The sequence below is a fragment of the Astyanax mexicanus genome, chromosome 9, assembly GCF_023375975.1.
Source record: "Astyanax mexicanus isolate ESR-SI-001 chromosome 9, AstMex3_surface, whole genome shotgun sequence".
NCBI lineage: Eukaryota > Metazoa > Chordata > Actinopteri > Characiformes > Acestrorhamphidae > Astyanax > Astyanax mexicanus.
Window position 1 is genome coordinate 21,477,501 of NC_064416.1, and position 63,905 is coordinate 21,541,405.

A 63,905-nucleotide genomic window follows, 5' to 3' on the forward strand; every position below is an offset into this window, starting at 1 on the left:
CATCTCAGTCCCCAGACCTCAACCCCATTGAAAACCTGTGGGGTGAGCTGAAGAGGAGAGTGCAGAGGAGAGGACCCAGGTCGTTGGATGATTTAGAGAGAATGTGCAAAGAGGAATGGTCAAAGATCCCTCTTTCTGTATTCTCCCATCTTGTGAAACATTACAGGAGAAGATTAGGTGCTGTTTTGTTGGCAAAAGGGGGTTGTACAAAGTATTAACATCAGGGGTGCTAATAATTGTGGCACACATGATTTGATGTTAAATAATTATTTCTTAATGTGGGATTTTTTTCCTACTGAATAAATTCACTTGAGTTAAAGGTTGTATTTTACTCTTTTTTTCCATCGTGGTCCTATATTATTTTGAACAAAACTCAATTTATGAGAAGCTAAAGAACACATCTTAACCAGGGGTGCCAATAATTATGGAGGGCACTGTATAGGGGAGTTGCATTTGAGCCTATAATCACCATGCTCAGTACTAATAAAGTTTAGGTAGAGGGCTGTGGAGCAGTGCAACTACCCTCGCTGGTGTAGCAGAGCACCATTCATGATCTTTAGGATGAGCTTATGTAATGTTTGTAATCCCAAATTTATGTTGAATGCAATCTGAGCCCCAGTTATGTTGATTTATTAATCTTACAATTTTGGTACTACATTTCCTTCACTACACAAGAGTCCTACTGTAAAATACACTCATGTAAGACATGATTATTTGGCCCATGTCTTATTAAATATATCTCACTTCCAGCTGATTGGTGTAGAGTATAAACTGCAGAAATGTCAGTCTCTGCTCTGTTCTGCTCTGCTCTTTATGGACCTACAGGACCCAGATTTCAACAGGAAATGTTCCCCATTGACTCTAGAGGAAACCACTCCCAGCAAAAGCACAAAAGCTGGAGGAAAGAGATCCACAAGTGCCAGTGTAATCAGCCCATGGATAGTGGGGCCTTTACAGAGGCTACTGGTCTAAATGTGCCTTGTAAAATGCTCTGGAGTTTATAGCCAAACTTTGCTATTTTTGAAAACTTTGGTATTTGACATTATGATCCCACTTTTGTCAATGGGTCTTGAGAACAACATGTGGCATGTGTTAATAAAACCAGTAAAATCAAGTACAAAAAGTAAGAGCTTTATTTACAACCAGGCTATAAAAAAAACACAGTCACACGTTCTTAAACTGCTGTTATCAAGTACAACACTGGGAGAATCAAACCGGACAGCACCAAAGAAAGAAACAGAACAAATCACACTTCGCTGCTCTGAGTAACAAACTACAACATGCTAGATACAACAGGAACCAAACAAAAGGCTAATTACTCTGATCATCCCTGTCCAATAACAAGAATACATTGAGTGGTGCTCCTGCCCTCTAAACTAGGGAAACTAAAGAGATGTGAAGCATATTGGTGCACCCTTCTTACCTGTCTAAAACTCCAGATGGTGCAAACAAATCTCTTATAAAACAATGCAAATGCTTATTAAAACAAACTAACACTTTACCAGGGAATATTCAGGTAAAATCCCCAAACTGAGTAGCTCTAACATACCAGAATTAAAGCTAAACTAAGAACACAGCACATGGCATGACAACAGTCCTCACATCAGCAGCCATCTTGAATTCTGCATTTAAAAGGTTGGCTCCTCCCCCAATACTCCAGCCAGGATTCCCATTGGTCATCAGTTGGTGGAGTCAGATGTACTTGATAGGAGGAAGAGCCAAAGAGAGATACAAACACAGACACAAAAACCAACAAAAAACCCAAAGTGCTTGCATAACACGTCTCTAATTTTTTTCCACTCTTTTGTTCGCAGGCAAGAATTTATCTGATTTCTGTTTCACTGGGCATAAAAGTGCATATGTGTTTCCAGTGAGATTGTGTGTAGAAGTTAAGGAGATATCCAGTGTGAAATGCACTTGCAGTGTAGTGAAATATGATAACGAGTATGAACTTATGTTCCAATATATGTTCTAAAATACAGCGCTTTCAGTTGATGCTAAAGTGCTGTACTTGGAAATGCTGGGGGTAAATGAACTTGGGCTGTTCAACAAAAGTTTGTACTTTTTATCATGTTTCACTACAAACCAAGTCAATTTCACACTGGATTTCCCATTTAATACAACAATCCAGCCATAATAGAGCAGTGCCATAATATAACCATAAAGCAAACTTGAATGTTCATTACATGCATGGCTTCCAATACATTGCAAATATTTAGTTGCTATGGTGGTTTGTGGAGCACAAGGTATGGGTGCAATGTGAGGGTGTGGAAGAGGTTCTGAAGAAATTAGCATCAAATCTGATTAATCTTAAGGACAGGCTGAGCTTCTTCAAAGTAAAACTGAGGGAGAAGTGCATCCAGATTAGTGTTGTCGCCACCATGTTTTATGGGAAGCCTGAGAGAGCAGCGTGTGATCAAAGGCACACCGTGCATGATCTAACACAGCCAGGATCGGCCCTCAACAGTTCATACTTCAAGCCTCCTCGCACACGTTCAAAGCCCAGATCAGGACATTTCACTATGAGCTGCTGTCACAAGAGCCTCAGCATCACATCTGAGACAACACTCAAAATTCTGACACTCAGCACACGCTAAAAGATGCTTTGTGTGAGGAGGGTTAATGAGGTTCTATAGTAAAAAGGATGTGACTCCTCCACCACACGTCAATATCAGTTCAATCAAGAGATTGCTCTTAAATTGAAGTGATGAAATTATATTGGTGAATCAAAGGAACATGGTAGGAATGAAAAATATATATATAAATAGTTTTGGTCAATTTGGACGAAATGAGAGAAACATATGTGAAATAAGCAAATATATTTGTACAAAAAAAAAGGAAGAAAAGCTATGAAGGAAGACAGGGCAGAAGAAAGGAGCAAAAGGAAGGAAGAATGAATGGAAAGAAGCCATGAAGGAATTTGTGGTGTGAAAGAAAGCAAGAAAGTATGAAAGGGTGGGGAAAATAAAGGAATGATGAAAGAATAAACTTAAAAAGGAGGAAAGAATGAATGAAAGCAGGAAGGAAAGAAGGAAATGTAAACAGAAGGCAGAGAAAGGGCACAGGAAGGAAGAAAGATAGGGAATAACGAATAAAGGAATAAAAGAAGGAGACAAAAGGGACAAACAAAATGAAGGGAGACAGAGACAAGAAACCCATGAAGGGTGGGAAAAAAGAAAACAAGAAAGAAGGAAGGAAAAAGGGAGGGAAAAAAGAAGAGGAAATGAGGAAAAAGAGGAAAACAGAACAGAGGGACAAAAAGTAGAGAAAAGAAAATGAACAATAAAATGAAAAAAGGAGACAGGAAGGAAGGAATGAATGAAGGAAATGAGCAAGGACAGAATTAATGAAGGTAAAAAAGGTGTAAGAAATGATAGAAGTGATAGAAGAGAAAGAAAAAAAGAAAGAAAGAAAGAAATAAGGAAATGATGGATGATACAGAAGCATAGAGGAGAGAAAGAATGAAAGAAGGGAAAGAGATTTTGCACCCTTTAAAGCACTTTTATCATTACTATACGCTTTTTAGAATTTTTATGAGTGTACAATAGTGACAAAGGAAAGAAAGAACTTATGAATGAATAAAAGAAATAATACTTATTACAATTTATTCTATTTATTTTTCATCTTCGCATCTTTATTGTCTTTTTGTTTGTTGAATAGAAAGCGGCGAGGCGTCCCTCAAACTGAGTTTTGTAGACTGGCTGTGTCTGAGACTGATCAGGTTATCTGGAGGAAATTCCTGTGAAATGGAGAATAGGGTAGATATGTATGAGGAGTGATGATTTCTATCTACATAACATTAAAGCAGCATTATTCAGCTACTGTTCATATTCTTCACTGACGTCTTCTGGCAGAGATCTGAAGAAAGAAGATGCCTTGGTGGTCTGATTACGACGGATTTAAAAACATAGTAAGACGGGGCAATCAGAAGCCCTTCGGGGTGTGCAGAGAGAGTGCAGAGAGCGGGGGTCTTGGAGGAGGAGATTGAAGGGGCTCTGAAGAGAAGAAGGTGAGGTGGCAAGGCAGTGGTTATATGAGCAGCTAATCAAGAAGACACACACAGGTAATGAAAGCTTGCAGAACTTGCTTGCAGGAGGGCCTCAGGGGGACCACTTGCCTTCTAGGAAATTTACATTTGGGTGGTTGTTGTGGTTCTCTTTGTAATGTGAAATGTCACAATGTCGCATGCTGGAAACCTGGAATCCTTGTATTTGCAGGAAGCTCTGCTAATAAACATCTCAGCTCTTTTGGTTCTCCTCCCCTCGCTTGCTCATTCTTTCTCTCTCTTTCTCTTTCTCTCTCTGTCTCTCTCGCTACTTCAGCACCCTACCTCAGCCATAATGAAAGGCTTTTTTATGAGCCTGAGAGAACACCTGTGGCACAGCACACACAGAAACAGTAATAATAAGTGCACACTAAAGCTGGAGCATGGGAATAGGCAGGGATATTACACATGAAAGAGGTTTGCGAGGCTGAGCCATGAAAGTGTCACAGACCCCTCAGCACAAGCGTGGGTAATAGATATAGATGTTAGACCACCCAAGAGGTGCACATGTGCGCATACACTGTATGTAAATCTTAATGGAAATACTGAGTGTGTTTGTGTTTGCTATTCATGCCCACAGTACAATTTCAGCGTGGGATTGAATGAAGGGAATGTTATTAGGGGTTCACTATACACTATGAATGCTGGAAAGTGCTTGACATCATTGAAAGCGTCACTGCAAATCCTGAGACTGAATATCTGAGATGTGTAACATCACATTCCTGATCTGACCGGAAGTGGACATATCTTACCTGTAGAGAAATACTGCCAATAGAAAAGGAATAAAACATTGTGGCACCATACCATGGTGTGAAGGGTAGTATAGGATAATATGGGGAGTATATAAAGAGGGGTACAGGGTCATATAGGAAGTATAAAATAGTATTGTGTAAAATAGGTAAGAAAAAGGAGCATTTGTATGGGGAGTATATGGTAGTACAGAGAGTATTGGATAGTAAAGAGAATTAAAAATAGTACAGGGTTGTATAGAGTAGTATAGAAAGTAATGGTAGTACAGGGACTATTGGGTAGTACAAGGAGTTTAGAATAGTACATTGTAGTATAGGGAGTATAGGGTAGCATAGAAAGTATTGAGTAGTACAGGGTCGAGTAGATTAGTATAGATAATAATGGTAGTATATAGGCAGTATTGGGTAGTATAGAGAGTATTGAGTAGTACAGGGAGTTAAAAATAGTACAGGGTCATATAGAGTAGTAGTGCTGTTCCACTATGCAGCACTGCTATCATGAACATTATTATAAAAAGCTCTTTTAGCAGAACCATCTTCACAGCCATTTGCTTTTTTATGACTGTAAAGTTAGGCTCAACAAGCAGTGGTCCATCTAACAAGGTCTGAAATCTCCACTGCTGCCACTCCAGCATTGCCCACCAAACATCTGGGAGTGCAAACACACCAGACAGTTCTGGGAGAGCAGTGCAGAGCTGTTTTGTAAACAAGCTTTGGACTCTGGATTTTAGAATGTGCAAAGCATCCTTTGAAGGTTTGTCTGGCATTATCTGCCCATCATTACTCTATTTTTTTGTCTTTTTCCATTCAGGTTTTAGTGTATTCTTAAAATTGGCAAACACTGGAAAGAGGCTTTGATGATCACACTGTTTGGCAGTGTTTCTTTCAGGTCTGGGTTATAATGTAAAAATTCAAACTACAGGATCATGGCCAGGTTGAGCAGTGTGCTGTGGGCTTAATCAGTCCACACAAGCCTATTTTTCTATTACATTAAGAAGCTTATCTTGAATCTAAACCCAAAGGAGAGCGATTTGAATGTATTTGTGTTCATAGCCGACTGCATGTTCTGGCTTTTTCTAATTACCACATTGTTTATAGCTCTGCCACTGATGGCACCTTGTTTTAACAGTGCCTCGGCTGGGGTAATTACCCTCTGAAGCTGGTGCTGTTCAGACATGCCAGCAGGTTTTTAGTGGGCTTCTCTTTCTCATACTGTCTCTCTATCTTTCTCTTACTAGTAGTATATAACGCTTGTGTACACAAACATTGTTTTATCGCCATTGTTTCTTTACTGTTTCAGGGGCATTTGAATGGAGTGTATTCTGCTTTTGTTAGAGTCACAGTCTTTACTGTCCAAAGAAGGCTTTCTACTACACTCTGAAGCATTGCTGTGAGCATTTGATTGCATTCAACATCAGCTGCTAGTGCAGTCACCAGCCTACATCATCCCAACTCATCCCAAAAGCACTGGATGCAGCACCATCATTCCATCATACCAGAGCAGGAATCCACTGTTCCACAGGGCTTATACCTGTGTAGCCTATGCTTAGTGTTAGGCATGGTGCCAATTTTTGGTTAAATGCTCCAGAGTCCTATTCTATTATCTAGTATATTCCTTTCTCTTCAGGGACTTGACAAGCTGTGTGTGTATATTTATAATTATAAATAGCTGAAATCATTAATGCAAACAGAGTAAAAGCATCAGCAATATTAAATTATAAAAGTTTATCATGATCATTTATGAAAGGCAGTGGGACATTCAGGATGTTTTTACATAATGGGCAACACAAGAGGTTTTTGGGAGGGCTGCAAACTACGTCAGGTTTAATTATGTTTAAATTTGTGATTGAATTTGTTTTCTAACTTGTTTGAATCATCAGCACCATTCGGTCACTCTATTGTGAGAGGGTTAGTTGTAACGCAACATGACCTCCATCACTAAAAACAGCACCCCTCAAACGTGGCATTAAAACATAATTACAGCTCTCAACATGTTATCATAAGGTTCAAACAAAAGAAAATTGGGTTGCTGTCAAGTGAATTGCTTTTGTGGTTTTCGCAGGCCGGCTAATTTTCACGCTTCATGCATATGCAATGAATTGCTTTTGAACAACAGGGGAAATTTGTTGCACGGTTCTCTAAAGGGAAGACATGTATTTGCCCTACTTTGATTCGATGATCTATGGTAATGTTTAAAGCAGCATTTAAAATATGCTTTAAGAAAGCTTATTGTTTTTGTTGAGTCAATCATCCCCAGACAATCATTACTTCTCTATTGCTTGTTTATGAGCTTCCCTGGTCTTAATAACAGTGTCAGTCCTGTCGGGTAAGGATTACATCAGGCTCTGGTCCAGTTCAGTTCACGTTTAATCCACTTTGACGCTGACTTTTTGTTTTAAACTTTTGACTACTAAGATTGTAGCCAGTTGAGTGCCATTACTCTAAAACCAGAATAGCTATAGTTTCAAATATATTGAAAGTGTAATTCCTATCTGACAGGTCTGACACTATTTTTAATGTAAGAGGATGTATAGCTACATGTTCAAAAACAAATAATGCAGGCACCAGTTTTTTGCCTGTTGAACTTATCAGATAACAGAGCAAACATGAATACATACAAGGATCAGCTATATGCTTTATCTATATGATTTTCATACTGGATGTAAGTATGAGGGTCTGTGGGATCTGTAAAATGTCTCAGCTCAGATGTTGCTGCATGCAAACCTCAACCAGCAAGACTCTTTTTGTCTTGCTAAGCAGATCCCTATCTAACATCGCTTGAGCCAAAACATATCAAAGAGTTGTGAAATGAGAGTGGAATCTGGAAATCTGCGTTTAGCTGGTGCCAGTTAAGATTAAATCTGTCTTAATGCTAGGGGTTGAACAGGTTCACCTCAAAAATATAGGATAGAACTGCCTACTTAACACAACTATTGCACCATTTCAGCCCACATCACTTTTCCAGTAATTACCTGATTTAGTGTTCTGAGCCTCTCTTTATATACAGGGGTTGGACAACGAAACTGAAACACCTGTCATTTTAGTGTGGGAGTATTCATGGCTAAATTGGAGCAGCCTGGTGGCAAGTCTTCATTAATTGCACATTGAACCTGTAAGAGCAGAGTGTGAAGGTTCAATTAGCAGGGTAAGAGCACAGTTTTGCTCAAAATATTGCAATGCAATATTTTATGGGTGACATACCAGAGTTCATAAGAGAACAAATTGTTGGTGCACATCTTGCTGGCGCATCTGTGACCAAGTCAGCAAGTCTTTATGATGTATCAAGAGCCACGGTATCCAGGGTAATGTCAGCATACCACCAAGAAGGACGAACCACATCCAACAGGATTAACTGTGGACGCAAGAGGAAACTGTCTGAAAGGGATGTTCGGGTGCTAACCCGGATTGTATCATGAAAACATAAAACCACGACTGCCCAAATCACAGCAAATATTGTGGTCAAAAACCAGGTATTTCAGTTTCATTGTCCAACCCCTGTATGTATGCTAAGTACACAACTAGCATACAATGCTAAAGCCACATACGTTGTCAGCTGCAGTCTATCTGCAGTCCAGCAGAAGGGGCGGCTCTTGGAAATGACTGTTTATGGGACGCAGCCCAAGTAATTGTTAGTGCTGGAGAAGCCACCACAGCAGAAGAGGGAGATAAAAAGAGGCAGTAATTGCCGTTTTCAGCAAAGTAATTACGGCCATTTTGCAACATGACTGAGTCCTGGCAGGCCTCTTGTTTCTCCTGAAAGCACGGCAGAGGTAAACAAGTCGCCATGGTAATGGTGGCATGATGAGACATCTCTGACTTAGGCTGGCACTGTGGTAGCCTCACCCCACAGGGGGATGCCAGTGCTCCTCAGTCTGATCGGCATTGGAGCGAGAATTAGTGTAATTATCACAGTGCGACCCAAAAAATGCAGAGCGATCATAATGAACCTGCATCTCATTAATATTCTTTCAAAACTGCAAGGTCCAACTGGAAAAGCAAGGCCCTCGTGCTGGCGTGATTACTGCACCATTTCTAAAACTGATTTGCATCATAAAAAGTACTTTGAAACACCACTATTGTGATTAGTCATGCGCGCCGTGTGTAAACTGAATGGCATGTTGTGACCCTTCACGTGGTCAGCAAAGGAGGAGGAGGAGCAGAAGGGCTGCAATATACAGCAATGAGACAGCAGCTTTAATGGGATTGCCTTGGCCTGTCGCACATTCGGAGAGAAAGAAAACGAGGCAATTACTCTGTGTGAAGGAGCTCAAATGTCTATTTACTGGCTCTGACTGGAGAAGTGTACAAAGGTTTTTTCCCCCATTCAAATTCCTGACTCACCTCATCACTGTGTACCTAAGTCAGACTGAAACCCAGTCCTAAGAGCAGTTTTATTTCCCTCCAAGTGTGACTAAGAGCAACAGACTCTGAGTGAAGATACACTGTAGCTACACGTGGCTATACTGAAATAAGGTTTGACACCATGTTGTTGGGATGTTTTATTGGGAAAATATCATAAAATCATTATAAAAACAAAACTTCATAAAGCGCAAATGGAAATTGTACATGTATTTTACAACTATTAATTAAGATCACCTATGTCAGAATATAGTTAAAAAATTTTGACATAGTGGGTCATTTTAAATTAACCTCAGTGTATAATAAATAAATTATGTTCTTCTAATTTAAAATAACAAGAATTTTTCAATGCATTATTAAGTACACGCATAAAAACAAAGGTGCTACAAAAACATCAAAAATCAAGGTGCAGCAGATCCTTTAAACTGGTGAAGAACCTTCACACTCTCTACACTGCTACAATGCTTCTTTATGATGAGCATTGCTTAAAGAGACATGTAGCACCTTAGTTTTTATGAGTGTATGTATGGATATGATTGGTAGTTCATACTGTATCATAGCTCAACAAATAGACAACAAAATAAAGAAAAAGATTTTCAAAGAAATTCAGAAAAATAGGTAGGCCTAAATCAACTCTACAAACTTCCTGTTGTATGTTTTAATATAAAACAATAAGTTATTCATTGTTAAGCATATTTTTAAATGACCTTAAATACTTTACATTCAATGTACAGTAACTGTTTCCGGTGAAAAATATTGTATCCAAAAATAGTTATTCTATTGCTGCATTCCATTTACCTCATAAGTGGAAATGACATCATGAGTTGACAGTGTTTTAGTTAAACATTAAAATAATTGTACACTATTTTAAAACATTTCCATGACTGATTTATGTCTGATTTGATGATTTAAACATATATAAGTGCTAATAAACTTTCAGAATATGAAATCTGATCTGTGAAGTTATTTTAGTACAATTATTCAACTTGGAATTTGGGAATTTGACATCTTAGTCAAATGGAATGCAGCATATATTCTAATTTGGGCAAAATTAAATTTACATGGTGTCCTGGGGTATTTCTCTCTTTCATGGTCGCGACAAATGTCCTGCGGTAATTTTATTTATGCATGGATCTGAGAGTATTGTTACAGAGGGCAGGTGTAAAATGCTTTATAGATGTTCACCTGATAAAATGATCAACATTATTAGATCACAAACATTAGATATTTTCTTTTAACTCTTGTGTAGTATGTAATGGTATTATGGCATTTAGTTTCTGAGAGACGTAAAAAAAAAAAAAAAAAAAAAGCAAAAAAAACAATAGGTCACTTAAATGCTTCATCTTCTAAACATAAGTACATAGCAAATAAGGATGCACTGAAATTCAAATATTGGCTGAATCCATAAGCGAACAAAAAATTAACCATTTTGCAAAACGTTTTTGCAGGTTTTTATTTTTTGCACGTTTTCACGACTGCACAAACTGAACCGTCTAAATGTATTTTGTCTTGCTTTTCAAAGTAAAGGTTGTTTGTTCAGTAATACATTTCCAGTGTATTTACTTTCAATATTTGATTTATAAATACTCAGTGCATCCCTAATTGAAATGCATAGTCCACTCAGAAACAAGGAACAAAGTTTGCATCTTTGTTGCTCTAAAAAGCAAAGTTTGTAGCTTGAAGTTAAACATCCAGCAATTCAAATTACCATTAAATTATAATTTTTTGGTCAAGCTGCCTGAAACTACAAGTTCTAAATTTGGTCCAGTATAGTCTGGTTTAGACATCAGTGTCTAGGGGTGCTGCTCTTTCCACACAGGGAGACAGTGAGTCCTGGCTATGTGTGGAACTTATGCCAGTGTCTGAGTCTGTATCTGTAACGTCTGTAGGAGATAGGGTCAGCCTAAGCTTTCCCACTGTTTGAGAGACACCAGCCCTGACAGGACTCTTCAGAGACACAGAGCTTGAAGCCTCAGAGCAGTCCCCGAGCTGCAGTGAGCTCAGCTGGGTGATGAGATGCTGATACTCCTGGTTTCTGGACTGCAGCATCATTCCATTGTGCTGCAGCTGCTTCTCCATATCCTGGGTTTGAGTGTGGAGTGTGAGTCCTGCTCTCATGCTCAGCTCCAGCTCACTGCGCAGACCGTCCAGCTCTAAGAGCTCTGCAGATGACAGGGAGGAGATGGAGTGCAGATCCAGTGCAGGACATGCAGCTGCTGCACCTTTCAGCTCATCTGAGTCTATTGTCTGAAGGGCACTTCTCAGCTCTAGGTCAATATCTCTGGACAGCTCATCAATGAGTTCTTGATGCTGGCGCACCTGTAGATCCAGTTGTTCGACACCATCACTGGTGTAAAGATACTCCTGCAGTTGGTCCTCGCACTGGAAAACAGAAAAGGACATGAAATGCTCACTGGAATCCTTCTCAGCAGGCACAGGACTGTCCTTTAGTTGCTGTTCCATCTGCTGGATCTCCAGGTCCAGTTCACGCATCTTGTGGATCTGCTGCCGGATGGTATGGTCCTGCGTGATGAGCAGTTTCACCATTTTGTCAATTTCCTCTGAGCCCTCTGAAGGCCCTCCCTTTTGCAGTTTCTCCAGCTTGCGGAAGGCCTTCTTTACCATGCGCTTCTGACGCTCCACAGGAAGAGTCTTGGCATATTGTGCCGGACCCTGCTCCCATTTCTTAGATTTGACCCCACGGGACTTTGTTGCCCTCTTGGCACCAGTGGTGGATGGCACAAAGTCACTGGTCTTCACCAAGACAAACTGGATAAAGGGTCTTTCTTCACCCCACGCATTCCACAGCCGGAGGATACGGGTGAGAGGGGGCAGAGCCCTTTCAAATCCCTTCCATCGCTCCAACAGACAGAACTCTTTTGGCTCCCCATGCAAGAGCCTCTTACTTTCCGGAACTGTCTTATGGTCTTCCAGTAGAGCCTGAACCACATCGGCACAAGTTGTATGCTTGGTGACTCCACAGACAGCTTTCTCTTCTTTGCACACAAGCACTTGAATTTCCTTCCCTGGTGGTGTCTCCTCTGCATCTTTAGACCTAGGAAAAAAAGAGAGTTTATTAATATCGCTGAGACTTTTATAGAAGCAATTCATTATCTGCAAGGAAACAGATGAGGGAATTGCATGAATACAAACATCCTCAGTTATTACCACCAAAATGTTCACTGGGAAAGACAGAGAGACAGTCAAAAACAGCTCTGCAAACTTGGCCAAGGCAAACAGAAACTAATTCAGGTCATGGGTATGTCATGAGATATTTGTCATGAGAAAGAAATGGTCAACAGCCTTTTTATAGCCTTTTTATTTCAGTGTATTGACAGATTTATCAACTTACTACTGAAACAATGGACAGAGTTATTTCAGAACATAATCTAGGGCACTGGTGTGTATCTTTAAAAGGCTTTTTCCTATGCCTAGCACAAAAATGTACAGATCATTTCCTTTAATGTGCTTTTATTCATCCATTAGTGTTTTACACAATACTTCATCTGGCTTTTCTGTTTCAGTATCAGCCAGAGATCTAAAAAGACTAATATGATATTAACATAATGAAAAATAGAAAACAAGCCATCAGCTATCATGCAAGACATCAGAAGCTTACATTCTACCTTTCAAATTCTCCACATGAATTTAAATTGTAATTCCTTAATTCCTTATTTTTCCCTTAATCCACAGGAAAAACCCTGCCTATGTCCTGTGCAATTGTTTGTTGATCTGGCTTTTACAGATTTACAGTCCAGCACAACAGAAAAAACGCAAGTGGTATGTTGTGTGAGCCCTTGATAAAAGACCCCGGTGGAATGCAATATGTATGCAAAACCACAAGTGCCTGGTTAATGGTTAGGAGGCCCTGAGAGCTCAACTGAGCCAAGTAAATACCTGAGCAGCAAACAACTTGACATATCACCTCCATACAAAAAGACTGTGTAAGACAGACTAATGAACTGCGCAGTCTGGCTGCTCCATTAGATCCATTGTGGCAGTTTGCAATAATTGAGTAAATGCTGAGAACTGATGTTTGAAGACAGCTTCAAAGCTAGCAATGGATCCCTCTTTACGTTTAGGACACTATTAAGTAGATCAGCTATTTTTTTATGTGGATGAGAATGCATTTCGAATTGCTTTGTTACTAAGCAACAGACTACTACGAAAGAGACCACGTTTTCTCCTCTAAGTGTGTGCTTATAAACTACCTGATGCCATGAATTTTAGATTTTTTCCTATAAGGCAACAGCAGGTTCACGCTCCTAAAGTGCTGCTATTCACGATGCAGGGAGTGTGGGAGAGCTGCCAGCAAGAGCCAAGAACATGCAAGTTCAAGTTCATTTTTATATTGTACTATAAATCGTTTAGCATAATTTATCACGCTTTATATTTTCCTATCGCTTCACAAACTAGCTGTTTTCCATATTAAAAAGACAAGCTGTACAGGGGATAGTAGCTTTCGCTTTAGTTGTAGTAACTTAGCTTAAGCATTTTTGCTTTACAAAATGACTGACTCCTTTTCTCTGTATACATTTCTGTCTTAAAGACTTGAGTGTCACTGTTGAGATAAATATATGACTAGAATATCACTACTGGGGTACATTTAAGACTACAGTTGCACTGCCAAGGGGGCTAGGTAATTAGCTAACTAAATGTGTGACTAGAATAAGCTCTTCTGAAGTAAATTCATGATTGGAACACCACTGCTGAGGTAAATGTATTGTGCTTTGTTTGTATGTCTGCTTGGTTGGTAGGTCAGGATTTAATAAATATTTAAAAGTTTGACAAGCAAAAATAAAACTAATTTATACTATGTAACTACTTTGTTAAATAGTGGAATTGGCATTCAGCCTTCAAACAAAAATGTTAATATTGGTGCACTCACAGTGGTTAAGAAGAGTAACAGTCAATTATGATTTAATCTTGCTTTTACTAACCTTAATGCTATCACATATTGTTAATAAGGAAGTGTCTGAATTCAGTTGTGTTTCTACTGCTACTTAGTAACTAAATACTTCTTCCTGATACAGCGCAATACTAATTACAGTTATATATAATATAATTATTACCAATCAATAATATATTCTTTAAAAACATCACTAATCCTCTAGCCATAGCAACCCACTCAACAAAGTCTTTGCCATATTATTACATGAGTAATAAGAGGAGTCTTTATGTAACAGAACTGATTAGATAGTCAAGTTAAATGTCAAGCTTTTAAATACAACATGGGACGTCAAACATGCTTGTATTATGATAATAAACTGCATGAGCTACTGCTCATAATCTCCAGAAATCCTGCTAAGGCACATGTGGTAAAGTTGGCAAAATGCTGTCATTTAACTGACATCATACTGGGAGTGAGCCATCCCCCTGCAGTTAATGATAGCTTTGTGAACAGACGCACAATTTGACACTAGCAGTTAACACTATAGAGCACCATGCTATAAAGTAACCATACTGAGACAACCATTCCTTAGCTATGACCACAGTATCCACCGTGAAATGCATGCACAGTACAAATTTAAACAGGTTAAAGAATGATATCTAACAAAGAGTCACACTTTATCCTCTTGAACAAATGCTGGAGGTCTGTTTAGTTTTTCAAACCCTCATCTGTGCAGGAAATTAACAGATGTGGGGTGGAAACACCTGTGTTTGTCCTGTGTGAAAATCAGTGGACACAGGCAGCATCCTGTTACACACTTCCTGCCACCAAATTTACGCACCATGGAAAAATGGGAATTCCATTTTCATGCTAGTATCAAAACAAAAGAGGGATTTAAAGCTGAGGTATTGAAACAATTCTGTATGGAAAAACAGTTACACAATGCATGTGAATGTAATGGTTTCAATATGGCACTTTAGACATTAATAAGTACCCTCCACTGTAAACACTTACTGTATATTGAATGGTATTACTCCCAATTGCTGGACCCTAAACATACCCATTTACATATGTACATGCCTATCGTATCATAAAAGCACCTGCATGGAAAAACCCATTGAACTTGTGGGAATTACAATACGTCTAAACCAGAGTTGTGTTGTGGAATGCAGATTAGGCTAATCTATTCCTGTTAAGTCCTGATAAGCTCAGTGAAGGTGAAGAAAACGGTACATTGTGATTCCCTTCTCACTAAGCAAACACCAACAGGCCCTGTGACCATTAGAGACAGACACTGTAGAGTGATACAGGGCAATTCTGTCCTCCTCCAGAGACCACATTGTGCTTGGCCACAGACCAGAAAGAACAAATGCCATTCATATGCCATGCTGAACAATACCAGGCAGGAGACAGACGGGCTTCTTGAAGATGTGTGAGAAAGACAAGCCTGTGATAGTGTAAAGCCTGTAATAAACTAAAGCCATTCCAACTTCCAAACACTTTTTATAGCATCTGAATGTCTTTCAGTTCTTGTAGTTTGAATTGTTTCCCACTCTAGTTCTGGTTTTTCATTGTTTGCTTTGCATTACAGCTTGTTTAAGTATCCACTAATTTTTATGATGCTCAGGACAGGGGTCTGTCAGAGCCATTCCAAAAAGTTCAGCTTGTGTCTCTTCAGGCAGTTTATTGTGGATTTTCAGGTATATTTTGGATCATTATCCAGTTTTATGACAAACAAAAATCAAACAATTTAAACAGAGAATAGTACAATGCAACCAGTGTAATTTTGTTACCTGAATCTAAACTTAACCTAAACCTTAACGTAACCTAAGTGTAACTAAACTTTGACCTAAAGGTTGCTAGCAGTATAGGCATTTTCATTTGCCTTTCTGACCAGCACAAATCTTGGTCTTTCAGATCTGATCTTGACCTCCACAGTTCCACTGAACTGTCAATTCGTAATAACATTACACACTACTAAAACCACAAGATGAATCTTTTAAGATAATCTGATTTTTTTGGATTTAAAAAAAATCTCCTGACTAATAGGTATATATTACTTTCATTTTTAGATCTTTAGAGAAGCACTTCTTTCAAGTGTTCAAAAAAATTAAAATTGGAAATTTGATTAATTTGACAGTTCCTATAATTACAGTTAGTAACATGCCTCAGGCTTGGAACAGGTCACACAGATGATCCAGAATTAAAAATTTTTAGCATTACAAACTATGAGTAAGAATGTATTTAATTATTTACAAACATAAACTCTTTTACTACAACTTTGAACACCAATGGAAACGAAATCTTGAAATCTGCTCTTTGGTTGTGAGTAAACTAAGTGAGATGTATAAAACAATTCCTGTATGTTAACATAATAATATATGTTGTGCAGAACATAATTTTCCATTTAAAATATTATTAGTTATTAGTAATTAGTAATCTTAGAAGATAGTACAGTTTGTTATTACACTGTTGGGTTATTACTGGAAAATCACATGCTATAAAGTAAAACTAATGATCTTAATAATATAGTTTATTGTGATAATTCTGCAGAACATTATCTTTCAGCTAAAATTAAATTATTTTCAAAGTTTAACGCCCAATATTTCATATGGACTATAATGTTGGTAGAACGTGTAAACATGTGGGAGATTTCACCAGGCGGTTTTGACTAGGGTGACATAAACAAGAAACAATTTTCCTGAATTTCCTGCATCTTATCTAAAGAGGATGAGGGGGGTTGGAGGAATAAACATTGAGGTTTGTTGATCTTCTCCAAGACCTCTTTCTGAGATAGGCATCTCTGGGAAGACAAAACAGTCTCATCTTTCTTTAGAAAACCCGCAAAATCACAAATTCCCCACACCTGCAGTGTTAAATTAGCAAAACATTAGTGAATGAACACTTGTAGTATTTTTTTTTCAGTCTAGCTACACACAAATGAATACTAAGTTAATTAATTACATAGGGGATTTTGCTGTAAATGGCACAACTAATAACTTGTACTGCATGAAGGCTAGACTTAAACAACAGACTGATCAATGTTCTGTTACTGTCCATGTTTTGAATTGCCTAATACCACAAAGTAATTTAGCTGTCATAATAATATGTATTAAACTAACTGTTATAATTCAACTGTCATAACAGTGTGTATCATATTGCTATTATAAAATAACCACTAATTCTCACTGGCACATGACTGACACACTAATGGCAGAAGAGATGTATAGTAAGGCATGCATAATAACCGTGCGTGGCAAAGCAGCCATTTAGTTCAAAGTCTTTTTTTTTTTGATGGACCATTCCTCAGCATATTCATAGCGTACATAAAGCAAACACACTGATGAATAAAACGATCCACCAGGCAGGAGACAGCCTTCACGCACCACATGAAATAGCAGACGATAAGAGTTAAGTTACCTCTGATCTATTTTCCATCTGAACACTTGAGATAATTACAGTCTGTGATGCTTTAAAGCCAATCATACTGTAACATTAAAACCCAAAACCCAATCTTAAAGGATCTCTGGATAGGGTAATAAATGTTCATAATATCTGACAGACTAGATACTGTAAAATATATGTTAGAGTTTCTAATACATTAGACGTGTCTGTAAATCCAATAGCAAATCCAAAAAGAACAGAATATCAGCATATGAAAGCATTGCCCATTAAATCGAGCTGCTATATTTGAGCCTAAAGTCACCATGCCCATTGCCAAGTATCAGCTAGAAGTGTATAAATCCTTGTAGCATTGAGTTATAAGAGATTAACAGCATTTTTCTATCCAGTACTTTTGGCATGGTTGCAAACAGATCCTTAACAAAGTTCAAACATCCAGTGTAAAGACTTCCCAGAAGGGTAGATATTATTGTTACAGAAAAGTGAGGGCAAATTCCTGATACGTATTAGAGGCAGCCTAGTAAATGTTTGCGTTGTTTGGGCATGAGAGCATACTTTCAGATATTTTTAGCTAATTAAAGTGAATAATTTCAATAAAACTAATCACAGTTTAAAGCATGATAGTCTTAATTAAAAAAAGCATTGACTTGGTACTGGTACTGGAAAAATGCCATTATGCTGCATTTACCTATTACTATTGTCTTGCTGTAACTTTTCAGCCTAATCTTACACTAAGAAGTCTACATTTCCAACTGTGATTAAGTCCAGCACAATGCTTTGGCCTAACCCTTGTCTGATTTAGAAAACTCACCCATAAAACACGTTGTATGACAAGTTAAATGAATAATAAATGTATTTTAGTGGCCAGTACACGTCACCCACAAAGTGTGTGACAAATGTAATATTCTATGATGACGTGCATTGCTCTATTGGCTAAATTAATTTAGTTCTGAAGCTATCTTTAGCACTTTTATCTAAACCGCTATAAACACTATAAATGCTTGGACTGAAGATAACAATCCTCTGGGCCACCTGGAGCCAGTAGGACATCAAAAGTTAACCAAGCCACTTAAGGAAATTGCAAAAGCAATTATATGGGTGTCGATGACAGGATCCCTCTACACTAGAAGCAAGTAGACTCTTTGTGTTTTAAAGAGATCAAACCGTAATAACAGTGTAGGTTCAGCAAGGCCTAGCAGAGATCTCAAAGCAGTGTTGAGATCTTAGAATAGGGCTGTTGTTTTTTCTATTACCTCAGGATGCATTCTAGATTGGAACAGAAGGCCTGTCATGATAATTACATTAATGACTTATCGTATGATATAAGAAGATGACTTCAATCATTTTTAGCTAACGATCGATACTGCCCATTATGTTTAAGATACTTAGTGAGTTAATTACTTACTTACTTGTGCTGATGTGTTTTTATTTTATCCCAAAAGAGCCCATGCTGACGTATCTGACACACACCAGTGGAAATATGTGTAAAGTTACTTAAAGCACTTTGTCAATTATCTTCATTAATGATGTCCCTAAGTGACATATACTGAACTTTCTGAGAGCATCACAGGACAGTGTGTATAATTTTGTGATCATCTTTATTTACAGAATGCAGGTGGGCTGGGTTAATGCTGGAGATATAACTTAAAAGTGTATTTTCTGCTTTCACATGTTGTTGATGATTGTATTTCATGCTTTCACATATCACAACACTTTAACGCTTTAATGAAATGTTTTACTATCCGTAGAACGTTCTGACCTGATCTCTAGAAAAAATTTAATTGTTGATGAGTCATTTATGTTACATCAGGATTTTACCCTGAAAAATATTTACATGTTCCAACAATGTCATGCTCTCACAGTGAAAAAAAAAAAGAGCTTCTCACTGAATTTATCTGATTCAATTTTAAATTAGTATCCATATTTAGGAATGGCTCTGGGCTCTTATGGGTTAATTATATTTTATTTATTTAAGGATTATAGGGATGTTTTCCCAGACAGGGATTAAAACTAGTATCTATTGAAAACAACAAAACAAAACTTAGTCTACTACTAAGCTTAACCCTTGTCCAGAAAACCAACCCTTAAACATATTTCCATTCATTCCAAGGTCTGATTATTATCAATAGTTGGAAGTAGTGGTTTGCAATATTATATCATATTCAATAATAATGACATTTTTTTTAAATATTGTGAACAATATTATAACCTAAAATCACCCAAATCTAATTATCACATCAGGGTACTACTTTTTTGCTGTTTTTAATTAAAAAAATGTAAAAAAATTCTAACTGTTCTCATTTCCCATTATATATCTAATAGACACAGGTTAATTCTGTCCAGTATAATTTATTTTACTTTAGTCCTGGATTATATATGGAGATATTTGGAGTGCATTTTTAGTATTGTGACATCCTGGATCATTAACTTCTGTTACAAATCTGATAAAATTGTTGTATTTTTTTTTAATATCTCAGTTAGGGGTGTGCCATATCGTATTGTATGCAAATAATTAAATGTTATTTTCATTTTGTTGCAGAAGTGTAGTAGTTTCTTTCAGTTTTTAGTTAGTGTTTTGTCACATCGCCAAGAATATTGTTATTGCGAGATTACCATGAAACATCGTGATATTATTTTAGGGCCATGTTGCCTACCCATAGTTAAAAGTTATTTGCTAATTAAATACATCATTATGTTATTATGATCAGTGGTACAAATTTTTTTGCTATTATCTCTGAGACAATATATGGTTAAAAGGTTGCTTATTGTGACAGGCCTAGGTGGTAAACAGTCAGGGGTGGTTTTATTAGATTAAACCTGTAACTCTTAGGTAACTCTCTCTCTCTCTCCACACACACACACACACACACAACCACACACACACCAGGCACCTGCATCCATGTGAGCTGAACAACAGCACCTTGGTAACTCGAGCCTGGGCGCCATACAGTTGAACAACACTGTACTGTATGCAGCTTCTCTGGTTACAACAGCAAAGGCATTTCTCTTTTGTGTTAGCTACACGATTCTCTCAGCTCCAGCAGCCCCTCGGCACACATTCCCACAGGCTACAAATTACACTAAAAGTCCTTTTATGTTTTAAATTAAGAAGAAAAAGACACATTCTCATTCAGTCTAGCTCTTACTCCTGTAGCTGACCCATGTAAAAATTGTGAAACTCTTAACAGAGCGTCTGAATTCCCTCCAGCCGCTGAAAATCACCCTTTAAAAAAGATAAAATCCTCCTTCACCTGTTTTTCAAACGAGCCTTCAGAAAGTGTTTTCCAAACGGCGCCATTGCTCCGGTTCAGACCCTCAGTCCGCGCGGCTGAAGCGCTCAGTCCCGCTCCATTCTGAGGTCTCTGGGTTCTCAGTCTGGCTCTGAGAGCGGCGGTACTCGCGGTGGGAAAACTTGTAGAAGTTGTGGAGGAGTAAAAAAGCGGGGCAGGCTGGTTAGCAGAGGGCCGTCCCAGAGCACCAGAGGGAGGTGACCTAATGGAGGGCTGGAAACAGAGAGCAGTGCCTCACAGATGAGTCCCAGCACCTTTACCTGCTGTAATTATCACACTTTCACACAGAGAAAAAAACACCACAACACAATCAACAGATAATATAGCCTCCCTAATATTTCCCATTAGCTCAAAAGCTCTACACAAACAGGTCTGAGAGGGTTTAAATATTTTAAATGTACTCAATTACTGAATAGCTACTGATCTGAAGCTGTAAGTTTTCCCTCAATACATTTACATATCTCTTATTATTAGCTTATATTATATTAAGCACGTTATAAACAATGTCAAGTCCCTTTAAGAGTAACACAACTACTACTGCACTGGAAAAATATTGTTTATAAGCTCACAAACATATTTTACAGTGTTTTCCTGGTTAAAAACTTTCTCTAGATCACCTTAACACGACAAAAATACTTGTTGACTGCTTGTTGATCAAGTGTCACGTGATCCATCTGGCCATTTTAACACAATTACACACAATTAGTGTTGTTAAGTAAGTTGTGAAGTACTATATGTGAAATAGGTGAAATATGTGAATATCTTACTTGAGTAGAAATTTTGGTTATCGATACTTTACTTAAGTAATTCTTTTTCAGACGACTTTTTACTTAAACTTATAATGATCCTATTTTCTTTTCTGTGATTTTACACGAAATTAGTGTTGTTATGCAGATATGAAGTAAGATATGAAGTACTACATGTGAAATACTTTACCTTACTTAAGTAGAACTTTTGGTCATCTATACTTTACTGGAGTAATTCGTTTTCAGACCCCTGAAAGTCTACTTCTACTTACATTTTAAAAATAGTCTCTTAACTTCTATTTAATTTCATCAGTCACAAACAAAGAACCATATCCAGATAAATTGCTCCATCCGGATAGAGTGAATGTTATTGTGGTTGGATGAGAAGTATAAACATATACCATTCCAAAACCCTATTGGTTTATACGATCCATCACACCTGCACACGTCACGCCCACAATCCAGCAAGAACAAAGCAGACGTATGTAGTCTAGTATGAAGATGATGCATGTAGATACTTCAGAGAACTTGAGTGAAATGTCCCAACTAAGTTTAGTACAATTTGCAGTGAAAGCTTTTGTCCCTAATGGCATTTTTTCCTCATTACATTACTTTTACTTTTATACTTTAAGTAGTTTTGAAACCTGTACTTTTACACTTCTACTTGACTAAAGAAGCTTGAGAACAGAAGTATTTTAAACCCTAGTATCTATACTTCTATCTGATTAATGCATGTAGTGAATGTTTGTTTAACTGCAATGCCTTTTCTATATACCCATCTGCCACATAATTAAAAAACATATGTAAAAAGGTTATTTTCCCTCAGCAAGAGCACCAGAAAATGTCTTAAAAAAAGATAATTTTCTAGCAGCAGGGTGCCTGAAAATCTTGAGAGTAAGTTTGAACACTGTGCAGTGTGCTCATGGCACAACATTGTGAATTATCTGAGTTTGAGTGAGGCCTAATAGTGGGTGCCAGATGGTTGAGACATAACATCTGTGAAGTTGCACGGGCGTTTATCACTCCTCCATCCACAGAGTTCACAGTGTGTGTACCAGGAATACATCATGGTGGGCATTACCCCCAACTGTGGACAGGGCAGTGGGTGTTAATGATCCAATCTGGTATACAACCCAGTGGTCAGTTGATATAGCAGAACAAAGAGAGTTAAATTGACCTACCATATTAATAACCCTAAAAACTGAGTTTACCCACTTTAACTCTGTAGTTTTTGTTGGGTTGTTTGTCATTTATAAATGTATTGTCTTTTTCTTAATAAAATTAAGTATTTATCAGTGAGCATGTCTAACAGAAGCACAGCTCCATTAAAACTGAACAGTGTGCTAATCAAAATTGAATATTTCTTAAAATGTAAAATGTCTTCTTCTCGGTATCAGGCATGTTTGTTCCACCCTGTGAAAAGGGAAGATGAAAAAGGAATTAAAAACACTTTTACAGACATTAAACAACATATATTTTACTTCTTTCTTACCAGAAACAACACCTGTACCTTAAATAATACTATACAAAAATAATGGGGAATAAATTAAGTGATATAAAACTTAACCTTTTCTAATGTTTTTGGTTATACAGCCAGGTTATCTAAGTATCAGCTGGCAGTCTAATATTAATCAACAACAATACAATAATACCACTGTTTATGTTAATTCTCTAAACAAATGAATTCTGAACTACAAATCAACAATTTAGATAAGTGCTACAATTTCAAGTGATACTTCAGTATCACAACTTCCAAACAATATGATAACTTCTAAGCGAACATTAGCTAATCCTATCAGTCACACAGACAGCTTAGTTTAAAATAAAGTTTTTATCTGAAATAATCCACACATCTTGATTAGATTTACTTCATAGCTACTCGTAAGATGTATACTTTTTGGAAATGTGTTTACAGATCTTTGCAACATTTTCTGTCAAATACAGCTTCAACTGTGAAGGTGTTTCAAATGAAACAAAGGATTTCTGTAATGTAACCTGTTATCTGGTGGCTGGGCTACAGAAAACCTACACCAAAACTACCAGTAGTGTAAAAACCAGAATGACCCAAAATGACCCAATAGTAGATGTTAATGGCACCTCATTGAACTCTTGTAGGTGATCATCCTACACTCCTACAGGTGTTCATTTAATGCTGTGGGTTTTTTTTATTTCTAAACTGTTTTATTCAGAGCTGTTTTTCTACTTCATTTAACACAAGGCAGTAATTACACACGGGAGTTTTAGCTGTGCATATGTTCTTCAGTAATTAGGCTACAGGAGGGAAACCCAGACTTAAGTTACAATGAATGCACTGTAGTAAAGATAGCTGTTTTTGGTTTTGTTTAGACTGCTGTCCAAATTTGGCAAATCTACATTGTTTCTAAATTGACTTTTGATCAGATTTTTGTAATCAGATCCAAACCATATTTGGAGGGATTTAAACTGCAATGACAATCGTATGCTCTGGATGCTCAAATCAGATTTCAATGTGTCTTTTGCATCACTCCCACTGCGATAAACAATGACCTACACATCTATAGTGATGCAAATGGAATAAGAGCTTCAAAGGTTTGTTAATGACGCTAATCTAGCTACCAAAGCAACTCATGCCGATAGCCACATCCAATCTGATTATTTGCAAATAAACAGTGCAGACAGCATCTCAACATATGTGATCTGAGAAACAATGAGAAACAAAATTGATTTGCCTGCAGTTTGAACATAGTCTTGCAATTAGACAAAACACAAGGGAATACCGGTACTAGAAGTGTGCAAGATAAATGTGCAAGATCCAGAAAGCATAAAGGATAATCAACCTTTAATAGTTATGTGTTGTTTTCCGCTATTATGAAGTGGTATTAAATTATTTTAAATATAAATACATTGTTGGGTACATAACAAAACACATTTACTCTTGATTGGCATTTTATTTTAATTTATTTATTTGTTTGGATGTCAAGTACAGACAAGCCCTTGGCAAAAATAAAAAGGTTTACTGATTAAAAGTTTAGAACTGGTCTGCTTGTTTTAGTGAGATATGAATAAGAAATGAGATATAAATAATACAAAAATAACAAGCAAAAAAAGTACAATTTGCTTTTAAATGCTAGTGATAACTTCTTGAAGAAAAAAAGATCTTAACAAACACTTGTGATTGGAGATGCAACAGCAGATATATATTCCAAGCCAGTTATGGTCTATCTTATGCCTGAAAGCATTATATTATCTTTTATGCATGTAAAATATTCATGTCCCCTGTTTACCACCTTCAAACAAAACTGATGCAAATAATTTGGTACCTTACTTTCTTCCCTCCGTCATTTTTCCTTAATTGTCAACTCATATCTCCGCTTGAGCGTTTCACCCCCAAAAAAGGAGAAATGCGCAGGTCAGATGAGCGGGTATGCAAGTTTTGACGTCAGTCGCCAAAGTGGCCAAAGTGGTGTCATCTGATGGCGTCACACGATGGGGAGCTGATGGAGAATGGAATAGACGGGGAGGATGGGGTGAGCTAGAGAGGGGTGGGGGGAGGTGTAATGAAGCAGCCCCTGTGACATCACTCCAGTGCTTATATACTGGGGGAATGGAGCCCATCAGTCCTCAGAACAAGCCGAGAGAACGCAGAGCGACAGGCTGGATAAGAAACCAAGACCAGGGACCACTTTCTCTCCCAACTCCCATCTCCATCTCTCTTTCTCTTTCCCTCACTCTTTCTCTGTCTCCATCATCCTACTTCACTCTCTCCACTCTTTCTCTCCCTTCTTGACCTTTAGCCTTATGGACTCGGGCCTAGCCTAAACTTGTAAGGTCTGCAGGATTGTTAGCAAGATGCAGGTGACCAAGATGCAGTTAACCAGTGTGGTGCTCCTCTGTTTGATCTGCAGCGGATTCAGCTCAGGTAAGCCCGTCAGTCAGTCACTGCACAGGCAGTCCTGAGCTTTCTTTCACACCTAATTTACCCTGTCAGATAATTATTATATAAAACACTTGCAATCTGAGATCTTCACCTCAACTCTTAAAGTTGTGCAAAGGAAAACTCTTTTAGGAATGCAGTGCATGGGACAGGACTTAATTACAACAATGTTATGAATTTATTGCTTTAAAAAGGTACACCGAGTATTAAAAACAAAAAAACAAGATGATATCACATCATATTTAAACTCTATTTAATATCAGTGTTTAGGTGTTATAATATTTTATATCCTCACTGTCCAAAGAAAAGCATGTATTTCCAAACTATAGTTCCATTTTAAAGCATTTTTATTGATCCATTCATTGTATTTTGACTCAATGTGAAGGACAGCTGCTGTGTTCAAATGATGTATAAAGCTAAATCCTGAAAAAAAAAGTAGAAATAAATCATTTTCTTTGGACAGGCACAACATGGTTACATTCTATGGTGTACATACTCTTCCTTTAGAAATTGATTAATTATGTTAGAAGCATATTTTGTCATCATTTATGAACTTCAGAGGAAGAGTGAATAAGAGGGGAAAGTGATTTACTCTAATAATTAGGATAGCATTTATTGTGTTCTCATGAAATGTGAGTTCAAGTTTACAGCTCCTGCAAACTTATGGCTCCTAATAAATAAATCTAAGAAATATGGTGCAGATCATCTGCACCTTCACAGCAAAAAAATAAATTAAAAATGCTCACGTCTGCTCATCGAGCACGTCCAGGCAAGCTGGAATCAGAGCTCCTTAGTTTAAAGTGCAGATCCGCCGAGGGAGTTAGGATACATAGGATTTGCACAGGTCATCTTCATCATTAACCAGGTTCACCTAAGCTCGTAATGTTTGTTACATAGTTATATATAATATATATATAGTGTTTCTATTATATAGGCATATATATGCCTACAAATAACATTTATGGCTGTTGTTCTTTAATCCAACAGATGTTGATGAAGCAAAGGATGCCATGGAGGAGGAGATGCTGAGCAGTCTCTACACCTCAGAGGTAAAGTGATAGTTTCTTCACACCTGTTTGTTGAGGCTCACCAGTTCTGACTGGTGGACATTAAAGATATGCAGAGGTTCAAGGGTGTGAGATAAAAAAGAATGGTCTCAGAAGTACACAGGGTTTATGGGCAAGACAGATGTTAACAGTGAGGGGGAGTTTAAAGCTGGCTTCTGCATCAGCAGGGAGTTTCACATCGATTGAACTGCCCTTTGACAGAAGAACACACAGGATACTGACCTTACTACTGTAGGCCCTCATGACTTCCATAGATCTATGTTCGAACCAATCGATGGGAAAAGCTTCTAGATTTCAGAAATGCAATGAATTAGTGAACATTAATTAGAAAATATTTCCAAAGAGGAGGTTCTTATTCATATGAAATTTTCAGAGATGTTCTAAATATCAGTTTCCTGATCTATTTTTCCCTTTTATTATTTTTAGCTATTGCTTAACTATATATTAGAGTTTCAAAAGTGTCACTAATATTTTGAACGTTTTTCATCTAATTATTAGCTGAAGGACTGCAATAGCACATAACTTTCTGCTTTTAAGAGACCTCAACTGGGAATATATGGGAATATATTCCCATTCCATCCCTACTATGGTCAGAAAGAAATAAGCCAATATCATATCATGCAAAATCAGTTGCAAAGTCTAATAGGGATTGTCATATTATCAAATGACTCTTCTCTGACCAATTTTACAGGTCACCCGATATCTTCACTTTAGATGTCTTAATGATGATTTACCACAGGTTAATAAATTGCTAGACTCTATATCATGACACCTTCAGATTCAGATCAATAATTTCTGTCACACAATGTGCAATCTATGGTACTTAAGCCAAGTGAAGTGCAATCACACTGAAATGAAAAGCAGTGCGTCAGGATCCATTGGTGAGCAAGATGACATGTTTTAGCTGTGATGAGCAGACACAGCTGCCTGATGCAGGATCATTGAGCATCGCTTTACAATAGCAGTTTAGAAATGCAGGTGAAGGTTGTTCAGGACATGGGTAATAATAATATGAAGCTTAATAGAGCTGGGGTTATGTTTTAGACATATTGGATATTAAATGCAAGTAGGTCAAAGACTGTAGATACTGGACCCAATTTTTTTTTATTACATATTTTACACGTTTTTTTCAGTCCAGTGTATAAAAAAAGTATGGGGAGTGTGATAAATGCAGTTAATGCACTTATAATATGTAATAATATGATGCTTAACAGGGCTTGTCTTAGTTTATGTAACTGCTGTGAAAAAAGTACAATAGCATGTAACACCACATCATCAAATTTACTGTTGTTTTTCATCTTAAAAGTTAAAAAGAGATATTAAATTAATTATGCTCTCATTTAGTCTTAAGTCAACCAGCCCTCTAGTGTATAAAAGGGCTCAGGGAGTGTGGTAAATGCAGTTACACCAATGAGAGTTTTTTTCCCCGTGCCTCATCCTTCAACAGGAAACAAAGCAATCTGTCATGCTGAACAAATTCCCCCTCTCTCAGTCCTAATGCTGAGTGGAGTTCTGTACTCACTGCTTTTTTAAACCAAGCTAATTGGATAGAAGAGGAAGTTGTAGGATATTTTAATTTCCACCATGTTTCTTCTTATCGTTCCGAGAGCACTTTATTATTCACACTCGCTCCACACAGTCAGCGGCACTAAATTGGATTTGTGGACCCCAAGCCAAACTTAAATGAAGTTGGGCCACTTCTGCAAATGCCGTAAATCACTCAAGGCCGAACGAGAGCTACTGAATGAAGACAGGAAAATGTGTTTAATCCACTACAAGTGAATTGTAGCTGCAACAATCATTTGTTGAATTAATAAGCCTTCAATTAGCTGCGGAAAACAACAGAACTGTAGAACCCATAATCACCATGTTTTATTATGTAGAAATACACTTTCTTACACTATAAGTGAAAATATTTGTCAACACCCCTTCTAGGGAATGCATTCTGCAAATTTAAGTTGCCAATACTGGAATATAAACCTCTCAGTGTTGAGCTCTGGAGAAGTGGAACTGTGGTCTGTGTATTTTTGGGATGAACAGGTGTGTTGAGAACAGTGGGTTGGTGTACATCCAACATTGTGACCTAACTGATGCTGTTGTGACTAAATGCAATCAAATCCTCACAGCAATGTTCCAGAAATCTAGTAGAAAGCCACTTTCCCTGGAGAACTGAGACAGAGTTACTCCAACAACAGCATGATTAACTATTTTTATTAGCCTATAATTTCAGAATATACAGTGTATGAGCAGGTGTCCCAATACTTTTGTCCATAGAGTGTATGTATGGTGGAGTGCTGATTGCTGATTTCTGCTTGTGTGTGTGTGTGTGTGTGTGCAGGTAAAGCAGAGCAGACACAGCGCCCCCCTGTGGCAGCTGCCTCTGCAGAACATGTGCAGGATGCTGGGGAGCATCAGTGAGTCCTGGCAGGACTGGACCGCTGAGGAGATTCAAACGGCCTACGAGCAGAGACTGAGCACGGCCCTCAGCCAGACCCTGCAGGACCTGTACAACCTCCAGTCCCTCTGCAGAATACTGCACCCTCGAGAGGTGAGAGAGAGAGAGAGAGAGAGAGAGAGAGAGAGAGAGAGAGAGAGAGAGAGAGAGAGGGGGCTTTACATTGATGTATCTAATATCATAAACAATAAATAAATGTATTTACAGAATGTGTTCACAAAATTCAGAATAAGCATGGGATATTGACCCAATAAAAAGTGAGATAAGCACAGTATTAAAAGATATATTAAACATGACTGCAAAAACCCATAATGTTAATCTTAGTTTAGCTATATAGATCCAGAAATTGCTATTTCCATTAGGAGTGAATCAGTAGAAATTAAATTAAAATGTATCAATTTAGATTAAAAGCCATACTGAAACTTGTTCATTTTCATACAGCAGACTACACAGGTATATGTAAAGCACTTTTTAATATAGACATACCTTTTTTATACATGTACATTACTTTTAATTATATAAATTACTATTTTATAGGTACAGCCTATTCATATATGGACAGTAGGTACATTTTCTCTAAAATTGTACAGTGATTTTACATAGGTACAATTATATATGTACAGAACTCTTGTATTATATACAAGAGTCCTTATATATAGGTACAGATCTTTCATTCATTTACAGTACTTTAAAAAGTGTATATATTTACAAATGTATAAATTATCTAATACATATAATTGTGATAAAGAAAATGATAAATATATTTGCTAAAATGATAAATGATAAGTAAAGTTGATAACTTGAGTGGTGAATGTTTATTTGCTAAAAAAATACTAACATTTTACTACAATACTTTTATACACATACTTTTTATTGCAGCATTTTAAAGGTAAAACACATTTATATATGTACAGTTCTAAACTAAAGATTTGGAAAATTAATTGTTGCTGACCTAAGTGGCTAACACACATTTGGTAGAAAACTGACTACTAGAATATATAAAAACAAACAAGCAAACACAAAGTACATTGTGCTTAGATATATGTAAATGTGTTAGCTCTCCTTAAAGAAGGCCAGTATTTCCAATTATCATCCAACATGTAGTGAATCTGTCTTTCATTAATGTGAATTAGGTGAGCTGCTGGTGGAACTGAACTATTCCACACATAATGTCATAAATACAGCGATCAAACTGGAGGTTTGATTAACACATATCAAAATCACATTCTGACTACCCTACTAATGTTCATTTCTACTGATTTAGATTTATTGTGTTGATTTAGTCCCCTCAAATGAACAAATACCTTGCAACAAATATACACACACATCTGCTCCTTTTCAGGTCTAACCTTTACACACACCGTCACAGCAGGCATCTTAGTGAATCCTCAGTCGTTCTAGTAAGTGCACACTCTGCCACACACTCATCCCTCTCAAACACTCCTCACAGCAGCTCAGAGCAGATGAGCATGAATCAGAACATGTCATACTGAATTAGCCACATCACACCATCACACACCTGCCTTCCTACCCCACCAGCCTGGCAGCCGCATGCCGCTCTGCAACTGATGAAGGCGAAGGCTATGATTTCAGCGTCTCTTTTCTAACGTACGCCTCTCTCTTTTTCAGCTTCACTATGGAGAAGAATACTTGGAACTGGATCAGGACAGCGAGAACCCGCTGAAAAGAAAATCTCCGTACATTCTAAAGAGGCAGCTGCACACCAACAAAGCCAGGAGACCGTACATTCTGAAGCGAAGCTCATTTTACTGACCCGTATATCCACTAATAAAATAAAAGACAGTTTACACTCTGAGAATACAGTATGTGGCTATTTTCACTAAGACCATCAGTAATAGAGCATTTCTGTTCTACATTTTTTGCTTTTGCTTTAGCACTTTGTCCCTCCAAATACCTGCCCCATGCTATCTTTTGTTAAGGGACAGTCTATGTAAATAAAATCAGCAAGCAAATACTGTATACTGTTTCTTTGAAAGATTATTATTTTTGTTCAATGTATATTTCTTTTTATTCTGATGTAATTAAATGACACGTCTTTCAACTATTCAAGACATGCACATCATTATTTGGCTAATATGTTTATACACTACTATTGTTTTTCCTTGTTTTCTTCAAGTTTTTGGAGTTAGTCAGACTGCAAGTGATATGAGATGGGCCAATATATAATGATCTATAAGAATATTTAATAGGTCAATTTTAAAATGATTAAGAGAATCATCTGCAGTTGTTTACAGAATTTTTTAAGAATGTTGTGGCATACACAAACATTTATTTTAAATGTTTAAATTAAGCAAACATGCAGACAATTATCCCATACAAAATGATTTATTCTATAATGTTAGTACTTATTGGTAATTAAGAGGCTTATGTTTCCTGTAGATCAAATAAAACTGCCAGAAAGTATCATTAACTTTAGCATATTCTGTCAGCAATTAATATTTCAGCCGCAGAAATCTAAATCTTTTTAAAATGTATTAATGTTACTTTTACGTTTTTATGGGCCACATGGTATTTACACACTTTGAATAACAGAAAACTGACTAATGTTTTATGAAAAGTTAAAGTGAGTTTATATACATATAAGAGAGGTACCATACAGTGCTGCTGTCCAGTGAAAAACACATCTCCACATCTCCATCTTTTGAACCATGTAGCTGCTCTGGAACCTGTGTAAATAATTTTGGGTGAATAAACTCTTATTTTGTATTAACACCCATTCATAGGTAAAACATTTTTAACTGGGCAGCAACAATATATGTCATCATTTTATGCATTTAAACTAGTGATAGCAGTCATTAAAAAATAATTGTATTAATCACAAGAATATTCTAAGATTAATCATGATTAAAATGCTAAAAGTTAAAATGCTGATATTTTCTGTATTTTCAGGAGCGAAATGAAAATATTTATCTAGTATTATATTAGTGGCAAACAACTTTTATTTACTTTATTTTTAATTTCGTAGTTTTGATGCTTTTTAAACTAGAGTCTTTTAATGTGCTGAGTAAACATTTCACAAAGAGCTTTAGGAGAGGATCGGAATCAGCAAATGTGGGAGTGTGTGTAAGTGTGTGTATGAGAGAGAGAGAGAGAGAGAGAGAGAGAGAGAGAGAGAGAGAGAGAGAGAAAGGTAGTGAAAGTTATTTAATCCATATTTTAGTATAAATAAAAAGCAATCTGTCCCTTCTGAACTCCGCAGTAGAAACACAGTGTTTACATCACTGAATAGAGCACAAATCCATCACCAGGCTTTATAATCTTGGTACAGTCATTAATTTGTGTAAAATTAATTAACACGTTAAAGTTTTCTGATGGGTTGCATGTGTTTACGTTGACAACACCTTTTTATTAAAAATAATGCAGTTGGAGAAACTGAGCCAGGAATGAAATTTATTTAATTTGTACAGTTGGGTTAATGTCTTGCCTGTATAATGAAGCACATGGTAAAGGCCACTGAGTAGTGTAAAGATGACTGTTTGCTACAGAGCTCAGAACACGAGAACATGAGGAACATGAGGAAAAGAATAAACATCCTTCCACTTAGTGGCACTCTGGCTGATTTGTACTGATTCTAATGCTAAACCATACACTAGACGATTTTGAAAAGACTCTGAAAAGATTTTAACAGACTAAAGTCTAAAACCCTCTAACATCTAAAGACAAGTCACAGACTTTCTTTCTGAGATTAGTTCTCATCATGCCTCTGGTGGAGTTTAACAGGAAAATAAGCTGTTTAGAGAAGCTGAAGTGAAGCCAACAAGAAAAAGACAAGACACTGCACAATGTGGACACGGCCCTGGTTGAATGAAGGCAACATTCCCGCGCTTGCCCTGCAGTTTCCTGTAGCTCTCCTATTGGTTGTTGACATTGTTTACGTCCATATTTGCATATAAGTATCAAGACTTACAATACTATTAAATACGGTTAATTTTATCTGAACATCAGGATGAGAAAAAAACTGACTTAAATATTCAATCCTTACACTGAACTGAGTTTGATTTGGTTATTTTGGGCTGAGACGATCCCTGAAGACTTGTGCTTCCATAATAGAGAAATAAAACCCCTGAGTATCTTTGTGTCTGTGATGTGTTTAGAAAAGTTTGGGAAGACACTTTTTTATGTTTCCATAACACCATCCATGACCTTTAGCATCCACACCCTCTGTGGTGGGCAGTCATCTCAGCACCCAGAGAGAAACTGAGGGTTTTGCTGTGAATCAGAGCCTCCACCTCCTGTCAGTCCAGATGATTAAACTGCTTCAACCACTGTTCTATACTTACTAAAGTTTTGTTCCCACAGAACTATGTATAGATTAGGACTAATAATCTTTATTGTTCGAGAAGAACATTCTGTTCTATAGTCATCTGATAAGCTGCAGGCCAGTAATGTAAGATAAACTCACAGTTAGTCTCAGGTTCAAAAACACCTACTACAAAACGTTTTACCTTCATTAACAGTTTTGATTAAGAATGAAATACGAGAACTACTGTAAAAACACCAAATTCTTAAAATGATTACAGAGTGTTTTTTAGTTAACTCAAATTCAGTCACAGTTTCAGTTTCTCAGAGAGGCCAACTATAAAATTCCCATAAGCCACACCCAGGGCAGCTCTGTTCTATAATTAACCCTCTCATGCATGAATTATAATAAACTCAGTCAGGATTTTTTTTCTAAGTGTTTTTATACATCCTTAGGGATGTAAAACAAGGTTTGAAAAAAATATATATTCTATCTTTATTCGATAAAGAAATATTTATCTGTCCACTCAAGTGTACTTCATGCATTTTTTGTTGTAAAAAAAACACAAATGTAATTCAGTTATACAGTTGTAATATGGTATTCTGTTGGAATAGTGGAACTGAGGAGGATATTGTGACACAAGAAAATGTCTCTGAACTGTAGAACCTTATAGAATCTTGATTGTGACTGGTATTATCATACTGTATTCTTGTCAAGTCTCTGAACTGTTAAGTGAGCATATTCTCTTATAGTATTTTATAGCATGTATCATATTTCCTGTCAAATCATGCTTGTTGCTAATTTCTGAGACTATTTTCTATGATGGTTGCCAAAGCATACAGGGCACAAAGCTACAAGACACTGCATGCAGATGTACTTGGTTTTTCGTGTGCTGGCATTTTATACTTTCTTGAGCTGGGGCCAGTGGTTTCCAGGGGCATACTGGATATTGGGGTTCCCTTAGTTTCAACAGCCTCATCTCCTTCATCTCCGTTCCTCAGCCTCAACTCCCTCAGTAACATTTCCAGACTCACCTTCACTATCACTGCTTGACCCTACTTCTCTGCTTGCAACTGTCTGTACTGGCAGACATTCCTCAATTAAAGAAGTTGATTTACAGCCAAAACATTAAACAATATGAATTATTTTAAAAACAACACTGGAAGTAATTGACATTGCATTAAAGTTGAAAAATAGCTAATGATGCATGATGTACAATTAAGTGGACAGATGATTAATCTACAATTCCCTCAAATATAAAATCAAAATTTCGAAAATCTTTACATAATATGTCACCTTAGATGTTACTTGATGTAATTATATATTTTTTTACCTGCAGTGATATAATTTTATAAAAGGTAGAAACAAAAATAGCCAAGGTGTTTGGTGGTTTTCCCTGTCTGCCGGCCATCTTGATTTCATTGACTTCTTTTTCCCATTACAATGACCAACCAATGGGATTTTTTTGTATAGGATGATGCAATAGCTTCCACTACAGTGGACTATATGCAGCAGTGCCCAAAATTGCAAGCATATTTAAAGAAAAAACAATTTTAAACAGCTGTACACTGTAGTGACCTCTATGCATGAAAGGGTTAATACAGTTCTATTGTATCTTATTATAGATTGGGGCGAGGAACAACTGAGGAACCTTATGTTTAAGTGGAGAACATCCTGTTCTGTAGTCATGTGATCAGCCTGAAACATAAGACTGATTTACACACCCAGCCAAAAGTTTAAACAGACCAACTCAAAATGTTTTCTTTAGTTTTATGATTTACCACAGTTTAGAGGAACAGTGAAACACCAGAATTAGTAAATAAAGTGTTAAACATATAAAAAATAAAAATAACTCAGCACCCTAAGATTTTACTATGTTTACCATGTTTTCACAGTTTTACCATGTTTTACCATATTTTACCATATTTTTACCATGTTTTACCATGTTTTTACCATTTTACCATGTTTTCACAGTTTTACCATGTTTTACCATATTTTACAATATTTTTTACCACGTTTTACCATGTTTTTACCATTTTGCCATAATTACCATGTTTTACCATGTTTTCTGTGTTTTGCCATGTTTTACCACATTTTGTCTTTTCTTTACCGTGTTTTCACTGTTTTACTATGTTTTACTGTATTACAATGTTTTACCACATTACCAAGTTTTTACTGTTTTAACCACGTTTTACCACATTTTACCATATTTTACCATATTTTTACCATGTTTTTACTGTATTACCATATTTTTTACTGTATTACTAATTTCCCCAAGTTTTTACTGTTTTGCCATGTTTTACCATGTTTTCACTGTTTTACTATGTTTTTACTGTATTACCATGCTTTTACCATATTACCAAGTTTTTCCAAGTTTTTACTGTTTCACCATGTTTTACCACATTTTACCACGTTTTACCATGTTTTCACTGTTTAACTATGTTTTTATCGTATTACCAAGTTTTTCCAATTTTTTACTGTTTCACCATGTTTTACCACATTTTACCACGTTTTACCATGTTTTCACTGTTTAACTATGTTTTTACCATATTACCAAGTTTTTCCAAGTTTTTAGTGTTTTACTATGTTTTACCACATTTTACCATGTTTTTTACTATGTTTTCATTGTTTTACTATGATTTTACTGTATTACCATGTTTTTACCATATTACCAAGTTTTTTCAAGTTTTTACTGTTTTACCATGTTTTACCACATTTTGCCATGTTTTTACCATGTTTTACCACATTTTACCATGTTTTCACCGTTTTACTATGCTTTTTCCATATTACCAAGTTTTTTCAAGTTTTTACTGTTTTACCATGTTTTACCACATTTTATCATGTTTTTACCATGTTTTCGCTGTTTTACTATGCTTTTACCATATTACCAAGTTTTTGTTTCAAGTTTTTCCTGTTTTACCATGTTTTACCACATTTTACCATGTTTTTACTGTTTTACTATGTTTTTGCTGTATTACCAAGTTTTTCCAAGTTTTTACTCTTTTACTATGTTTTACCACATTTTACCATGTTTTTACCATGTTTTACCACATTTTACCATGTTTTTTACCATGTTTTACCACATTTTACCATGTTTTTACCATGTTTTACCACATTTTACCATGTTTTACCACATTTTACCATGTTTTCACTGTTTTACTATGCTTTTTCCATATTACCAAGTTTTTTCAAGTTTTTACTGTTTTACCATGTTTTACCACATTTTACCATGTTTTTACCATGTTTTCACTGTTTTACTATGTTTTTACTGTATTACCATGTTTTTACCGTATTCCCAAGTTTTTCCTGTTTTACCATGTTTTACCACATTTTACCATGTTTTTACTGTTTTACTATGTTTTTGCTGTATTACCAAGTTTTTCCAAGTTTTTACTGTTTTACTATGTTTTACCACAATTTACCATGTTTTTACCATGTTTTACCACATTTTACCATGTTTTTACCATGTTTTACCACATTTTACCATGTTTTTACCATGTTTTTACCATGTTTTTACTATGTTTTTAGTGTACTACCATGCTTTTACCATATTACCAAGTTTTTACTGTTTTACTATGTTTTACCACATTTTACTATATTTTCACTGTTTTACTATGTTTTTACTGTATTACCATGCTTTAACCGTATTACCAAGTTTTTCCAAGTTTTTACTGTTTCACCATGTTTTACCACATTTTACCATGTTTTTACCATGTTTTCATTGTTTTACTATGTTTTTACCGTATTACCAAGTTTTTCCAAGTTTTTACTCTTTTACCATGTTTTACCACATTTTATCATGTTTTTACCATGTTTTCACTGTTTTACTATGTTTTACCACATTTTACCATGTTTTCACTGTTTTACTATGTTTTACCACATTTTACCATGTTTTTACCATGTTTTTACTATGTTTTTAGTGTACTACCATGCTTTTACCATATTATCAAGTTTTTACTGTTTTACCATGTTTTACCACATTTTACTATATTTTCACTGTTTTACTATGTTTTTACTGTATTACCAAGTTTTTCCTGTTTTACCATGGTTTACCACATTTTACCATGTTTTTACTGTTTTACTATGTTTTTGCTGTATTGCCAAGTTTTTACTGTTTTACTATGTTTTACCACATTTTACCATGTTTTACCATGTTTTTACTATGTTTTTAGTGTATTACCATGCTTTTTACCATATTACCAAGTTTTTACCATGTTTTCACTGTTTTACCATATTTTTTTACAATTTTACCATGCTTTACCATGTTTTTGCCATGTATTTACCCTTTTATTTAGTTTTCACCATTTTAACAAGTTTTTACTGTTTTACCATGTTTTACTTACAATTCACACTCACAAAATCTTAATCAACACAGTTAAATTAAAGTTTAGATGGGCAGGTCACATGGCACATTATTTTACCATTTTTACCACGTTTACCATGTTTTTAGATTACAATATTTTAACATGTTTTTATATTACAATTTTATGTTTTTTTTATTATTTTACCATGTTTTTACAGTTTTTAGCGTTTTATCATGTTTCATCACATTTTTATCATTTTACTATGTTATTACCATTTTACCATGTTTCTATTGTTGTACACTATCTTTAAAAAGTCGTCAGTGTAAATCTTTTATATCAGTATAGATTGAATGGCTTCTGAAAATAACTCAACACAGCTATTTCTAAATAACTATTGGTTATATTGTTGTTTTCTGTTTTTAAAAAAGCAACAGCATGAACTTTGCGACATATTATTCTGTAAGATCATTGGCTGGTTGCAACATAAAAAGGTGCAGCTGATGCTGAGCGTATTTAAAAAAATTGTCTTAAATTTCATCGAAGGCCGAATGTTCCAATCCAAAACAAAACAACGTGCAAAAAATAACTAACAAATAATGAATTCTATCCTCCACCCCCATGTGTTTGTACCCCACTCTCACAAAAGAAGAATCTTTAATCTCCCTTGTGTGCACTTGATCAACACCTCGACCTGAAATCAGCATGACAGTACTGCAGACATCAGCAGCATCCACTCGGCCTCTGCTCACAGCTTCCTCATCACACTTAAAAGGCTGAGATTAGATACTATATAACAAATCTTACATAATCTACACTGTGTCAAAATTCAACGTTTCTTCTGAAATCAGAGGTACTGATAGAAAATTTGTCCCCGATTACTGCAGTAACTTTATCTGCTACCAGTTCAGCTCATCCCAAAGTTTTGGAATGAAGCTTCATCACTCCACAGAATTCAGTTCCACTGTGCCACAGTCTGTAGCTACAGCGCTTTGTATCTCTCTAGCTGATGCTCTGTAATAAAACTAGACGAATACTAACATTACGGAGTTGTTAAAAGTAGCATTTTGAGAATGTTGACAGGGTGAATGTTTTAATAACGTTAACTGTAACATTCAGTAAACGTTCTCCTCACTAAACATTATTATTTGGGATAGTGTTAATGTGTGTTAGTGTTGTGTTGCTACAAGTCAGACACAGCAGTGCTGCTGGAGTTTTTAAACACCTTAGTGTCACTGCTGGACTGAGTATAGTTTACCAAACAGAAATATCCAGCCAAAAGCTGGAGTGTGAGCAGCAATCTGTAACCATCAATGAAGGACTAGAGGATGACCAACACAAACTGTGCAGCAGAGTATTATCCTCTCTCTTTGACTTTACATCCACACGGTGGAGCAGCTATAGGTAGGAGTGTCTAATAGAGTGGGCAGGGAGTGGAAACACTGTTCAAAAACTCCAGCAGCACTGCTGTGTCTGATCCACTTGTACCAGCACAATACATACCAACACACCACTGCTATGTCAGTGTTGCTGCAGTGCTGATAATGATCCACCACCCAAATAAAAGCTGATCTGTGGTGGTCCTGTGAGATCCTGACTACTGAAGAACAGGGTGAAAGGAGGATTGGGATGTGGCAAGGTAGACCATCACCAGAGTAACACTGAATGTACTTACTTTTTAATCCTGCTGCATTGAGGGTCAGAGGGGCAAAAGGGAGGTAAAGGGAACTGGGGCAGCTTCTCCTTGTTGGACGGATCCACCTTCAGGGAGGGAGAAGGTGATAAAAAATAGAAAGAAAATGAATTAATACATGTGTAGAAAATTTGTGATGACTTACCTGTTATGTCATTACCGGTGTATGTGTTAAAAAGCACTATGTGTGTAATTGTTTTGTCTGTTTTATGTGTAATGTTTAATGAGATGTCACCCCTTGAGGGCAGTATTGGTTTAGCTGGGGCAGGGCTTAAGGTGCAAATGCCTGTCTCAAACTCTATCAGTAAAGCTGAAACTCTGCCAGATGTTCAGGCAACAGCATGTGCTAGCTGCTAGTAGCAGCCTGTGGTTTGTAGTGAGAGAGTAAAACAGAGAGGAGAATTGGCCTCGCAGCAACCCTCTTGTAAATATCTGTATATACTTACCGTTTTCTTTTTTTAATTCAGTTTAATTCAGTTCTATATTTTTGTGCATCTTTATTAATAAATCACTGTGCACTTGTAAATCTGGGTCACGTCGCCTGTTCCACACCACACTAAAAAATCCTTGACAGTTGATCCACAAAAACATTTTGAACCAACTTACATCTTTACAAGGATAATAAAGTAAACAGAGAAACAGAAAGGACTACAGTCTGTATTTATAAAAAGTACAAAGTGCTCCTAAGTGATCAGTGGAACTGAAAAAATGGCCAATGACTGTGTGAGTGTGTGTCTAGCAGATCTTTACTTTACATCTTCACATTACAAGGCTCAGTTGACTCAAATCAGATTTTTTTGTTTAATGTGGCTCAGATCTGATATTTTCATGGCTAAGTGAACGTGCCAAATCCGTTTTTTTCCATTCAGATTTGAGTCACTTTAATATGTGGTTCTAAATCAAATACGTATCCGATCCATGGACATGTGACATGAATGTAAATGGTCAATTCGGAATTCATGCATCTTTTTTGCTTTTACGCTGCGTTACGTGCTTCTCTCTCATATCCACACATCTCTTGGTGCAGCTGTGCAGCTATAGCTACAAAAACAGCAAAAGCAAACCACCTGTGTTTGTTTTTTGCCTCCTCGACCTAAGCATGTACTTCAGACCAGCTGTTTTCTCTCCACTCGAGCAAAAGATGCTCCACATATGAGCTGCTAACACATCCGTTTCTCTTTTTAAAGCTACGAGTCGTTTCTCAAATATGACGTTTTTTGTTGGTGGTGAAAAAGGCGAAGTTTATACATGTATCAGTGTGCGCATGTGAGGAGTTTCAGGGAGAGATTCATTCACATTACACACAGATACTAGTCTCATACATTTGAGTATGTGAAGCTTCAAGATAGCCAAATCTGATCTGAGCAAAAAATTGGAATTTTTAGCAATGTGGCTTGTAATGTAAATGTAGCCTAATTTACTATTTAGAAGTGGTGTCTAGGTGCTTTTGTACAAGTTCCTTAGATTGAGCTCCTAAAATCCACTCAGTCACCTTACAACAGTGATAGTAAAGAAATTAGTAAATTTTGTAATAATATATATTGACCAACAAAAGCAAAACCTCATTTAGGCCTAAACTTCAAACCACATTAAACAGATCTTTATAGCATTAAGATATCCACAGTAATGAGAACGTTTTTAAAAGAGACACAGATCATTAGGCTTTTATTTACACTAATAATAAAAAGCCTATCAATATGTTTGATGATCAGCAATCGGTCACACTCCTCTGGCTGCTTGTGCCGACCTCTCTTTAATTACAGTAATGGTGCAGACAGAGCACTCTTTTCATTTCTCTAATTAACTACTGCTAATTACATACACCAGTGCAGCGAGGTAATTAGAGGGGAGGACAAAAACATCACAAATATAATTCATTAATAACATAACTCATTCATTCACTCACCACAGGCATTCAATAAATGCAGGCCTATAACGTGATTAATATTAACATCAACCCTTTTATCTTTGACTCAACCAATGAAAATGTAGCAGTCTATGCATTTCTGAATTTCTACTGAAATGTTTCTTTGCTGTTGCTGAGCAGGAGATGGCAGTAGAGAAGCACAAGAGGAGAGAGGGAGAGTAATGCAGGATGTGGAGCTCTATACAGAGTTTTTCAGCTAAACAGGTGAAACCTTGTATTTTCTAAATATTTATTTATGCACTTTAGAAATCTATATGTTGTTTGCATAAATTCACTTATATTAACTAGTGATGTTAATTAAAGCAACTTTGTGTAAAGTTTGTATCTCAAAATAACAACTATACTTATCTTTTATGAAAAGAATAGTGTCAATATCATTTTCACAGGTTCAGGACACTGCTACACTGTGTAAATGTGAGTAGGCAGGACACCACTCACCAGAAATCCTTATCATATTTGAGTAAATTTCTGTAAAATTATCTGACCATATCAGTCCACTTGCTTCATTCACATCCAGGCTAACCCTTAGAACTCAGAAGAAGAAATACTAATGTAGGTACATGTTCTCATACTTACATATAGCTGCTTTAAACTGAGTTAGTTGTTTAGTTGTTTTAATGATAAACAGCATATTCTCAGTGTTTGTTGGGTCAGTGCAACCTTGCTGAATACATCTTTCACTTTGTTTGCTGAAATCATTCATTTGCATACTGTTTTCCTTATGTTTATTATTCTCAGTTGAGATCTTTTTCATCAGCCTACTCATAGGTTAAACACACATCAGTTACCTGGACAGGAATTAGGTCTAGTCCTAGAGTAAATTTTCCTTTCAATGGGAAATCTCTATTAAAAATGCTGTGTAGTCCAAGACTAGGCTTAATCCCTTAATCACATGCAGAGTTCTGGACAGGAAGGGGTAACAACAGCTACATTTCTAGCAGCAGACTTCAGAGACAAGAGTACAAAAAATGTATTAATAAAATATATTATAAAATTTGAGGAAAAAAACATCCTCAGAACCTGCTGTACATGGAAGGCATGAGTGAGGACGATGGATGGTAAAATTTAATATCAGCATCTGAAAGCAGCAGGGTAAGTGTGTAGGGCGTTTTCACACTTTTTTGCCAGACCTGGTGGTGTTTGCTTTGTGAGTTTGATACTGTTTGATAGTGTGAAAGCTGTTTTTGAGCTCTGCTCCTGGTGCTGTGTGTGGGGTTGCGCAATAATGACGTCCAGCCCTAGTCCTGAGTGCAGACTCATTTATTCTGGAAAAATGTGAAGACACTGTAAGAGTCATGCCAAAGATTCATGATATGTGGTTTGCACACCCAGACAGGGTATTGTACCCTGGTCAGGCACAGAGAGCACACAACCTCAACCTGTTTCTCAACCTTGGTCTTAGAGGCCCACTGACCTGCTTTTTAGTGCTTTTCCTGCTCCCAAAACACCTGATCTAACTTACCAGCGCATTAATAGCCCAAGAAAAGCACTAAAATATATGCTACACCTACTGAACTACAGTAAATGTATATATTTGGATGTTATCATGTGACAGGAGAGTCTGTTCTGACAGGGACCCTAAAGAGTTAATGAAATACTTCCCAGTTTCACATCTTCTACTTTTCCTTCTGATGTTTCTTTTTTCAGTAATAGCTTTTATGTTGCATTTGAAAATGTTAGATTATGTCTCATTAAATTTACATTACTCTGTCTTCACACCATCATCTTCTCTTTAGCTCAGTTATTCTACAGTTCGAGCCCTCGCACACTCTCTGCTCACATGTTAGTGAAAAAAAGAGTCAACTCTTCCCCAACGAGGACAAAGGACATGGACACGTGCCAGAAAAACATAGTCCTCCCCAGCATCATCTGTTGTGTCCACGCTAGCGCTTCATAATTGTTTTGGCCACGATCCAGTGCTGAGACCTCTCTTTAATTTAGCTCAATTTTTTTCGGATGGCGCTGCAGACTGATGGTTTAAGTTGGCCGCAGGGCTTCATCACATCCGGGGGCCCTGATACTAAATGAAAGTCATCACCTTCATCTTGGGCAGGGCAGTGGATTGGCTCGCCGCCGCTCAGATGGAAATAATTGCTTGTGAAGGAATGAGATTAGTTCTCTTTGTAAGAAATCTGATTGTATGAATTGGATGATGGTGTAACAAGCGTGACCTTGTACTATGACAGCACAGTAAATAATTAGTGCCTGCGTATGGGTATCAGTGGTCGACTCGAGAGGAGATGGATGGAGGGAGGGAGGGAGGATAGAAATCTAATCCGACCCAGTGTCTGCTCTCAATGAAGCAAATTACACAGACCTTCCCCACAGCAAATATACGCCCTCCTGTAGCACAAATCTCTACATCTCTCTCCTACAGTGTAACTGTAAGATAGCAGACACCTCCTTATCCTAATCACAGACTGGTTAGACATCTCTTTATTCAAATCACACACTGCTCCTTCCCCTGTGGATAGATACGCTCCCAAGGTGAGTTAACTAACTGTTTGAGATCAGCTTAATTCACAACGCAGACACTCTAATAAACATCTGTACGCAATAATGTCAAAACTCATTTATCAGCTTTGAGCACCTGATGCACATCTGCCACAGTGTGATCTGAGTGTGACATTCAAAGTGTGGAACATTTATAACTACAAAAATAGAATAGTTTCACAGCTTTCTGGGGGGTTATGTTTTGTGACAACACACACTAGTTTTTTTTTTGCTATGTTGTTGGTATTTTATACCTGGTGTTTGCTATTGGATCGTTGTGGTGTTGCAAGGTGGTTGCTGTAATATCCCAAGTGTTTGATTGTGTCTAACTAGTGTGTTTATATTATTATGACATAAGTGGGGTGCAAACATTTCAGGGGCTTAAAAGTTATTGAACAAATGATCTCGAAAGCTATTTTCTGGGCTCCATGGACAGTTCCCTCATTAATCCATCATCAGTTAAGCAGGTAAAAAGTCTGGAGCTGATTCTAGGTGTGACATTTACATTTAGAAGCTGTTGATGTGAACCCACAACATGCAATAAATGGCGCTCTCAATGAAAACGAAACAGATCATCGTTAGAGTGAAAAAAGAGCACCGTGGTGAACTCAGGAACTCAACAATCCTAGACGTCCACAGAAGACAACAGTGGGGGAACATCTCAGAATCCTATCCATGGTGAAGTGAAACCCTTCACATCTTCAACTACAACAACATCTTCACAACAAGTAAAGAACACTTTCCAGGAAGTAGTAGTTATGTTATGTATCAGTATCTTAGAAAAGACTTCATGAGAGGAAATACAGAGTCAACACTACAAGGTGCTAATCATTAATAGAAAGGTCAGTTTAGACTTTACCAAGAAAACATCTAAATAGGCCGGCTCAGTTCTGGAACAGCGTTCTTTGGACATTCATCAGCCTGTACCAGAATGATGGGAAGCAAATGGAAGCAGAAGGATGAATTTTGGAGTGTACAGGGATAGAATTTCTGCTCAAATTCAACCAAATGCACCAAGATTGATTGGTCTGTGCTTAACAGTGCAGATGGATAATGACCCAAAACACACCGTGAAAGAGTTTTTAAAGTAAAGAGAAATATTCAATCACCAGATCTTAAATCAATGGAGCAGCATTTCACTTGCTTAAGACAAAACTTAAGGTTGGAAGACTCGACTTTGTTTAAACCAGCAACAACTAAAGTCAGCTGAAGTAAATGCCTGGAAAAGCATCATAAAGGATGAAACCTAGAGTTTTGTCCATGGGTTCAAGACATTGAAATGAGGAGGATTTGTAGAAAAAGGGTTGTAATTCCTAAACACTTAATAGAATATTTTTGTTCAGCCACTTGAATTAAAATTGAAAGTCTATGCTTCAGTTGCATTCGATTTGTTTAATTTCAGATCCAGTGTGATGGCATGCAGAGGCCAAATCATGAAGACTGTGTCAATGTCCAAATATTTTGGGCCTATATGTATTTGCCCCCATTCACTCTTATCTAAAAATATTGGAATAGTTTATGGCTATGTCAAAACTGTTCCTCTGAGCAAAATGCTGTTTACAAGTCCAAATCAAACCAAAATTTGAAGTTATAACATTGTCAATATCTTAAAAAAACAAGGAAATGGCTAAAGTATGGCAGAAAAAAATATTATTAACTGATAACAATATAATAGATACTTAAAGTAGCCTACAAACAAATAATGCCTTGAATAATGTTTTAACTGCAACTAGTCAGATCAAGTGATGAACAATTTGATTGGCCATTTGTATTTAAGCCAAAAAAAGAAACTCCAGTAGTGATTAAAATCACCTCTGTATGTTAGATAAAGATTAGAATGAATACATGAAATCCAAATTTCTCCAGGACCCCAAACCTTTTTGGAGACAGTTTTCCCAGAGATGATTAAGCTTAGTCTTAGACTGCACAGCATTTTGAAAGGAAAATATAGTTTTGAAAGGAAAATACAACTAGACTTAATCCCGGTCCAGGGACCTGCCCCATATACATGAATTGAACCTAGTCTTGGACCACATTAGAGTAGATATCTTAGTAAGTTCCTCTAACAAAATGGGGTTTTACTAATGCTATTAGTGTCAGACTGTAATTAATGTGCTGGCATTGTGTTATGACATTATTACCACAAAAGGCCTAAGTTCTTACTAGCAGAGCATTTTGGAAACAGAGTTTATGTTTATGTGATAGTTGTTTATGTGCGTATATGTGCCAGTCCTATCTCTGCTCATTAATGTTTAATGCAGAAAGCTTTTAATTCACTTTTATAAGTAACCTTTGCTTGCTGATCAGAGCCAGGCCTACTTTGTGCTGCTATGTGATGTGCATTTAAATTTAATGGCCTCAAAGCATGGCAATTTCAAGCTTATAATATGTTTGTTTTATAAGCAAGCGTCCCCAGAGCAAGGCCTTGCACCACAAAGCCTGGGGTGTGCCAGAATGGAGCACTAGGTGTGTTGCTCAAAAATCAGTAGTGCATGGGAAATGAAATTCCAGTTTCCAGGGAGATGGTCTATGATAGTTGACCATGTAAGTTTTAGAATTTGTCCTTTTATATTTGCCACAGTTTGGCACAGAGTGCTCTCTGGGCTTTCTTCAAACAAATCTTATCCTTAATGGAGAAAAAAGTTGTCTTGTTCCTTTTGTGTAAATAAGTATTGCTTAAGGACATCTGTTACATTTATACTATCAAAAATAATGGGACACCTACTCATTCCCTGTTCCATTTGAAATTAGGGGTATTAAAAAGAGTTTATCCTGCTTGTGTTGGAGTAAGTGTCTCTACTGTCCAGAGAAGACATTCTACTAGACGTTGGGGCATTGCTGTGAGGATCTCTTTATTGCCAATAACAGTAAAGTAACAGTCTTGTGTGCTGTTAAATCTAATGGTTCTTTGGCTCCATCCCAAACCACACAATACCACACTAAATAGCATTTGAAAATAGTGTACATCCAATAGAAGTGCCTTAATTAGGTGGTTGACCCACGTGACCAGCATCAAGCTGTTGGTTGACCAACTTATTCCTACTAGTAGACGAGCCTGGTCATGCTCATCAAGCTGGGAGCCCAGCCAAACCATCAAACTCAAAAACAACCCTACGCTGCTCAAGAGCTATACTGGTCAACTGGATAATCATAATTTATTTTTATCAGGATGTTTCAGAAGGATTGTAATATTGTACATATATACATTATGTTACAACCTCCAACTTGTTTGCAAGTATTACTTAAGGACAGCAGTTACATTTGTATGGTCAAATTAAAGGTATTAAAAAGAGTTTACCCTGCTTGTGTTGGAGTAACTGTCTCTACTGTACAGAAAAGACATTCTACTAGATTTTGGGGCATTGCTGGGAATGTCTCTTTATTGGCAATAACAGTGAAGTACCAGTCTTGTGTGCTGTAAAATCTAATGCTACTTTGGCCACATCCCAAACCAGACACTACCACACTAAATAGTATGTTAAAATTGTGCAAGTATGTACTTGTGTGCTGTACAATCTAATGATACTTTGGCTACATCACAAACCACACGCTACCATATTGAATATGTAAGTAAGTATGTTAAAATAGTGCACAGCCAATAGTAGTGCCTTAATCAGTCTGATATGTAAAATGCCAAAAGCACAGCTTGATCAGGCTGATGTTTAAAAAAGTTGTTTTAATTCATAAAAACAACCAAATTCTGTGTCCTCCAGAGCTAGTGCTATACTGTGGCATGTTAAGGATTTTTAGACAATAAGAAACCGTCCTACCAGGCCTTGGTGTAAATGGCCGGTTGTCATTAAACATATCGAAGGAGGCATGCACTTGTCCACACCCTCCTAGTGTTGGGAGCATAGCGAGTTATAGAGGGAGTCCTAATGAGTGGAGGGGTTATTTGGCTGTGTTAAAATGTGGGAAAAATAGACTAAACATTACATTTGAATTATTTTAATTATAAAATAATTTCCACAGACACCTTACATTGCATTAGATCTACAGCTTAGGCCTACCTTAAGCTACTCAAACACATGCGATCAAAATATGGCCACCCTAATATACTCATCATTATCATAAAAAAATAGAAGTGCTGCTGTATAAATTGCGGTGCTACTTGGAAGCTAAAGGTTACCAGGAACAATCGATTATCAAAATTTAAGATTGATACAGGGAATTTTCCTGAGCTACTCATACACGTGTAGTGTGAAGTACAACATGCTAGACAATCTTGGCATGCAGTTGTAGAGGTTCCTAATGGTGTCCTGTTGGGCTGGGCGAAATATTGAGATTTAAAAAAATATCAATCAATTTTTATACGATATATAAAATATATAAGACCATAACATTCATATCAATTTTATTGAGCTCCGTCAGTTCTTCCCAGTGTATCTCTAGACAGCTTAACACACCTCCTCCTCTCCACTGCTTTAGCAGACAAGAGCCTGAGATAGAGAAACACGTGAGAAAAGGTATCGAAGAGGAGCTGCTTAGTAAAATGAAAACTATTGGCTCTTTTATTTGATGATGGTTGGGATTCAGAGTGTGAGATGAGCAGCAGAATAAAGTATTCTGTAGAGCGGGGGTCACTGTACCCAGACAGAAAGAGAACAATTTCAGAAATTTAGAATACTTTCCTCCACAGCTCTCTCAACATTTTTTCCTAGAAAGAAAAGGGGGTGAAATAGAGGAGGGAGAGGGATAATATGGATACCAGCTCTAACATAGGCAGTTACAGGGCCTGCTGGAGATGCTGGTTAAATTGTCACTCGGGAGAGGAGGAGGGAGTGGTCCACAGCAGAGGGGTTCTAAACGAGCTGATTGTGTCTTTTTGCTGGCCATAATTGAAATGACTCCCCCTTCCTGCGCACGCACACACACACACACACACACACTATTGCTCATCCCACTATCCTCTCAGCTTTCTATGCTCTTCCAGCATGTCTCTAGGCCAGTGTTGCTTTGTTCTCTGTGCTACTGCCACTACCCCCCTCCCCTAGCTCTGTCTCTGTCTTTCTCCAGTGCTCTCGGCGACGAGGCGCTTTTAAAGAAGAGCCCAGGGAGAAGAGTTATCTCCACTCTTCACACAGGGAAAACCCCACCATTAATCTTTAATTAAGGCCATTACAATGGAGAGAGGGGGCACTGCAGTAATTTCAGAGAGAGAGAGAGATTGAGAGAGAATGAGAGAGAGAGAGGGGGCCACAGCTTGATATGACATCAGACACACTGAGATAAAGACTCACACATTGCAGCAATACATGGGCAGTAGCATGGGTTTGTTCATTACCTCATCTAAACCACACCAAGGCAGAACACCAATGGAGGGTGAGACAGTCCAGGTCAATACACGACAAGGCGCTATCAGAAAAGAGATACCAAAAAGGAGAATATACAGAATAAACAAAACACAGGCAGTGAGAAGTGACTTGTAAGTGACAGCTAGAACCAATCAAATACTTAGTGCAAAGTAAGTGAAGTGCAGGGGTATATATAGTATGTGAAACAGGTCAAATCAATATTCAGGTGATTGTGGCTTTCAGGTGATTTCAGGCTTGTGTTTGTTTTCTTATTAAGATTATACACAGTAAATGTCTATAGAGTTGTTTTAAATTAGTTGATGTTGAATCTGATGTGCTCTCCCTCCTTAATATTTAATTCACTATCCATAGGAGCCGCCTGTACGATTGAATAGTGAAGTCACATGATCCCCCAGCACCAATGAGGCACAATGGTGCAAGTCAGCGAGAAAAAAAAGACAGATTTAATGCAGGCAGAAAACATCTAAATTGTCAGTTAAACTAACTTAGTGAAAACTGGGACATTAAATTAGTTTTTTTGGACCAAATATTAAAAAAAGGACAGTCCTGGGAAAATATTGGCACATGTGCCATGCATATCTAGATTTAAACCAAAGCTTTACTGATTTGAATTAAATCAAAATAATTGCATCAACTCAGTTCATCAATGTTGCTCTAAACTTACATAAACCTAATTAGCTTGAGTAGATTTTGAATAGCTTATTTAGTTCACTTTAAAAGCAAACTATATGTTCAATAAACAAAAAATATTTAGAAATAACAGTAGTAAAAAAGTTGTTTGCATTTTATTTAACGGTGTAAGTGTTATTTACTTTAAGCCACATTTTTCAGTGTAGCTTAACTTCTGGTGCTATTTTTTTTGGCAGTTATATAGTTCCGTTCAGTGTGCAGTAATAGAGTTAGCTCGCAAGTCGAAAAATTCATATTATGACTCTCATAATCTCAGTTTTATAATTCTGAGGATCCAGTAACATTCATGAGGGCAAATATCCCATTAAATTCTGTCAGAGAGAAATTATTTTTGGCTTAGACACAGGAAAACTAATGTGAGTATGATGCCAAATATACAATGAAGTATACACAACTTTGTACAACACACATTTTGAGTACACCATGACCTGATTGTGACTTGTGGATTTTGCCAATAGTCTGATGAACAAACATCACCAATTCACCAGTAACACAGATTTACTGACTGCTCAGCTATACACACGATACGCAGAGAGACAAGTTAATTAACACAGCTAAAGCAACAGCTTTTAGACAACTGTAGTTCTATGGAAAGGCTTATGCAAATAAGCTGGCAACAACACAGAGCTCAGGATCAGCGAATCATATTGCATGGCTAAAAACAGCTACAGCACAGATGATAAAGCCTTTATTTTTCTGTATGTTTTTCTGTTTTTATAGAAAAGAAGGACTTTTCAGTTCAGCGGTTTCCAGCTAAACTTGTGCTTGAATAAACTGCCAACAAATAACCATATATTAGCCATAAATAAATAAATACCTTCATGAAATAAGGAAGTCAAAATAAATTTAACAAGGGAGGGAAATGACTAATATATAGTTATTTGTTGAAAAAGCTATAACAAAGTGTAGTTTGAGACGGAGACATGGGGCATATATAGAATTTCTCCTAGCTATTTGGTTTTGGAGGACCTAAAATGTATAAAATGAAACTTTGTTTTTGTGCAGGAAGTCATCCTAACTGTCCTAGTATGGGGACTGTAGTTCATTTTAATATTTAGGACCCAACAAGGACCTAACAATTCCAAAAAACTAAATTTTAGCTTTCTACAGTAAGGACATTAAATAGTTTCTGGGATTACCGGTCATCTTGTTTTCAGTTGAGTGTAATGCTAGATAACACAGGCAGTGTCTCAATATGAAGTATTATATAACAGAGAAGTGGACATGTAATGACCACACATGAAGACACATTGTTTTAAAAGGTTTATATATATATAATGCAGCATTTGGTGGATATAAGCTTGAAAGCTACATAGCTAAATAAGCAAACTTTGTAAATGAATATATAGATTCAGGTTAAAGTAGGAGTGTAAATGAAACCCAAAATGACTAAATGATACACTTTTATTTTACAGAATGTTTGTAAGCAGCAATAGCAGACTGACAGTGTCAGAATGTGATCGATACTTAGGAAATGTTGGATGATAACAGAGACAGACTGTCTTATGCATGTCATATTGTTTATGCTCGCTCCACATGCTCTCGCTGAGAACAAATGAACAAACAGCTTGCCTGCATGTTTACTGAATGCAAATCTCCAGATCTTTCAGGCTGCCATGCCTGAAAATATTAATCTGCCATGCTGGAAAATATTAACAATTAGAAAAAGTAACACATAAGCCTCCTCTGTTCATTTCCTCCATTTAGACTGAATACTGAACATTAGAAACACTCAAAGCCCATCTGCTGCTGGTCAGCATGTAGTCAGACATTTAATCAGTATTTAGTTTGTATTAGTGCATGTTTGGCAGATTTAGTACACAAAATGTTAAACCATTGTATACTAACAGGGTCACAGCTTTGTTTTTTTACCGCTGTACTTGCTTCTTTATTTGCCTTTCTTTTTCTTAGTTTCCAGATTTAAATAGCTTCTCTCTTTCCATTTCTATCACACTGTGGGACAATAGTGTCTGTTTAAAACCATTCTCAGGTACTGAGTGTATACTCAATTTTGAGACTGCATGCCAATTGAGTATTACATACCAACATTAGTAATATAAATATACAATATATCTTGATAGTTGTTTTGTAATAACAGATATTGATGATTTATTTGTTATTTTCTTATTTTCTCCATTTGTTTCTTTATATATATAAATAGTCCAAATCAGTTTAGTTTGGCAGTATATTTCTTTATTTGGGTTAACACCGAAATATTCATATAACTCCAACACTGAGCAGCATTTAAAAATGAATGAGCTAAAATTACACTTTGAGATTAAATTTCAACACTCCAGCTTTAGCTAACTTTTGCCGTGTACATACAGCTCTGGAACAAAATAGGAGACCACTTAAAAATGATGAATTTTCCAAATTGAAAACCTCTGGAATATAATCAAGAGGAAGATGGACAATCACAACAATCAAACCAAGCTGAACTGCTTTGATTGTTGCACCAGGAGTAAAGGCATAAAGTTATCCAAAAGCAGTGTGTAAGACTGGTGGAGGAGAACATGCCAAGATGCATGAAAACTGTGATTAAAACTAAATATTGATTAATCAACTCTGAAAACTTTATTAATAAGAACTTGTTTTTTTTTTGCATTGTTTGAGGTCTTAAAGCTCTGCATCTTACTTAAGCCATTTCTCATTTTAGTTTTTTGGGGAGAAATGTTGTCTGAAGTTTATAGAATAAAAAAACAATGTTAATTTTACTCATACCCATAATTAGTAAAATCAGAGAAACTGATTCAGAAACTGATGTGGTCTCATTTTTTCCAGCGCTGTATAGCAAGAAATGTTATCATTTAAGAGCAGTTTAATTACATTTACTTTCCAAATCAATACTGTATGGATTCTATCTGGTATAAGACCCAGAGCTGATTGACAGGAGGCAGTGGAGGAATCCTTCAGCACGCTGAAGGATCAGGGACCATTCACTTTAAGGACCTGTCCCATGGAGAGCGAGTGTCATCATACAGTAGTTAATGCTTATAAAACTTTAATGCTTTACTGATGAAAGCAGCGGTGTGGGGATGGTACTGCGCGCTCCAAGGGGAGAGGCAGGATAAATGGGACTAATTATCAGATGAAGGTGGATCCGGCTGCAGCGCCTGCAGCGTGATGGGTGTGACAGCAGCTGAGGAGAGGCAGATGTAGGTCTATGCCTGGTGCGCTGCAGAGATGGAGGGGGATTAACCCAGCCCTGCTCTGGGGAGAGTGGCCACAGCCGGCTACGAACCACCGCAGCACCTGCAGCGCTACCGATAAACACCTGCTTATCAGCCTCCCAATCTGTGCTAAACGCTAAATAACTGCCACGAGACATCTTTAATTCCCATCATACAGTAATTATCACAGGCCTAGTTTGTGCCATTTGTTCTCATTTATTTTTTTCTCTGTTTGTTTTTATCCACTTAATCACTCATTATAGCATATAAACAATCAGTGGAGATTGTTACATGGACAAGAACTAATATACTGTACATTCTGTTGTTCTGTTTTCACACTTTCATTTATGTTGCCAAGGTTATCTAACCAATACACTGTTAAAAACACAGTTATATAAGGATCCATTAGTTTATAAAAACTTGACAGAACCAGGGCAGCTTTAAGACAATTCTAAATGTGGCTCTTTGTCCAAATAATTGGATGTGAAAATTTGAGTGCAAGTTCTACCAGGAGACTCAAATGCACGTCACTCATGTCTTGACCAATCACCAGCTTCCACCTGTGTTTATATCTTTTTTTATCTCCACTCCCACACCTTCTCTGCTTCTCTGCTCTTCCTCACCAATACTTCCAGTTTGGTCCCATTGGCTGCCCAGACACAAAATGTAATAGAATTGTTATCTATTATCTACACATTGTTTATACTCTCAAAATTGATATATTATATTGTAATGAATCAAAGAGCCTTAAACTCTCTTTAAACATTTTATCACATACTGTATACCTACCATATACACCAATCAGCCATAACATTAAATCCAAATGCCCAATATAGGTTCCCTCTAATCTCCTGAGGTGTACTTTGAAAGTGTTGTGCAGTCTCTGCCACCAAGAGATCAAATCAATGAGCTAATGAGCAGCTTTTGGTGCACATGAACCTGCGAACCTGTCTCATCAGTTCACTGGTTGCACTTCCTTAGAGGTATTTCAGTACGTATTGAAACACTTCATTCCATAAGTACATTACAAGACCTGTCTGATGTTCTGACCCAGACATCTAACCATCACAGTTCAACCGTTGTCAAAGGGGCTCAGATTCTAATGGTTGTCCATTTTTCTGCTTCAACTTCAAAAGCTGACTGTTCACGTGGCACTGCTGATACTTGACACTAGGCATGGTGCTAATAGGTACATGTTTATTTGTTCCAGAGAGTCCTGTTGTAATGGCAGTACTTTTTACTCTACAGGGGGTTCGGTAAACTGTGTGTATGTATTTTAGGATGGCACAGTGGCTCAGTGTTTAGGACGTTTGCCTCTCAGCACTGGAGTCTTGGGTTCAATTCTATATCTGGGTGGAGAAAAACATGGGAATCAGGTAAATTGGATGCTCTATATTTCCCAGAAAAGTTGGATACATGGGTGAGTTTCTCAGTGCCCAAAGCAGTCTTCTACAGGCATTTTTGGTTGAGAGAAATCTGTGTGTGATTGGCTGCTTTTTCTCACCGGTGTGTGTGTTGTTGAGTGCTGAGTGTAAATGGTTGTGTGTAAAAAGTGATTGCAATGGATCCTTGGGTTTCTAGAAAGGTGCTAAATCTGAATGCTGCACACTAAACATTAATGCTGATATTGTTATTACTGCTGTGCTCAGAATACCCCATCACCAAAATACCAGCAGTCAGAAGTGGTCTTTGGTGGTCTACTTCCTGTAATAAATAGAATCATACTATACAGCAGTTGATTCTGATAAAATGGCCAGTGAGTTTAGGTACGTTATGTCGACTGACTGCAAACATGCTCATTACTCCTACTTCACTGTGACACGGCTGTAGGTTGTATTAGCTACTTGAACAGCACTGATATAGTCCTCAGCCAGTGCCACTGTCTGTTTCCTAGCGAGACACCCCACCCTCATACACATCAGCACACAGATCACACCCCTGTCAACAGCAGAGCCGGAGGAACGCGCTAGCGTCTAATCGCAGAGGGACCTTAGATCAGCGGCCGTCAGACAGTCGCCAGCTTATTACAAGCCATTCATCACCCACATCTCTGTTTTGAGCTGCTCGCCTCCTCAGGGAGATGCTTTTCTACAGCCTGCTGTTTACCCATCAATCTGCCTGCGCTTTTCTTCTCCTCTCTTCATCAGGTCTTATCCCGCCATCCATATTACTGAGCTTTCAGCCCATTCAGAGGCTTGCTTTCATGAAAAGGCCCCAATAAGTGGCCCACTGTGAGTTTAAGCTCTTGTTCGAAAAAAAAAAAAAAGCTAAAATGCAACACCAGTGGTCTGAGTTTTTTTACACATATTTTCATTTTTGGCACTGAGCTAAAAAAAAAATAGTGAATATGGAAATTTGCTTTTATAACGTTAACATCAGAGACTAATGGGCTCCAGCTGGGAGCTGCAAACACTGCTCATAAACAGGCTTAAAAATACCAAAAATAATGGCAAATGAAGGTTTGAAAAGAACTAAAGGAACAAAAGTTTGAACTTAGCAAACTGGCCTGACCTCAATTTCCGTCATATTTGAACATTTAGTGACATTTTTACTACGTTTTACAAGTATAAAAGATTTTTTGTTAATGATTATGTTTGCTTGTCCATCTTACCAGATTCACTGATCATTTTCTGCCTGCTTTATTATCCTCCTTTCAAACTGTTTTTCAATGGTCAGGACTCCACCGGACCAACACAGAGCTGGTATTATTTGGGAGGTGGGTCATTTTCACCACACTGAGTTGACTGTACTGGCATGGTGGGGGTGTGTTAGTAGTAGGGGGTTTGTGCTGTGTTATATGAAAGGATCAGATACAGCAGTGCTGCTGGAGTTCTTAAACACTAGGTCCACTCACAGTCCACTCTATAAAATACTCCTACCTACAGTATCTGCTCCACCTTGTACGGCAGATGTATAAAGTCAGAGTCAGTTTGTGTTGGTAATCCTACAGTTCTTAATGAGAAGTTACAGGATACGTGTTTTTCTGGTTCTTTGTCCAACAGTGACACTAAGGTTTTTAAGAACTCCAGCAGCACAGCTGTTTACTTTACTTTACTTTACACTGCATCTATCAGACTTTCCCATATTTATAGCATTCGGCCCCTGCACTCCCCACTCAACTCATTCCTTACCTGCACTTACTCATCGTTATTCTGTAACCTACTGGACTATTTCCTCAATTCCACACGCACACTCTAGATATCTGCATATCTACATCTGTGCAATATTTGTTTTGTGCAATATTTGTCTATAGTGCAAGTTATCATGTTTATTGTCATTAAGTGTATTGTGAATAGCGTTTATACTGTAAAGCTATCTGTATGTCTTATTTTATATTATTTTATTTTATTACTCTTCTTGTAAATATTATTCTTTGTGCATTGGTGAGAATCTGCACCCCAGTTTTTCACTCACATGTACACCTGTACTGTGATGTGACAATAAAAATCTTGTATCTTGTATCTTGAACCACTTGTATACAAACACCATAAGACACACACACACAGCACACCACCACCATGTCAGTGCAATCACTGTGGTGCTGAGAATGACCCACCACCCAAATAATACCTACATGCTCTGTAGTGATCCTGGCCACTGAAGAAAAGCATAATAAGTGATATAAGAGGGTAATATACAGAAATATATGCTGTATGCTCAGTGGAGCTGATAAGATGGATAATAAGTGTAGAAACATGGAGGTGTTCTAACTATTATGACTGGACTGTGTGTGAAAGGATCATTGCTCACTATAGGAATGGTCCTTCTCAAATTATAGTTGTGGGAAGTAGGGAATAATTAAATTTAAGACATGCTGTTAAAAATTAAGGGGTGCTAAATGGGGTTTTGCCCTGTTTGATGTTGTAAATGAATTTGAAATAAATCTGCTTTGAAACATGTATTTTTTATGATTTTAACAGCTTGTCAGTATTCACACAGTGAGGTAAATGACATTGCATTGACCTCAGAGCCCCGGCAGACATCTGTTCCATTTATAACACTGTTATGAACCATCATTACAAAGTAATGGCCTGGTTAAGGGCACCGTGTATCAGTGCTATGGAAAAATTTATGCCCTCGAAATGAAGGGGCACAGCTCATTCCACACTTTGCATTTCAGTTTCCACTTTCCATTTCCATTTGTTGGTGTGAAAAATAGTATTTCCAAAAGGCAGATTTACAGGAGAAAGCAAAACCTCCCTTTTTAATGCAATACAATGTGAATGTGAAGAACATTCAGTGTGGTCGAGAGTCCATATGGCTGGTAAAAAAAAATTTTAAGTTTCTAAAAGGTACTTTACAGCCAGATATGAACATACTTCTGGGTTCTCCCTCCACCGTTGTTTGATCTGTTCTACTGATGTTCTCTATAATCTCATCTCTCCTCTGAGTACTGATTTGTTTCACCTGTGCTTCATTAAGCTGCCTGTATTTAAGGCTGTAAGTTTGTCATGTTCTCTGCAAAGTATTGCCAACTCTACTAAGTGTTGCATACGAAGTGTTCTCCTTGTCTTTATCTGTCTAGTTTAAGATGATTATATGGCTAATTGATGCTCCCAAGGCTAATACTTACAAGAAACATTTTGGTATAAAACATTTTGTGATAAAGCAGGAAAACCACTAAGATGTGTGTAGAAACACTTGCTGCACTCCAAAGCCTAGGCTGAAGGATAGTCTGCATTTCTCAGCCACTTTCCAAAGTAAAGAATCCTTTGCATACAGCCAAGAAATATAGTAAAATTTTAGAGCGATTTGCAGGACGCAGCTGATGTATCCTTCATGGCCTCGCAGACACCTACACTTACCTACACTCAGTGCAAGTACAACTTACCGGGAGACAAAAAAAGAAAAGAAAAGAAAAACAGCACCACAAAAATGGAGGTACTTCAATGAAAAATGTAAGGTTTTAAACGTGATTTGTGAATAATATCTGCAAAGAAATGAGAAAGCACACGTTTCATGCCTAAATGTGATTACATGACATTTATATGTGTAAAGCCTTGTTAATGTCACGTCCTGGCCCTGTTCCTGTCTGTTCTCATGTCTCTGTGTGTTATCCCCACGTGACCCATGCTCCTCTGTGTTTCTTCTCCTGTAATTTTCCATCACGTGTGTCCCATTTGTAGCTCCGCCCTTACCCCAGGTGTTCGTGTTTAGTGTGTGTTTCCTGTTAGTATTTACAGTCCTCTTGTGGCACTTTGTCCTTGTCGCTCGTTGCACCTTCACCTGTCGTTTGTCTTTCCACGTTTCTCTAGTTTTTGCGCCTTGTTAATTTTCTGTTTTACCTTGTTTATTTCTAGTCATTTTCCTTGTATATTTTCCTAGTCCTGTTTAGTTATTCTGTCTAGTTTAGTTCCTTGTTGTTTTTCTAGCTTGTTTTGTTAGCCTCCCAGTCTGTTTGTTTTTTCAATATCTCTCGTTTGTTTTGGTTTATTTCTTTGTTACATGTTTACTTGTTCCTTGTTTATTTGTTATTTATTCATAAAATATTTACCTGCATTTACGTCCGCCTCCACGTCTCCCTGCCTGCAGTCCCTGACAGTTAAAATATTCCATATGTGTGACCAATAATCACCAATAGATTAAAAAATCATCATAAAACAGTACTTTGGAGCATAACTACAGCCTTAAACCCCATAATTAGGCCCACACTTTAGTTCTTTAATATCAACACTACTGCATTACTGTCAGAATGAGCATCAGTTTAACAAACCCTAAATCTGAACCCTGTGGGATTAATAATGCTAAAGTGTTAAAATGACTGAATAATTGATCAAATAATTTCTGCACTAGCTCTAATAAGGGGATAATAAATGTAGCGTTCTGTGTGATCGAGTCTGATATGATGGTGATGGTGTTCTACAGAGCTGCAGAACTTTTTTTTTGGTTTAAAAGAACAATCGATAGGTTCCCACTTCTTTTTATCTGTTCCCTCGTTCTTTTGAGGTATTACCATCTATAATGATCGTTTGGAGCTGTGCGGCAGTGAGACTGAGCGATACCCGCGTGTGGAGCTGATCAGAGGGGAATAGGGATAGATGCAAACTCCACCTCGGTTCCCTTCATCAGATTGTGTGCTCTGCTCCTCTATTTACGCAGTGCCGCTGCCATGGTAACCCAGAATCGATTGGGCGCTATTCCATGCATGGCCTCATCCAGGTTATTACGGAGTATTGGCTTTTTGTGGACCATTCTGACACCTTTTAAAATGCACATTAGCTATGGTTTCCACATATCTCGCCTGCCATATGGACTCACCTCAGCGTTAGTTCCACTCCACTTTGAAGGACGGTGCAGCTGCAGCCTCAGCTCCTCGGCTCCCGCTGAGAAAGAGAGTGTGCATCTCCGATAAAACCACGCTCACACTCACACACACGCTGCTGCCTCAACTGAACATATGGATGGCAATGCTGAGTTACACCTGAGTAGATGCGAAAAGATGCATTTTACACCCTCACAAGTGTTAACAGCTAATCAATATCACTTACTGCACAAAGCAAAGAGCATTCATAGACACATTTATACACACACACACACTTTTATTGACCAGCTTTTCAACAGTAATAAAACTATTCTGCCTACATTTTAACATCTGCCTTCCCTCCATTGTTAAGATGATTGGAATAAAGCAGACTATTTCCCAGAAATACAATGAAAAATATATGTAAAATATGTATCTCCATTTCTATGATCTTTGTTTTCATTTTTTTTTTGGTTTGAACACTAAAGCTACATTGGTGTCAGAAGTGGAGTACTCTGAAAAAAAAAAAAAACTCTTAAAAAAAACTCTTATTTTACATTGAATTCAATTCAAAGTTGAAAACATTTTTGCCCTTTTCCTGTAAAGTCGTCATTTTGGATACACATTTATTTTATTGGACAGAGACAATATGCTTTTTTGTGAGACTTTCTAATATAAAGATAATTCGTGCATAAATTCATGCCCACACCTTGTTTAATTGACTGACTATTGAACAGTTATAAAAGTTATCAAATCTGTTAAAGATTTTTAAGATTAGACTATTTTTAAGACTATTGAACAGTTCTAAAATAATCCCGGGCAGATTTAATGCAAGAGCAATTAAAACCTTAAAAAACAGAGTGTAATAAAGCAGTTTATAACTATTCCACTACTGTGAAATGTTTTTTTTTTTTAGTTTCTCCATAGTTTGAAACCTGTAGCTTAATTGGTGTCAGAAGTGGGATCCACCCCCCTACCAAATCAGAAAGGACCTTGCTGAAGACCTGGATAATAATTGGCTCTAAAATGGAATAAACAACTTATTTTTCATTGACTTCAATGCAAAGTAAATTTTTGTACAATTTTAGACACCATTTGGACATGTTTTTAATCGTTTTTTAGCAATGCTATGAACATCTGCTCCTCCAAGTAGTTCTACTTCGTTATTGCAGACGTCCCAAGTCTCACAGAAGTTGTTGGAGTCTACAGCATATTAATAATGGCTCCCTGATGCCCGCAAGTCAGATAAAATCTCCTGGAATTTAAAGCAAGTGGGCCTAGAGTAAACACAAGTCCAAGTCCAGGACCTGGTATTGGATACTTTTCCAGAGAACACAGTTCCACTGCTCCATAGCTCAATGCCCAGGAGCTTTATACTCCTTTAGTTTAGCCCAAGCCTGACATTAGACAACGTACAAGTAGTAGTTCATGTTTATTGACAATATTTCCCTACAGGGCTGGCCCTTGTGTGTGTTTAATTTGATCTTTCGTATAATAGCAGTTGGTGCAACCTAAAGTAGCTGAATGTAAAAACGTTTAGACATATGATTTGATATAGTGAGGTATTTTTGTGCTTTTGTTCGGAAGCCCTGTACCTCCATTTCTTTCTGCTATAGAAAAATGTTTTGCTTAAAGGTGAAGGACATATTTTCAGTAAAAAACTTTTTTCAAAACAAGTTCCTCAGAGGGTACAAACACTTTTGCACAGCCATGTTTTTCATACTCTCAACAAAATCTTTTCAGTCTAGTGTCAGGGCCAAATTACCCAGCTTATTTCAGTTTTTATAAGATTCTGAGAGGCTGTGGAGGCTGTTAAAGCAGTAAACAGGAAGCCAACTCCAAATCCATAATAACCATAATTGTGTAAAAGGCATAAGTGGACGTGATGTTCAGATGTTCTCATATCAAGCAGAGAAGAAGCCATAAGTCAACAAGATGGATGTTGCTGACATAGAGTATGGCTTCTATTTTGGATGATGCATCTTTAACTTGCACTTGTTGTTTGGATAGTGAACTGTGTTCATACACAGTGATTCCTGGAAGTGATTCTGAGCTCATGCAGTCAATTCCACTAGTACACAATCACACAGTTCCAACTGAGGGCCTGAGGATCACCAGCATTTAATACTGACTGTTAGCCTTTTCTCTTGGACAGAGGGATTTCTCCAGAGTCTATAAATCTATTGGTGGCATTATTAATTCCAGATGGTGGGATATTCAAAGTTGTAACAATTTTACCTTTTTTTTTACCATTTTAGATGCAATTTTCTGCAGACCGGTAAAACCCTTTTCCTCTTGCTTTTGAGAGAATCTGACTCTTTAAAATGCCTGTTAGTTGCAAAGTACTTATATTGCAGCTTTTCTTTTTATAAGTTCCATTTTTATCAGATGTTTCAACTTCTATTATAGATTTTTTTCGGGAATAGAATATATTTAGATTAGTAAATTATTGCATTGCGCTTTATTTCACATTTATTTCCATTTTACATAACATCCCAACTTTTTTGTTAATTGGGGTTGTAGAAAGTCACTCTATCATAATGGGTATAACCTTCACAAAATCGGCCGTAGCCTTGGAAATTACACCTTTTACCTTTTTTAGTGTAATACAAATGACCTCTTGGTTATCTTTGTTTCTTTTGACCTTGTTAAGAGCTTCACATTGATTTACTTCTTTTCCTGTCAAAAGATTAGTTTCTCAGGGGGGCGTTTGTGAAAAATATTTCACACTTCTACTCAGTGATAAAACTGCAATCCGGACTGCAATTGGAAAAACAGGAGGACCAGTGAGTTTTCAGGCTTTCTTGGTCACATGACATGGCGTTCAGTAGCTCCTCCATTTCCACTCACTGTTGTGTTTACGTGGATCTCCGTGGAAACCCCCACCCAAACTGTAATTACAGTGCGCTGCAGTGGACAAATAACTATTTTATTAAATGCGAGAAGACAAAACTCAGAGACGTAAATCCGGTTGGGATTAAAATTACCGGAGGACCACGGAGTTTAGAGAAAAACAGAAGGTAATTCAGCAACTAATTTTCTTAGAGGACGTTCCGGACGGAAATAAAATCACAGAGGACTCCCATAAAAGAGAAAATTACCAGTGGACCCCCTGAGAAACTAATCCCGTCCAGATCAAGACATCTAAATGTAATGGAAAGCAATCAGATTGCATTACTTTAAAAAATCCGTCCTTGAGATTAGGTGACATATTACATGTTTTAACAGATAATCAGTAACCTCTACTATAATTTACTTATTAAGCTCATTCATAATTAGCTTTATCATTGGGAAATCATTGTTTTAATGATCAGAGATGCCACAGTCGTCTGTAAACAAGAGTCCCAGACAGAACAATTGGCCTTGCTCTCTGTAGGAGGAGGGTTAAATGACGCTCTCTCACCCCATTATTCAGTTATCACTCTTCTCCATTTACATTGCATTAGCAGCAGTCTGAACGTAGCACTGGCTTGCTCTACATGCTTTGAAAGAAGCACATGCTAGCTTTAACTTTACAAGCACTGCCATTACTGACATCGCGTCCAAGCAGCTGTGAGGGATTTGGAAAAAAATAATATGAAAAGAAGAAGAAAAACTCGAATCCAATATGCTCATATACTTATACAGCCAAACCTCTGCAAAAATGCATTTTAGCAAACTGACAGCAGTGCATCACTGTAGGGAAGCTTTATCTGACTGGCTATCAGTGTAGCATCATGTGTGAGGAGTTTAAGCTGTGTGTTTAGTGGAGCATGTGACATGATGGTTATCATAAACTTTAATGATTTTATCTTTTCTAAATATTGCATTTTCTCCATCTAGGCCTCTTTGGGACTGTAAGTGATACAAAATTCAATTGTGTGTTTTTTATTATAAACTAAAAGTTTTATTCTTGTTTTAAGAGGTTTTGGGTGCCAATGAGTTAAACTGACAAACACAGAACTGATACAATGGAAAGAAGTCTTTTCAAAGTGGAAAGTCGCCTTCTTAAAATTTAAAGTTGTCTTTCCAAAAATTAAAAAGTAGCCTCACCAAAATGAAACATAGCGTATGAATATATAAATGAATAATGAATGAGACTGCATCAGCTTTGGGCTATGTGCTATGTGTTGGGCTATGTGTAGAGGTTCCTAATGGTGTAAGATACTTATACCAAAAAGTTGTAATAAATGGCCATCTCAATACTTGAGATGTGTAATTTGGACCTGTCTGACCCTCCTAGTGGACAATATATTAATATGGAACTTAAACCATATATGCTACTCAATTTATATATCATATGTAATCCATTTTGTTGATCCATATCATGTGTGAGTCTTCATACCTTTTGTAGTTACACCATCATTTAAGTTCTAAGTTGATCTTTTTATTGTTCTATCAGTCAGGAAGCTCCGATCTTCTGAAAACACAGAGGAATACACACACTTTTATACAGTATTTGGGTGAACAAAGGTGGGGGCTTTAAGCACCACCTTTAGACACCTGGTATGACTCAGCATATTTCTTATCTGTCTCCCCCTCACAGCCGTATCCAGTGCAGACTGGGCCTTACTGAGGAAGAGCAGACAGAGTTTTAACTGAACTCAATAAACTCGTTCATATATGGCCAAATTGTACTAATATATGAGTAATATAGCATATATTGATCCCTAATATCCTAATTTAGGGTCCCACAGGGGTCGTCCACGTATTATGCAGGCAAGTAAATTCTTGCCTGACAAGCAAGTCTTTTTTTTAATTGATGTGTGGAAAAGAGTAGAATTGATGGGAAAGTTCAGAACCTCTCCAAAACATCAGACATGTGTACAGTACTCTGCACTATACCTTTTAAAAGTGGTTTCAGGAAAGAAACTACTTGTGAACTGCTGGCAGGGTCATGGGCACCAGCTTGTTATTT

General features: G+C 37.1%; 2 protein-coding genes across 2 annotated transcripts; one reads left to right on the plus strand and one right to left on the minus strand.

Moving 5' to 3' along the window:
* Positions 1–9,269: 9,269 nt before the first annotated feature.
* Positions 9,270–21,025, minus strand: rassf9 (Ras association domain family member 9). The gene is made up of 2 exons (XM_007249247.4): positions 20,698–21,025; positions 9,270–12,208 (listed from the first exon to the last, which is right to left on the minus strand). Exons 1-2 carry the CDS (start codon positions 20,742–20,744, stop codon positions 10,933–10,935), a joined length of 1,323 nt encoding a protein of 440 aa, XP_007249309.3. The 5' UTR covers positions 20,745–21,025; the 3' UTR covers positions 9,270–10,932.
* A 3,987-nt stretch (positions 21,026–25,012) lies between these two features.
* Positions 25,013–30,987, plus strand: nts (neurotensin). The gene is made up of 4 exons (XM_007249246.4): positions 25,013–25,380; positions 26,383–26,444; positions 28,801–29,010; positions 30,547–30,987. The coding sequence occupies exons 1-4, from the start codon at positions 25,311–25,313 to the stop codon at positions 30,688–30,690; spliced, it is 486 nt and encodes a 161-aa protein (XP_007249308.2). The 5' UTR covers positions 25,013–25,310; the 3' UTR covers positions 30,691–30,987.
* The last annotated feature ends 32,918 nt before the right edge of the window (positions 30,988–63,905 follow it).

What these genes read in the sequence shown, in the direction of transcription:
- rassf9 (XM_007249247.4), bottom strand. Translation starts at nt 20,744, where the DNA reads ATGGCGCCGTTTGGAAAACACTTTCTGAAGGCTCGTTTGAAAAACAG. An exon ending in AAGGCTCGTTTGAAAAACAG is followed by an intron (nt 12,209 to 20,697) that starts GTGAAGGAGGAT and finishes TTTTTTTCCTAG; the next exon opens with GTCTAAAGATGCAGAGGAGA.
- nts (XM_007249246.4), top strand. Translation starts at nt 25,311, where the DNA reads ATGCAGGTGACCAAGATGCAGTTAACCAGTGTGGTGCTCCTCTGTTTG. An exon ending in CTGCAGCGGATTCAGCTCAG is followed by an intron (nt 25,381 to 26,382) that starts GTAAGCCCGTCA and finishes TTAATCCAACAG; the next exon opens with ATGTTGATGAAGCAAAGGAT. An exon ending in GCAGTCTCTACACCTCAGAG is followed by an intron (nt 26,445 to 28,800) that starts GTAAAGTGATAG and finishes GTGTGTGTGCAG; the next exon opens with GTAAAGCAGAGCAGACACAG.